Source organism: Triticum urartu, chromosome 7 (assembly GCF_003073215.2).
Source record: "Triticum urartu cultivar G1812 chromosome 7, Tu2.1, whole genome shotgun sequence".
NCBI lineage: Eukaryota > Viridiplantae > Streptophyta > Magnoliopsida > Poales > Poaceae > Triticum > Triticum urartu.
The window spans coordinates 299,011,836-299,083,924 of NC_053028.1; the positions used below are offsets into that span (position 1 = coordinate 299,011,836).

Below are 72,089 nucleotides of genomic sequence, written 5' to 3' on the forward strand. Positions count from 1 at the left end.
TTAGTTTCCATTAGGACCTCGCTGCCACGGGAGGGTAGGACAAAAGATGTCATGCAAGTTCTTTTCCATAAGCACGTATGACTATATTCGGAATACATGCCTACATTACATTGATGAATTGGAGCTAGTTCTGTGTCACCCTATGTTATGACTGTTACATGATGAACCACATCCGGCATAATTATCCATCACTGATCCGATGCCTACTAGCTTTCCATATACTGCTTTACGCTTATTTACTTTCCCGCTGCTATTGTTACAATCACTACATAATACCAAAAATATTACTTTGCTTTCATTACTCTTTTGTTACCGTTACCACCACTATCATATTACTTTGCTGCTAAACACTTTGCTGCAGATACTAAGTTTCCAGGTGTGGTTGAATTGACAACTCAGCTACTAATACTTGAGAATATTCTTTGGCTCCCCTTGTGTTGAATCAATAAATTTGGGTTGAATACTCTACCCTCGAAAGCTGTTGCGATCCCCTATACTTGTGGGTTATCAGCAGCCCCTCCCTCTCTCCCCTAAAGCCCATTAGGGCCCATATACTCCCCGGGGGGTTCCGGTAACCTCCCGGTACTCTAGAAAATGCCCGAACTCACCTGGAACCATTCCGATGTCCAAACATTAGGCTTCCAATATATCGATATTTACGTCTCGACCATTTACTCCTCATCATGTCCGTGATCAAATCTGGGACTCCGAACTACCTTCGGTACATCAAAACACATAAACTCATAATACTGAACGTTAAGCGTGCGGACCCTACGGGTTCGAGAACTATGTAGACATGACCAAGACACGTCTCTGGTCAATAACCAATAGCGAAACCTGGATGTTCATATTGGCTCCCACATATTCTACGAAGATCTTTATTGGTTAAACCGCATAACGATATATGTTATTCCTTTTGTCATTGGTATGTTACTTGCCCGAGATTCGATCGTCGGTATCTCAATACCTAGTTCAATCTCGTTACCGGCAAGTCTCTTTACTCGCTCCATAATGCTACATCTCGTAACTAACTCATTGGCTACATTGCTTGCAAGGCTTATAGTGATGTACATTACCGAGAGGGCCCAAAGATACCACTACGACAATCGGAGAGACAAATCCTAATCTCGGTCTATGCCAACTCAACAAACACCATTGGAGACACCTGTAGAGCACCTTTATAATCACCCAGATACATTGTGACGTTTGGTAGCACACAAAGTGTTCCTCCGGTATTCGGGAGTTGCATGATCTCATAGTCATAGGAACATGTATAAGTTATGGAGAAAGAAGTAGCAACAAACTGAACGAGCATCGTGCTAAGCTAACGGATGGGTCTAGTCAATCACATCATTCTCTAATGATGTGATCATGTTAATCAAATGACAACTCATGTCTATGGTTAGGAAACATAACCATAATTGATTCAACGAGCTAGTCAAGTAGAGGCATACTAGTGACATTCTGTTTGTCTATGTATTCACACATCTACTAAGTTTCCGGTTAATACAACTCTAGCATGAATAATAAACATTTATCATGATATAAGGAAATATAAGTAACAACTTTATTATTGCCTCTAGGGCATATTTCCTTTAGTCTCCCACTTGCACTAGAGTCAATAATCTAGTTCACATCGCCATGTGATTTAACACCAATAGTTCACATTACCATGTGATTAACACCCATAGTTCACATAGCCATGTGACCAACACTCAAAGGGTTTACTAGAGTCAGTAATCTTAGTTCACATCACCATGTGATTAACACCCAAACAGTACTAAGGTGTGATCATGTTTTGCTTGTGAGAGAAGTTTAGTCAATGGGTCTGCCAAATTCAGATCCGTGTGTATTTTGCAAATTCCTATGTATACAATGCTCTGCACGGAGCCACTTTAGCTAATTGGTCCCACTTTCAATATGTATCCGGATTGTGACTTAGAGTCATCCAGATCAGTGTCAAAGCTTGCATCGACGTAACTCTTTACGACAAACTCTTTATCACCTCCATAACCGAGAAATATTTCCTTAGTCCTCTAAGGATAATTTTGACCATTGTCCAGTGATCCACTCCTGGATTACTTTGGTACCTCCCTGCTAAACTGATAGCAAGGCACACATCACGTCTGGTACACAGCATTGCACACATGATAGATCCTATGGCTGAAGCATAGGGAACACCTTTCATTTTCTCTCTATCTTCTGCAGTGGTCAGGCATTGAGTCTGACTCAACTTCACACCTTGTAACATAGGCAACAACCCTTTCTTTGCTTGATCCATTTTGAACTTCTTCAAAACTTTATCAAAGTATGTGCTTTGTGAAAGTCCAATTAAGCGTCTTGATCTATCTCTATAGATCTTGATGCTCAATATATAAGCAGCTTCACCGAGATCTTTCATTGCAAAATTCTTATTCAAGTATCCTTTTATGCTTTCCAGAAATTCAGTATCATTTCTGATCAACAATATGTCATCTACATATTTAGATATATTAAAAATGAGCACCCTCCCAGCCCTCTCAAGCCATTAGTTTTCAGCCATTGGATCCTTAATTCAATGCATTTATGGCCGTTAGATATGCTCTGGATCGCCCTCGGTTCGTTGTTAACATCTGCCAAGTGTTATGGGCCGCTACTCTGGTCGCATTTTTTGGCCTATGTGGTAAACTTCAGCCTAATGGGTCATTGCCCTCTTCCAGACCCGTAGCAGCATAAGTGCCTTTTTCCAAAAAAAAATACATTATCTCAATCGGCAGAGTCACGTGCCTCCCATCCCTTCGCTCGGCGGCTCTCTCCAGATGCGATCGGCCTGCGTGACGACCGATGCTGGACTAGAGCAAAGATCCATGGCGACCGCGCTGGTTCGTGAGGCGCCGCGTTGGGCAATGGGGCACTGGGTTGGCTCGATCCGTTCGATTGCACAGCGCGGGATGATGGTCTGTGGCGGCAAACATGCATCCGTCCTTTGAAGTTCTATTGCCAACTAACGATGATTGATGGAGAGTTTAATCGGCCATTACTACCAGTCAATGCGCGGACTGCTGGTTATTGTAGGTCAGTTACAGTTGGTGATTTGTAATTTTCATTCAACTTATACACGCCTATATCATCCCAACTGTGCCGCTGCTCGTTCCCCACGCTCCTCACTCCCGAAAACCAATCTCAAGCAACAATATGTTATTCTCATGTCTCCAATCTGTTCCAATTCTTCCTATTTCCTGCATCTCCTCTTCCCTAATCCTTCCTCCAATTTTGGAATTTGTTCTGTTTACTGATGTTGTTCTTCGTGCCCACGAAAAAAACGCAGGTTCTGTACAAGACGAGTCAGGCACACACTATTGGCTTTCTTACCTTTTTTCTAGCTGAATCTGTCGATATCCAATGGTTACCGGACAGGTTAGTATGAGTTTGCTCTTATGTCTCGTTTAACTAAATTTATGCCTAAGCTCAATATATGTGTCTATGTACTTTCTAATCTTATGATGTGATGTTACTCTAACTATTTAAAATAATTGCATCCTATCGAGCAGGTTATTTAGAAAGTGAAAAATGCGAGAAAGAATTGTACAAGGCGTTGATGCGTCGACATCACACTGTGAATCAAATGAAAATATTGTGGGTCACTCCGACGTTGTTGTTCGCCGCCGTCGCACTGGCTTTTGCATGTGGTGTTCCTCTCCTTGCTGTACTAGGGAGGAGGGACCATGGTTCTTGTTGCATCCTACTCACTTAGGTGAGCACGTTTTTTGATTGACTTCTGGATCAACTTGAAACTGGGATGTTAGGTTTCTTGCTTTTCCTCATGATAGTCGTTTTTCTGTCAGATGAGATCTCACATTAGTTCTGTGTTCCATCTAAGAGACATAGTAAGGTTTTTGAAGCTCTGATGTTTACTATAGACGGTGTGTGGGGTAGCTGAAAGATTGAGAATCTGTATGTAGCTGTGGCTAATGAAGCTGACTTGCACTCCCCAATTGTGTTACGATATGCCATGACATGTACTCTATTTTTTGTGATGAGAATTGCTCTGAATATACATCCACGTTAAAGATCTCAGTATATATATGGCAAAAATTATTTATAATGTGATTTATTCTGAATATACAAGTTGTGAGCATTAAGAAATATCCTCCAATTTTGCGTTCAAATTAATAAATATCCAGTAGACCAATAGGTCGTCAGCTTTGTAGTCCTATTGCCCCGATTCTTCAAGAGTTCATGTGTGCTATTATGATAACATATTATAGATTTGTAAATGATAATTACAATCATATTTAAATAGGAAACCCTTTTACATATATGAGTACATGTAGCTAGAGGGGAATCAAAGCAGGTTGTGACATGTTTGTCTAATGAAGTCTAACACACGCAGAGTTCAGGCTAAGAGAACAACGAGTAGGTCAGACATGAGAATGATGGTGAAGGACTTTTACAGATCATCTGTCCGTTGATTTTCCATAAGACTCAAACCAACTTCACAATACATAATTCAGTTCATGCCAAATTGCAAATCTAACTTCCATGTTTCGTGTCTCCACATATTTACATAATATCCTATATAACTTCCATTTTCATGTCTTCGTATACTTGCAAAAATTCCTGCCATTTTATAGCAATAATGGACGGTCGCAGCAACGCGCGCCAGTATGATCTAGTAATATCAGAAATGCTACAGAGCTCCCACTCACTTTCTTGTAAATACAGGCTTCTCCAAAAGTCTGTATAAAACCATATGCTTTGATCACACTATCAAAGCGTATATTCCAACTCCGAGAGGCTTGCACCAGTCCATAAATGGATCGCTGGAGCTTGCACACTTTGTTAGCACCTTTTGGATCGACAAAACCTTTTGGTTGCATCATATACAACTTTTCTTTAAGATATCCATTAAGGAATGCAGTTTTGACATCCATCTGCCAAATTTCATAATCATAAAATGCGGCAATTGCTAACATGATTCGGACGGACTTAAGCATCGCTACGGGTGAGAAGGTCTCATTGTAGTCAACTCCTTGAACTTGTCAAAAACCTTTTGCAACAAGTCGAGCTTTGTAGATAGTAATATTACCGTCAGCGTCAGTCTTCTTCTTGAAGATCCATTTATTCTCTATGGCCTGCCGATCATCGGGCAAGTCAACCTAAGTCCACACTTTGTTCTCATACATGGATCCCATCTCAGATTTCATGGCCTCAATCCATTTTGCGGAATCTGGGCTCATCATCGCTTCCTCACAGTTCGTAGGTTCGTCATGGTCAAGTAACAGGACTTCGAGAACATGATTACCGTACCACTCTGGTGTGGATCTTACTCTGGTTGACCTACGAGGTTCGGTAGTAACTTGATCAGAAGTTTCATGACCATCATCATTAGCTTCCTCACTTACTGGTGTAGGAATCACTGGAACTGTTTTCAGTGATGAACTACTTTCCAATAAGGGAGAAGGTACAATTACCTCGTCAAGTTCTACTTTCCTCCCACTCACTTCTTTCGAGAGAAACTCCTTCTCTAGAAAGGATACATTATTAGCAACGAATATCTTGCCTTCGGATCTGTGATAGAAGGTGTACCCAACAGTCTCCTTTGGGTATCCTATGAAGACACATTTCTCCGATTTGGCTTCAGCTTATCAGGTTGAAGCTTTTTCACAGAAGCATCGCAGCCCCAAACTTTAAGAAATGATAACTTGGGTTTCTTGCCAAACCACAGTTCATAAGGTGTCGTCTCAACGGATTTAGATGGTGCCCTATTAACGTGAATGCAGCCATCTCTAAAGCATAACCCCAAAATGATAGCAGTAAATCAGTGAGAGACATCATAGATCGCACCATATCTAATAAAGTGCGGTTGCGATGTTTGGACACACCATTACGTTGTGGTGTTCCAGGTGGCGTGAGTTGCGAAACTATTCCGCATTGTTTCAAATGAAGTCCAAACTCATAACTCAAATATTTACCTCCACGATCAGATCGTAGAAACTTGATTTTCTTGTTACGATGATTTTCCACTTCACTCTGAAATTCTTTGAACTTTTCAAATGTTTCAGACTTATGTTTCATTAAGTAGATATACCCATATCTTCTCAAATCATCTGTGAAGGTGAGAAAATAATGATATTCTTCGTGAGCTTCAATGTTCATTGGACCACATACATCAGTATGTATGATTTCCAATAACTCTATTGCTCGCTCCATTGTTCTGGACAATGGAGTTTTAGTCATCTTGCCCATGAGGCATGGTTCGCAAGTACCAAGTGATTCATAATCAAGTGATTCCAGAAGTCCATCAGAATGGAGTTTCTTCATGCGCTTTACACCAATATGACCTAAACGGTAGTGCCACAAATAAGTTGCACTATCATTATCAACTATGTATCTTTTGGCTTCAATACTATGAACATGTGTATCACTACTATCAAGATTTAGTAAAAATAGACCACTCATCAAGGGTGCATGACCATAAAAGATATTACTCGTATAAATAGAACAACCATTATTCTCTGATTTAAATGAATAACTGTCTCGCATCAAACAAGATCCAGATATAATGTTCATGCTCAACGTTGGCAGCAAATAACAATTATTTAGGTCTAAAACTAATCCCGAAGGTAGATGTACAGGTAGCGTGCCGACGGCGATCACATCGATTTTGGAACCATTTCCCACGCGCATCGTCACCTTGTCCTTAGCCAATCTTCGCTTAATCTGTAGCCCCTGTTTCGAGTTGCAAATGTTAGCAACTAAACCAGTATCAAATACCCAGGCACTACTGCGAGCATTAGTAAGGTACACATCAATAACATGTATATCAAATATACCTTTCACTTTGCCATCCTTCTTCTCTGCCAAATACTCGGGGCAGTCCCGCTTCCAGTGACCAGTCCCTTTGCAGTAGAAGCACTCAGTCTCAGGCTTAGGTCCATACTTGGGTTTCTTCACTTGAGCAGCAACCGGCTTGCTATTCTTCTTGAAGTTCCCCTTCTTCCCTTTACCCTTTTTCTTAAAACTGGTGTTCTTGTTGACCATCAACACTTGATGCTCCTTCTTGATTTCTACCTCTGCAGCTTTTAGCATTGCGAAGAGCTCAAGAATCGTCTTATCCATCCCTTGCATATTATAGTTCATCACGAAGCTCTTGTAGCTTGGTGGCAGTGATTGAAGAACTCTGTCAATGACACTATCATCAGGAAGATTAACTCCCAGTTGAGTCAAGTGGTTGTGGTACCCAGACATTCTGAGTATATGTTCACTGACAGAACTATTCTCCTCCATCTTGCAGCTGTAGAACTTATTGGAGACTTCATATCTCTCAATCCGGGCATTTGCTTGAAATATTAAATTCAACTCCTGGAACATCGCATATGCTCCATGACGTTCAAAACGTCATTGAAGTCCCGGTTCTAAGCCGTAAAGCATGGCACACTGAACTATCGAGTAGTCATCAGCTTTGCTCTGCCAGGTGTTCACAACATCTGGCGTTGCTCCTGCAGCGGGTTTCTCACCTAGCGGTGCTTCCACGACGTAATTCTTTTGTGTAGCAATGAGGATAATCCTCAAGTTACGGACCCAGTCCGTGTAGTTGCTACCATCATCTTTCAAAATAGCTTTCTCTAGGAACGCATTAAAATTCAACGAAACAACAGCACGGGCCATCTATCGACAACAACATAGACATGCAAAATACTATCAGGTACTAAGTTCATGATAAATTAAAGTTTAATTAATCAAATTACTTAAGAACTCCCACTTAGATAGACATCTCTCTAATCATCTAAGTGATCACGTGATCCATATCAACTAAACCATGTCCGATCATCACGTGAGATGGAGTAGTTTTCAATGGTGAACATCACTATGTTGATCATATCTACTATATGATTCATGCTCGACCTTTCGGTCTCAGTGTTCCGAGGCCATATTTGCATATGCTAGGCTCATCAAGTTTAACCTGAGTATTCTGCGTGTACAAAACTGGCTTGCACCCGTTGCATGTGAACGTAGAGCTTATCACACCTGATCATCACGTGGTGTCTCGGCACGACGAGCTGTAGCAACGGTGCATACTCAGGGAGAACATTTGTACCTTGAAATTTAGTGAGAGATTATCTTATAATGCTACTGTCGAACTAAGCAAAATAAGATGCATAAAGGATAAACATCACATGCAATCAATATAAGTGATATGATATGACCATCATCATCTTGTGCCTTTGATCTTCATCTCCAAAGCAGCGTCATGATAACCATCATCATTGGCTTGACACCTTGATCTCCATCGAAGCATCGTTGTCATCTCACCAACTATTGCTTCTACGACTATCGCCACCGCTTAGTGATAAAGTAAAGCGATTACATGGTGATTGCATTTCATACAATAAGGCGACAACCATATGGCTCCTGCCAGTTGCCAATAACTCTGTTACAAAACATGATCATCTCATACAATAAAATTTAGCATCATGTCTTGACCATATCACATCACAACATGCCCTGCAAAAACAAGTTAGACATCCTCTATGTTGTTGCAAGTTTTACGTGGCTGCTACGGGTTGAGCAAGAACTGTTCTTACCTACGCATCAAAAACCACAACACGGCATAGTGATTGCTTTTTGATCTTCAGAAAGAACCTTGTTCATTGAATCCGATTCAACTAAAGCTAGAGAAACAGACACCCACTAGCCACCTGTGTGCAAAGCACGTTGGTAGAACCAGTCTCGCGTAAGCGTACGCGTAATGTTGGTCTGGGCCGCTTCATCCAACAATGCCGCTGAATCAAGAATCAACTAGTGACGGCAAGCAATATGTATATACCCACACCCACAACTCCTTTGTGTTCTACTCATGCATATAACATCTACGCATAAACCTGGCTCGGATGCCACTGTTGGGGAACACAGTAATTTAAAAAAATCCTACGCACACGCAAGATCATGGTGATGCATAGCAACGAGAGGGGAAGAGTGTTGTCCATGTACCCTCGTAGACCCTAAGCGGAAGCGTTATGACAACGCGGTTGATGTAGTCGTACGTCTTCATGATCGACCGATCCTAGTACCGAAAGTATGGCACCTCCGTGATCTGCACACGTTCGGCTCGGTGACATCCCACGAACTCACGATCCAGCAGAGTGTCGAGGGAGAGCTTCGTCAGCACGACGGCGTGATGACGGTGATGATGATGCTACCGGAACAGGGCTTCGCCTAAGCACCGCTACGATATGACTGAGGTGGATTATGGTGGAGGGGGCACCACACACGGCTAAGAGATCAATGATCAACTTGTGTGTCTATGGGGTGCCCCCTCCCCCGTATATAAAGGAGTGGAGGAGGGGGAGGGCCGGCCCTCTACTATGGTGCGCCCTGGGGAGTCCTACTCCCACCGGGAGTAGGATTCCACCCTTCCATGTAGTAGGAGTAGGAGAGAAGGAAAGGGAAGAGAGAAGAGAAGGAAGGAGGGGGCGCCGCCACTCCCCCTAGTCCAATTCATACTAGGCCTTGGGGGTGCGCGGCCTGCCCTAGGCAGCCTCTCCCTCTCTCCCCTAAAGCCCATTAGGGCCCATATACTCCCCAGGGGGTTCCGGTAACCTCCTGGTACTCCGGAAAATGCCCGAACTCATCCGGAACCATTCCGATGTCCAAACATAGGCTTCCTATATATCGATCTTTACGTCTTGACCATTTCGAGACACCTCATCATGTCTGTGATCAAATCCGGGACTCCGAACTACCTTCGGTACATCAAAAAATATAAACTCATAATACCGATCATCACCGAACGTTAAGCGTGTGAACCCTACGGGTTCGAGAACTATGTAGACATGACCGAGACACGTCTCTGGTCAATAACCAATAGCGAAACCTGGATGTTCATATTGGCTCCCACATATTCTACGAAGATCTTTATTGGTTAAACCGCATAACGATATATGTTATTCCTTTTGTCATTGGTATGTTACTTGCCCGAGATTCGATCGTCGGTATCTCAATACCTAGTTCAATCTCGTTACCGGCAAGTCTCTTTACTCGCTCCATAATGCTACATCTCGTAACTAACTCATTGGCTACATTGCTTGCAAGGCTTATAGTGATGTACATTACCGAGAGGGCCCAGAGATACCACTGCGACAATCGGAGTGACAAATCCTAATCTCGGTCTATGCCAACTCAACAAACACCATTGGAGATACCTGTAGAGCACCTTTATAATCACCCAGATACATTGTGATGTTTGGTAGCACACAAAGTGTTCCTCCGGTATTCGGGAGTTGCATGATCTCATAGTCATAGGAACATGTATAAGTTATGGAGAAAGAAGTAGCAACAAACTGAACGATCATCGTGCTAAGCTAACGGATGGGTCAAGTCAATCACATCATTCTCTAATGATGTGATCCCGTTAATCAAATAACAACTCATGTCTATGGTTAGGAAACATAACCATCATTGATTCAATGAGCTAGTCAAGTGGAGGCATACTAGTGACATTCTGTTTGTCTATGTATTCACACATGTACTAAGTTTCCAGTTAATACAATTCTAGCATGAATAATGAACATTTATCATGATATAAGGAAATATAAATAACAACTTTATTATTGCCTCTAGGGCATATTTCCTTCACGAACCTGGGTAAAACATTGTGTTCCCATCGTCCCTTGTTACCATTAATCCTCAAATGCACAGTTCGGGACCCCCCTACCCGAGATCTGCCGGTTTTGACACCGGCATACTTCTTTGACCAGCCTCTTATACATCAATAACTTGTATGCCATTCATACCTGAGCTGGACCTTCCAGTCTTATTTCCTTTTGCCTTCACACTTCTAATAGTTTTACTTTCGATATTTCTGTCACTCACATAAGAGGCACCCAACCTTTAAGAGTGGATTTAGACCTGGATTTCCTAGGCGTGTAAGTCTCACTAACACCCTTCAGACTTGTACTTTCTCTTTAAGTTGTTGTTTTATTCACCATCATCACATGACTAGTGTCCTTCATGATCACATCTTTCACCAGCCTAGTTCATAGTGAGCACTTCACAAATACTGCAAACAAACATTGACCATATCTTTTGGCCTTTGTTTCTACTTGGAAACTAATTTTCAGTTCCATAAATACTACATAACTATCCTAGATATTTGAAGTTCGAGTCTCATGGAAACAAGCGTATTGCACTTGCCTGTAACGAAATTCTAGCTTTTGGGTTGAAGGACGAGAGCCACTTCATCCACAACATTAGCGAGAGAATACCAAAAGCATGTGGTAGGACAAAGTCCTTCTCGACACTCTTGAGGACAATCCTCACATTATGTTACCAATCGCAAAGTATTAACCAGATAAATAACAGCTATTCAATTCCAACAGGGAAAGTGGAAAAGCAAGCATTATCTACAACTAATATGCAAATTATACTTAGACTATGTTCAATAATTAACTACACTTAGTGATTAAACATTTAAGTCTAAAGTGCGCTCCCACTCAAATCAATATCTCTCATAATTGATTTTGAGGGATACAAGACCCATTTATCAATTCAATGATGTGGACATCACTGATGACAAGAATTTCAATCGGTAGGCCAGCTTGCCAATCACATCTCTATGTGACTCTTGTTCATCTTTCGATGGACATGTTCTGAGCTCATAATATCGTTCGTGAATGTTCAAGACAACCAAGTGATCTCGATGCGAGGTCTAACCTCCCCCGCCTCATACTCTCGATTCGTTCGTACCCATGCAGGCAAGCCACACCCCAAAAAGATACATATTTCAGACGGTGCTACTCTTGGGAGAACACTAACTACTTCATATATTTAAGTGAGAGATCACCCTAATAAAGAGCGACTATGGTGCAATCAAAAGGGTGCAATAAAAGGGTATAAACATCTCAAGCAATTCATAATAGCATGATATGGTATAGCCCTTTTTGATGGAGGAGTTTTATTTTCTTCACCTTTGGCATTTGTGTCAGTGTCCACCTTCGCAAAACTTGTCACCGCCTGTAATATGCATCAAATAATATTGCTATCACAATAGTTGATTAAATTAATCCAATACAACAAGGTCGACACGCTGGTCATTAAAGTGACAATCATCTGGCTCCAGCCATCATGCTAAATCATGACAAGCAGGTCAGGTTAATTAATTTACATTGTATAGCCTTCTCACATATACTCTCATTAGACGAAGACTATACGATATCACGTGCCTTCCTGCAAAACCAATTTAGAGGCCACTAATCGGTTTGTGCAGATTTTATTTTACGCAGCTTCTAGGGTTTCGAAACAAACCGCAGCTACCAACGTTCATCATCAAGTATGATTATTCAATTCGCTAGATTAACTTTGTGGGGAGTATGAAACATGAGATAAAAAATCTCGAGCCCCATAGTGAACTTCGTCATACGCAAGAACCCTGTGCAGATCATATCAACATTGCCATTTAATATGCGAAACATTCATCTTTCTTAAGTATGGTGGAACCCAAAGAACTGAAGCACTTCGTTGATCTATCAACCAACATACTCAGGAGCAGCATGGAAGGATCGTGGATTGCCAAAACTCTGTAGCAAAAAGTCCACCATGTCATCAAGATTAGAACTATGCAAATTCAAGGGAAACAAGAAGAACATCAGGTAATAGATCTCATCTACTACTCACACAAATAATTTTTAGCAATAGATCTCATCTACTAAAAATTATATTGTGCAATACCCATACATATCATGTATTCTAGATCGTAACATGCATCTACGTATAGCACGACTCTTGATGCCACTTTAGGGTCACGCAACATAAAACAATAATTTCCAACCTACGCACTAGCCTAGGACCACTATGAAGATGCATACAAGGTTTGATCTGATCGTTACCAACTCATAGCGCAATGGAAGTAGAGTTAGCGAAGATCGTCAGTGCAGATCCCGCAGCTAGGATTTTATAACCTCCCAACCGTGAGGATGTTCTCCCCCAGACAGCCCCTCGGGCGGTCCCTGGATAGCCCTTGGGAGGCCCTTAGGCAGAACCTCCGACGGCCCTTCGAGAGGCCCTCAGACAGAACCTAAGATAGTCCCTCGGACAGCACCTCGACATGTCTCTTAAACTAAGATCAAAACTAAGACCTCTCTACCGGGTTGCACACATCTGGTGTCAACTATCCGGCAGGGCTTTGTCGTCCAAAACTAGGACCTACCGAAGACTAGACAGCCTTTCGACGTACAAAACTATTTCGCGATGGGAGAGATGGAAAGCCAGATCATTGCATGGCATGTGTTGAGAGAGAACTTGAGTGAAATGGAGAGCTCTCTCCACCTCTATTTATAGTGGGAGGCAAGGGGTAGAGACTAGGGGAAAAGATCAAAACAACCTTGGATATTTTCCACCTAAAGCCACAAAAGGGGGGCACCTCCCATGACATCACCCACTACTTTAGGGTACGGGTGACATCACCCACTACTTCATGGCACGGATGACATCACCCACTACTTTAGGGCACAGATGACATCACCCACTACTTTAGGGAATGGGTGACATCACCCATGACATCATAATCCCATGATTCATGGGATCTTGTCCCCTCAGACTGGGACAAGTTTCCCCACGACCATTTAATCTGGAAAAATTCCCGAAGGTCAGGAACATTTTTGGCACCCCCTAAAATAATCTTGGACGTGTTCCAGAACATTTTTGGTATGTTGTTTTTATCTCTGAAACACTTCTAGTGACTCTGAAACATTTCTGATTTTCTCTGAAAAATTTATGTCCTCTTCGAAACTCTCCGGTAACATTCTCTTGGACTCCATGGCTATTACTTTGCAGATAGATGACCCTTAAGTGTGTGACCCTATAGGTTTGTTGAAGTATAGACATGATCGGAACTCTTTCCGATTAATGATCAATGGCGTAACCGTGGACATCCATATTGACCCCTATACCCACATGAATGAATATTCGAGCGAACTTGTAATCATTGAATGTTGTTCCTGCTGCTTCGCGATATGCTACAAATACCCGAGATGAAATTTAATGGCATCCCCATGAATCAACAACTTGTTCACCATGCCAGTTTTCTCGTTACTGGTTTTGTTCTCTTTTCTTGTTCCCGCGTTTCGGTATCCTTGTGATCAAATCACATTGTGTCTAGCCAGACGATGATGGATACCATAACACCAAGAGGGCTCAAAGAATATATCTCCATCGTTATAGGAGCAAATACCAATCTTGAGCTATCAAGTCACTTGTGATACTTTTCCATGAACCCAAAAGCTGTTGTAATAGCCACCCTGTTACGAATGACAGTAAACAAAACCCCAAAGTTCATGAAGCAAGCAAGCATGAAGGAACTCAATACTCTCATGGTCTTAGGAATTCTGAAAACGCTAACTTCTCTGTGTTATAAAACCATTAACTCGTGACCGATGTATCTCGTAGCATAACATCAATATGGGTCAATTGAACACAAGCGTTCTTATAACATTGTGTCCTCGAACTTGCCGGCATAGTCATACCCATGATCAGGAAAACGTGACCATCATGCAATGCTTGAGCTAGTCTTAAAGGCACGACTAGGAATATTTATTTTCATTTATTATTCTACATGTGCATATGGGCCCTCTGAGACTTTATGGATATATAGACTCAAGGACCATTGCAGTTATAGCATGGAACATAAATATAGTTACGAACTTGGAGATAAATAGTAGCTATTATAATTTTTTCTCGAATACGCACGAGAGTGCGTGTCATTCATTAAAGAATAGAGTGGGGGTGGGGAGCCCCAAAACACCAATACAAGGTTTGACGCTATTTACATGCCAGCTTTTAGCTGGCCTACCGAAATACAAGAAACTGTTCGAACTACTCAGGTTACTGCCCACTCCGCTGGCCACATGCCCTATTCTATCAGCCCCGCCTTCGTCCAGGACGCACCTTCCTCTCTAAGCATATTCGTAACCCATGGAAGTGATGGAGTTGCGTCGTTGAAGACTATATCATTCATGTGTTTCCAGAGTGCCCACATTCCTAGTATGCATAGTGCCCTAGTTGACTTGCGGTGAAGATCGCTGACATCCTGTCTCACACACCAGCCAGCCAGGGTCTCTCCTGGTAACGGAAGGAAATCCACACGTCCCTTGAGTGTGGTACACCAATGCCATACTTGCTTTGCGAATGAGCAGTCAATGAGCAGATGTTGCATGGTTTCATCATGTTGGCTGCAAAGCGGACAGTTGTCCTGATGAGGCAGTCCTCTCCGTGCTAGCCTGTCAGAAGTCCAGCAGCGGTTCCTGATAGCCAACCAAGAGAAGAACCGGCATTGCAATGGCGCTTTGGATTTCCATGTGAACGCAGCCATCAGCGAGACTTCCCTTCCCAAGAACCTGGCCTCATACGCAGATTTCGCCGAGAAGGTACCATTGCTCTCCCAGACCCATTTGACCGTGTCCTCCACCTCGTCGTCAAGTTGCACCACCTCAAGCTGCGTCCAAATGGTCAAGAACTCCTGAAGCTCCTCCCACGTTAGGTTTGGGCCAACATCTAAAGCCCAACTGTCGTTGGCTTGTGCCTCCCTGACCACCTTCTTCCTTCTGGTGCGTGGTGGTACTCTGGCATATATTGCCGGTGCAATCTCACTAATTCTCGCTCCGTTGATCCAACGGTCCTCCCAAAACAGGGTCTTGGCGCCGCTCCCCACCGTCGTATGAGCCGCGGCCTGGACCAGAGCGTGGGCTTCATGTGGTACCGAGATAGAGAACTCCGCCCAGGCTCTATCACTGTCTACCTTCTGTAGCCATGGCCAGCGGGCCTGGAGCACCTTGTTGAGCCACCTCAAGTCTGGCAAGCCCAGCCCGCCTGCCCACTTGGGTGTACACACCTCATCCCAGGCCACCGAGCAGTTCCCGCCGTTTGCTTCGCTCTTGCCACACCACAAGAAGCCTCGGCAAATCTTGACAAGTGCAGTGAGTGTTTTTGCAGGTAGGGATAGCGCGAGCATGGAATGAACGGGCATGGCACAAAGTATCGATTGGATCAAGAGCAACCACCCACTCTTTGGCAGAAGAGTTGCCTTCCACAGTGGCAAGGAGTTTCGAACTTTGTCCACGAGACCCTGGAACTGGGCCGCCGATTGCTTTCGGATCGTCAAAGGGAGTCCCAAGTAGGTGCAAGGGAACGCCGAAGACGTGCATCCCAGGATGGTCGTAGTCTCCTCCACCTCCTCTTGAGAGCAGCGAATCGGCCAAATCGCGCTCTTGTTCATGTTGACCATCAAGCCCGACGCTTGCCCGAAGATGTTTAAAAGCGCAGCACAAGTGGTTGCTTCCAAAGTTGTTGGCTTGAAGAATAAAACCACATCATCCGCAAACATTGACATTCGCTGCCGCAAGCCCGATCTGGCTAGGTGGGAGAGGAAACCCTTCGTTGTCGCATACTCGAAGAGTGCACGTAGTGGCTCCATGCAAAGGATGAATAACATTGGGGACATCGGATCCCCTTGTCGAAGGCCTTGACATGCCAGTATCGGTCTACGAGGGGTGCCATTGACCATGATCCTAGTCGACGACGTTGCCAAAAGTCCACAGATCCACGTCAACCATCTCTCCCCAAAGCCCATTCTCCTTAGAACCTCTAGCACAAACGGCCATTGCAGCGTGTCAAACGCCTTAGTAATGTCGAGCTTAAGCATGACCGTTGGCCTCCATAGTGCATGCAACCTCCGGGCAGTGCATTGGACTAGCATATAGTTATCGTGCAGAGACCGCCTCTTAACAAACGCACTTTGGTGGTGCCCCACAAGCTTTGGTAGTTCCTCCGCCAACCTTGTAGCCAAAATTTTATCAAAAATCTTGATCGGTCCACTGACTAGGCTGATTGGTCTGAAGTCTTTTATATCCACCGCTCCTGGCTTCTTAGGTATAAATGTGACAATGGCCTTGTTTATAGCAGCCATTCCCCCTCATATCTCCTCTATGGAAGTGATCTAGCGCCCTCATGAAATCATCGTTGAGCACCATCCAGCAAGTGACAAAGAAGCGGCCGGTGAACCCATCCAGGCCTGGCGCTTTGTCAAGTGGCATCGACTTAATGATGTTGAAAACTTCCTCCTCCTCAAACTGCACCTCCACTTGGTGAAGATCATGGGACGGCAAATCCAACATATCAAGGTTTATCGGCATCTTCCTTGCTGTCGTCGAGCCAAAGAGCCGCCCATAGTAGTCATCGACCGCGTTGGCTATATCCTCCTGACCCGTGTGTGTTACCCCGTTGGCCTGGATGGCCGTGATGATGTTCTTGCGTTGCATGTGCCTCGCATGTCGCTGGAAGTACTTTGTGTTGGCCTCCCCTTCCTTCAGCTGCAATAAGCGCGAACGCTGTCACGCAATCGTCCTCTCCAGCAAGCACAGCCCTAACAATTTCCTTTTGAGCATCTTGCGGAGATCGTGTTCCTGATTCTCCAACGTCCTCTTGTACGAAGCGGCATCTAGTCTAGCAATGACTTCCATGGCCAAGGCAATTTGCAGTCGAGTGTTTCCAATCCACCTGTCGCTCCAGGATTGCAATGCCTTGGCAGTGGCGTGTAGCTTGTTATCCAGCATGATAAATGGATTCCCCACCGACTGAATCGAGCCCCAAGCCTCCTGGACCGTATCCAAGAACCCATCCACCTTAGGCCAGAAGCACTCGAATTTGAAACGCTTGCCCATATGGAATTCAGCATCCGTATCCAGTAGAAGAGGGAAATGATCTGATACTGATGATCCCAGAGCAGTGAGCAAGCTATTTGGGAACAAGTCCTCCCATGTGTTGGTGACAAACACATGGTCGATCTTCTCTAGTGTCGGGTCTCTTTGTTCGTTGCTCCAGGTGTACCTTCTGCCATTCAGGTATTGTTCCTTCAGTTCAAGCCTATTTATCAAAGCACGGAACCTTGCCATCATCCGTCTGTTCGTGGTAGGCTTGTTCTTGTCGTCTGTGGAGACCAAAAGGTTAAAATCTCCCAACAGAATCCAAGGTCCAACATGTAGATCCCGAATGTCCCTCAATTCCGTCATGAAATCAACTTTGGCCACATCACCTTGTGGGCCATATACCCCGGTAAGTCACTAATGCAGTTTCCCTTCCTGTGAGACTAGAGCCGTGAGCGTGTTGGCCGTTGTGTGCCTGTTCGAGAGGGAGACTACTAGGCTATCCCAAGCGATCAAAATACCACCGCGAGTGCCCACCGCAGGCACGTAGTAAAATTGCTCGAATTTATTACCCAGGCAATGTTTAACCACATCGATGGAGATGGACTCCATTTTGGTTTCTTGAATGCATACAATGCTCACATTAGCCGCCGCCACTACTTGATACACCGCATTTCTTCTAGCCGGCGAATTGAGACCTCGCACGTTCCACACGAATACTTTGGGCGGGTTTGAAGACATCGATAGTGCCCACCGATCCACGTGCCACCGAGGCTTGAGTAGCTATTATAATTGCCGCTAGGCATATCTCCTACCCTTATGGATTGATTATTTTTCATGGACATGCCTAATATGTGCTCTTATGTGCATCGTACTCAATATACTTTGCTACTTTTAGCCTAATGCACTATTTTTTGGGCATCATTGAGGAGGAACGCCAACAAAGACATGAATTGATACAGGAACCTAGGTAGATATTTATGATGTCTAATAAATTGGACACACTTTTAATACACTTTAAAATCGTCCCACCTTTATGTCTTCACGCAACACCATCATGTTGTTTCTCGTACAACATCATGAAATATTTCAAGGGATTTGCTTATGTCTTGAGTGTGTCTGAGAGGTGTTCTTTTCTCCATCCCTTATATGTCAATTATTTATCTGTTTTATTGTGTGAATAGAAAATATCCCTTGTATGTGTGTTATGACATGGTCAATTTGTGAACCGGTGACATGGTCAACTGGTCATCTCCCTTTATATTCTGACTTGGTGCCTTTTCCCATGCATATTGTGTGACCTGATATGGATTCCCCCCACTCCTCCTCCCTCCCCACGTTTCTATTTTTGTCACCCTCCGCCACTAAATGGAAGGGAGCTTGGGGTTTCATTGTTCGTTACGAGTATGGCGAGGTTCATGTTACGGCTGCAGGGGAGTTTGATCATGTTCGTAGTCCACTACAAGCTAAAGCAATGACGTGATTAAAAGCAATGGAAGGTGTTGTGAATCTTGGAGGAATCGTGTTATTTTCGAGTCCGATTACCAGGTCCAAGTTGAAGCTCTCAAATCAAGGGGGTATGATTCTACAAAAGTAGGGGATCCTCCTGCGCAAAATGAACTTTGCAAAATTCAATTTTGTCTTTTGTCATCCGAAGTGTAATAAGCCTGTATTAACTGTTGCACCCTTCAATTACTCTAAAAGTCAAAATTATAAAAGAGGACCGGATATTATACTCTAATTCTTCCTCATGTCTATGCTTCTTTGGAGTTTATGACGGTGGAAGCAGGGGCATGCCACGATTATTTATTATATCTACTGGTTTTTGACTCTAAAGCCCCGTTTGATAGCTCAGCTTTTTCTAAGTATTATAAAAATATTGCAGTTTTCTAAAATACCATGGTTTTAATTATCGTGAGCTGTTTGGCATCGATAAAAAATTGTAGTATTTAAACTATAGTATTGTCAAAACTGTGTTATTTTCTCTGCATTAAAAAAAGAACCTTAGACCTCTTTTTTAAAAACAGAGCACGCGAAGAAAACAAGACTCTTCGTGATCGTCTTCCTCGCTCTCAAGCTGCCGCCGCCCGGAAGATCGTTGGCCATGGGACAAGCCAACAGAAGGGAATGGAAAGAAAAATGGTGTCCTTCCTACTCTCACTTGCGCTCCTTCTCTTCTTGTATGTGTTGTGCATCAGGTTGTCCCCCGGGCAACTCATGCCGTTGTGTGCGATTATAACCATACCGTACGTGTGCAGCTCTATCATGTCGCGTCCTTGCTCGCCGCGGCTTGCCGTGCATGCGCTGCTCCCGAACGCCGCCCCATGCCTCAGTGCGCCCCGCTCACCGCTGCCGGCCAACCTGCAGCCGAGCTAGAGCGACACCGCGCGCTTCCGTGCGTGTGCTCCGACCGCCGCTGATGCATAGCATGCCGCCGAGTCTGATTAAGCTGTTCAATTTGCGGCTAGCTAGCCACTTTACGTCGCTGTAAACATTCACCAGCCAAACACTGTCAGAGTATTTCCAATACTACGAAATGCTTTGATATGTTAAAACTGTGGTATCTAGTACCTATAGACAAAAATATTGCAGTTTTTCAATACTATAGTTTCTGCAGCACTTCACTATCAAACACAGCCTAAACCTTAAAGGTGAGATGATGTAGGGCGCAAAATCTTTCTTTAATACTGCGTTGGCAAGGTTTTGAACTCAATACTGCGTTGGCACGAATTCAGTCAACTAATCCAAAAGTTCAAACTATAAGAAATAAGTGGATATTATACTCACATCTACTCGCATAACACGGACTGAAGATTGTTCTGCCGCTCTCAGTCTTGGCAGATGCCGGTGCCTCTGACATTGTTATTGGTTTGGTGACTAGCGATATGGCTAAAATCCAAAGGTTAAGTGAAATAGTACTCCCTCCGTTTACTTTTGTAAGACGTTTTAGGCATTTAAGATAATACCTAAAACAGTTTAATTTTAGCTGTCTTAAACGTCTTATAAAAGTGAACAGAGGAAGTATATTTTATTTGTTTCATAAAAGGAAAATTCCAGACCATTCGAGCGCACGACCGAACCGTCCAGATTCAGCCGTGGGCCTAATTCTTCCCCAATTCTAAAAGCCCCCCGTCTCTAGACATCAGTTTCGTACGCTCGCTTACACGACGCGCAGATCCGAGGAAAGAAAAGCAAATCGTGCCCAACCAAACCCTAGCCCCCTCCCCAGCCCATGGCGAAGTTCGGCGAGGGCGACGCTCGGTGGATCGTGCAGGAGCGCGCCGACGGTGCCAACGTCCACAACTGGCACTGGGCGGAGCGCGACTGTCTCGACTGGTCTCGCGCGCTTCTCTCCAAGCTCCTCGCGGGCCTCCCCGTCCTCTCCGGAGAGGGCGGCCTCACCCTCCGCACCACCACCCTCGACAAGCTTGATGGCGAGGCCTACGTCAACATCCGCAAGGGCAAGGTCATCCCAGGGTACGAGCTTTCCCTCACGCTCGCCTGGGAGGCCGATGCCACAACCGAGTCGGGGGTCGTCAAGGTCACCGGCACCGCTGAGGTACCCTACCTCGCTGACGAGAACGCCGACGAGGACCCCGAACTCCGCATCACTGTTCGCGGTGACGACGGCCCCCTCGCGCGCCGGGCCAAGGATGCCTTCATCGCCCATGGCAAGCCTCTGGTTATTACGAAGATCCGGGATTATGTCGCCGCCATGGCGAATGGTGGCCCCGCCAAGGACGAGATAGATTCGAAGAAGATTTCCACCAAGGCTGCCCCAGCGGCCGGTGGCGCAGCTGTTGCTCCTGCTCCTTCAGTGAAGGTAACAGCAGCGCCAGTGCAGGCGCCAGCAGCTAAGGAGAAGAAGGCGAATGGCAAGGATAAGGAAGGATTCAAGACTATCGAGATGACAGAGAAGTTCAACTGCCGCTCCAAGGACATCTATGAGATCTTGATGGATGACAACAGGTGGAAGGGTTTCACACAGAGCAATGCGAGGATCAGCAAGGATGTTGGTGGGCAGTTTAGCCTCTTTGATGGGTCCATCACAGGTGTTAATGAGGAGCTGCAGGAAGGGAAGCTGATCGTGCAGAAATGGCGGTTTGGGAGCTGGGCTGATGGCGTCCATTCTACAGTAAGTTCTATGCTCAAAGACATCATTATGACATTGTGCTTGCTTGTGTTATGTAGTTGTACCGCTCCACCGTTCGGTATTTGATAGGGATGCATGAAATTGGCTCATGCTGAACCAAGTTAGCTTAGGCTCATCTAACAATGAATGAACAAGATTGGATGTTTGATTATATGAATTATTACTTTCATACAGTTAGACGTGCTGGTAAGAATGGGCCATCTGCGAATTCTACTCCCTCCGTTCCTAAATATTTGTCTTTTTAGAGATTTCAAATGGACTACCACATACGGATGTATATAGACATATTTTAGAATGTAGATTCACTCATTTTGCTCCGTATGTAGTCACTTGTTGAAATCTCTAGAAAGACAAATATTTAGGAACGGAGAGAGTAATAAGCATAGAACTTGAGCTGTTGACTATTTACAGTTACAATTTACTTTCCCACTCCTTTGTACCTCCTGCCAAGTACCATCTGTGGGTAGCACCATGTTCAGCAAAAATTGGCATCTCTAGTATGGCATTTGAGGTTGATATAATTCAGCATATGATCAGTACTATTTTGTTTTTATGATGAGAGGAGAGATTTTCATATATCATACCAATTACCATGGACATATTATCTTCTAAGATTCTAGTCTTGTAGCCTTGTAGGTGGACTGAATGCTAGGCCTTGTGTAAGGAATGTCTGCCTGTTGCCATAGAATTAGTCTGTTACCATCAATGTGGAGTGATACAAGGACTAATGAGTCCAGTCTACCATTTTTAGAACACGAGTCCTAGCTAGAAGAATGGTTTCACTTCATATTGTTTTTTTTTTGCAATGAACTACTAATGCTGACCTTATACACTGTATTAATACTGATTCAATTTGGGCGATGTAAATTCTTGGAACGAGATCCTCTGACTTATCAAGGGATGTCAGAGTAGCTACAGTGGCCTAACATTCCTTCCTTGCAGTTATATCTGCATGCCGTAATATGCATATGGTTATTTGCCTACGTGCTCCATGTCTCTTTTCCTAGCTGCCTTACTAATAAATACTAGTGCTTAATATGCTTGACCAGCTGATATTTTCATCTTGCTAATGATGTTCTGTAGATATAAAACGTCACATTTTTCGTTCAGGAACATAACCTCATTGTGCTGTAATGCAGGTCAGGTTGGTGTTTGATGAGCCTGAGTCAGGAGTGACAACAATAAAGCTCAAACAAACTGATGTGCCAGAGGAAGACAGGTACTTCAAGTTTTTGTGCTTTAAACTTTTGAATTGGTTAATCTCTACCGGTTTCGGCTCCTGTTGAAAGTCCTGTGTTGCCATTTCCTACTGCAGGTATGGGAACTCAACCGTGGTGGAGAACACTGAGAGAGGCTGGAAAGAGCTCATCTTCCAGAGGATACGTGCAGTGTTCGGTTTTGGGGTCTGAAAAAGCATCTTTGACATCCAGCTTCAATGAAGTCGATCCTGCCTTTTCATGGCTATCCATGTTTTGCTGTCTTAGTTTATTCGATGCTGATCGACACACAAAACTTCGTGAACTTCCGGGAATTGAAAAATACTCCGTGTTACCTTGTATTCATCACGCTGGGTTGTGCTTTGAAGTCGTCACTCATGAAAGTTTGAGCTTGTGACTCATGTAGAGGCCGGCGAAAGATGGTCGCTGAGTGACTATTATTTTTGTTCCTTGCGTCTGTATGACATGGTACCAGATAAATTGTATTGAAGGTTCTAGTTCTACAAGCACCACTACGAGTGCTGCTTTGCTAAAATGTCGTGAAAAACCTCGAAAATAAGTGTGTGCGCGCGCATTGACAATATAAGATTTACTGCCCTGCTATATTAATATAGCAACCACTTGATACAGCCAGAAGTTTGATGCTGGGGCAAACAACACAATCACATCCAAAAGAAATGCTGGCAGCACCGGATGAACGAAAGCTGAAGCATCCAGCAGTCGTTGGGCCGCATGAACGAAAGCTGAAGCATCCCGCAATCGTTGGGCCCACCGAAAACATCCACCACGCTCCAATGCCATCGAGTTGCCGCGAACCAAGCAACACGGTACATGCAGGGAAGCGAGGGAGAGGTACTCTCGACCCACCGGAAACATCCACCATGCTCCAATGCTATCGAGTCGCCGCGAACCAAGCAACACGGTACACGCAGGGAAGCGGGGGAAAGGTACTCCCGATGTCCTTTCAAGAAGGTTGATGGCGCCCGCAGGCGTCATCGCTGTCGGTGTCAAAACCGACGGATCTCGGGTAGGGAGTCCCGAACTGTGCGTCTAAGACGGATGGTAACAGGAGGCGGGGGACAAGATATTTATTCAGGTTCGGGCCCTCTCGATGGAGGTAATACCCTACGTCCTGCTTAATTGATCTTGATGATATGAGCATTACAAGAGTTAATCTACCACGAGATCGTAGAGGCTAAAACCCTAGAAGCTAGCCTATTGTATGATTGTATGTTGTCCTTCGGACTAAACCCTCCGGTTTATATAGACACCGGAGGGGGTTAGGGTTACACAGAGTCGATTACATGGAAGAAGATCTACATATTCGTATTGGCAAGCTTGCCTTCCACGCCAAGGAGAGTCTCATCCGGACACAGAACGAAGTCTTCAATTTTGTATCTTCATAGTCCAACAGTCCGGCCAAAAGATATAGTCCGGCTGTCCGGAGACCCCCTAATCCAAGACTCCCTCAGTAGTCCCTGAACCAGGCTTCAATGACGATGAGTCCGGCGCGCAGATTTGTCTTCGTCATTGCAAGGCGGGTTCTTCCTCCGAATACTTCATAGAAGATTTTGAACACAAGAATAGTGTACGGCTCTGCAAAACAAGTTCCACATACCACCGTAGAGAGAATAATGTTTCCACAAATCTAATCTGCTGACACGTTTAGCAATATGACATCATGCCATGGCCCGATCATTATTCGAACCGTTTTTCTCAACCAGCACTGCACATAACGCGAGGCGGTTTTCTTAACACGTCTTGTCGAAGCATAGATCGTGTCCCCTTATCACGGGATTCTCATCAATACGGGTACGGGTAACCCAACCGCGCCATCAATTACGGCGTTTGGAGAATAAGCGATTTTACCAGGTAAGTGGGGAGGCGCATCGCCTCTTCTGCCCTTATAAAGGGACAAAGATTCACCCTTTTTACCCACGCCTTCTTCCTCCTTGCTTATCCATTCTCGCACACTCGAGCTCCAGCGTCCAAGTTCACGTCTTTCTCCTCAAATCACTCCAAGCATGTCCGGAGCGGGAGGCAAGTGGATGGTCTCCTTCGTCGTGGAGGAGAACATCACAAAGCTCCCACTTTGTCCGCGGACTGGGATTTCCCCTTCACCCGTTTGTCCGCGGGCTCATGTTCTACTACGGGCTGGATTTTCATAATCTGGCCCCCAATTTCATCCTCAACATCTCGGCGTTTATTGTCGTGTGCGAGACCTTCCTCCACATCAGGACCCACTTCGGCCTATGGCTAAAGACCTTCAATGTTAAACCGAAGGTGGTGGTCGGCCAGCAAGCAGAGTGTGGAGGCGCCATGGTGGGCAAAATGCCTAACGTCACCTGGCTCGAAGGCTCCTATGTGGAGACCATAAAGGGGTGGCAATCGGGGTGGTTCTACATCACCGAGCCGCGCGACACCAACTGGGTGGCAGCCCCCGAATTTCGATCCGGAATCCCCATGCGGCTTATTTCCTGGAAAGAGAAGGGCCTGTCGCAGGGTTCTCCGGTAGAGCTAACCGGACTCCAGACCTGCATCAAGAACACGATGAGCAAGAAAATCAAGCTCGTCAACGTAGTCCAGGTCATGCTCATCCGTCGGATCCTCCCGTGTCAACGACGGGTATTCAATTTGTGGGAGTTCGACCCGGCCAAGCACCAGACGCAGCGAGAGCTTTTCGACACGACGCACAAGGACGTCTGGAAGGTGCTGTTCAAGGGCGCCAAGCTACCTCCTCCCCTTACCGAGGACCACGGACTCAGCGCAAAGCGCCATGCCAATCCGGTAAGTTTTTATATCTCACAGGATATTTATTTGCCCCAGTTTAATCATGTGCGGGATCTAAGCTCCCATGCCACTAATAGGACTGGGTAGAGACAGCGGAGCAGATCGATTGCCCAGCCCCTCTACCTGAAGATCCTGCAGATGCTCTCCTAACGGAGATGCTAGCTCCGGCGCCTTACGAGGTGCCGGTGAAGAAGGCCAAGAAGAAGGCCACAGGGACCCAAAAGGGTCTCCGGCGCAAGGTTATATCGGACTCATCGCCCGATAACTCCGAAGCGCACTCCTCCCGCGAAAACAAGGAGGAGGAAGAGAAAAATTCTCCCCCCCAGCCGGGGGAGACAAAAAAAGGAAGGCCGCCCCAACCGGGGAGGCCGAAGGGTCCAATAAGGGAAGGACCCTCCTTCCGGACTGCTCCACGACGGCCGCCTACAGCGACGATGAGTGGTTACCCAGGGACAAGCCCCTGGCGAAGTCGTAAGTATCTGCATACCATAGTAATTCATGGTATGTTTTATTGCACTGCTTCTCCTTACGCCGAATATGATTATGCAGTCCGTCCCGAGCCCGTCTCGACGTATCTTCGTCGGACGGTTCTTTGGATTCGTCGGATATGAATAGCGATTCACTTCCGACCGCCTCCACCCCTTGCCCTACGGACAACGTCGAGGTGTTGTCTCAAAAGGCACCAAGCCGAGGGGAGGTAGTCCTGGGGGCGCCTCGAGGCGACCTTCCGGACCCTAGGCGCAAAGGGAGCAAGACTCCCACGGGCTCCAAGTTCGGCCCCCAGCTGAACACTACGCCGGAACCTTCGGTGGTTCCGGACTCCGGTAGGCGATCCCCCATTAAGGGGCGCAAGCCGCCCGTGCCGGTGGCCTCTGTCCATCCAGAGGCACCGGACAACTTGCTGAAAGCGCTTCCCGGCACTTCCATCGACGAAGAGCACCGCACTATCATGAGTGCGGTGATCGAGAAAGTTCAGTCCGCCAAAAACGGACTAACCGAAGCTTGTGCCAGCCTCCTAACAGGCTTTCAGGTAAGCAATCAAAATATAGGAAAATATTACCGCATAGACAGTAGCCCCCGATGCTCTTTTTGGCGTTCGCGAAGAAAGGCCGAATAGAGGATCAAATAATGACTCAGGAGTCTAATCAGAATATGTCTATGTGCATATGCAGGCTTCACTGCTGGCCGCTGCCGCACGTACTGCGGAGATCGCTGCACTGAAGCAGGACCTTGAGCGGTCCGAGGAAGAGCTCGGCCTTACCAAGAGGCAGCTCGAGGAGAGCAAAGGTAAGCAATACCTTGTCTACATATTAAAAAGAAATTCAGTTGTAAAGTAATAGGATCATCATGAATTTGCCAGGGGCCACGACCGAGGTGGCGACACTGAAGAAGGCGCTATCCAAGGCCAAAGACAAAGCGGCCAAGGAGCGCATTGAGCGGGAAAAGCAAGAAGCCCGGGTAGGCGAGGTGTAGCAAGAGCTCGAGGCTCTCGCCAAAAAACACGAGTCATTGGAGCTTGACTCTAAGACGCGAGAGTCCAAGCTTGCGAAGACGCTCGAAAGCGCACAGAGCACCAAGGCTGAAGCCCACAAGGCCCTCCAGGAGATTGATGCGGTGAAGAAGATAGCAGCGGGTAAGGCATTCATTATGCAAAGCAAGCATGTGAAGGAAACTTTCCTTTTACTTACCCGAGTTCGGAGCTCTCTAGGAGCGTTCGCAGATCTTCCCCGCAGTGTACTGGATGCCGCGGAGTTTTACCGAGCTGAGGAGGGGAGCTCGATGGAAAAGTTGTTCTAGTCTCAGTATACTGGGACCGAACACCCAATGCCCTTGAGCGACCAGCTAAAGCAACTAGTCGAGCTTCACAAGGCGGCCGAACAGGCCATGAAGGGTCTTATAGTCCGGATGTGGCCTGGCGATCCCCTGCCTAGCAGCTACTTCGGTCTGGTGAGGCGGCTTGTGGATGCCTGCCCATGGCTTGAAGTCATAAAGTGGTTCGTCTGCATCGAGGGTGCGCGCAGGGCTTTTGCCCGGGCGAAGGTGCACTGGGCGAAGCTGGACGCCGTAAAGCTGGTGAAGGAGGGGCCGCCAGAGGGTAAGGAGCATCGCTGCCCCGAAATGTATTATGACAGTGTCCTGAAGGGTTCCCGCCTTGTGGCGGAGGAATGTACTAGAGATGTAATTTTTGAATGAATATGCTCATGTGATCCTGTAATGTGAAACGAGTTCATTTGCGCTATGCAACGCTTTTTGAATTTAAAATATTACCTTCTGTGCGGCCGTTTATAAAATCTGAAGTTGGCCAGTCGTCGGCTTCTGCCCCCATGTAACTAGTACTGGGGTGTTCGGGATAAACCTGAGCACTCTTTATCCCAATTTTGGGTCCTTTGAGGGAGGTGTTCAGCACAACGAACCAGGCAATCGGACTATAAGGCTTTATCACTCTCACTTAGCCATAGAAGTCTACAATTTTAAATTTTGGCGAAGCCCCTAGTATTCGGAAGGCCGAATTGGGGCGCTATATACGCCTAAGTCAGGCAAGGCTGACTCCTCGCCTGAAGCGGAAAAAGTCTTTAAGGACTTGAGACCTCTCGAACAGCGACCAGCTCTCATCTTATCATGACAGTCAGTTTTCGGCTTTCTCTACTGAGGTGCTCGTCCGGAAGAACCGGGACACAATCGCAGTAGTTCTCCCAGCGCTACCTTAGCCGATATAGCGGAATGTAAGGTACCAAAACATGGGAGCCGGGCAAACCCAACTATTGACCCAAGACATGATTTGGAGCTGATGCATATAATGCTATAAGTTCGGGGTGCCGCACTGTCGAAAGTGTTCGGACTTCTCACGCCGTATTATGGGGTAAACGAAAGCCCCTGGCGTACTGATCATACCAGAATGTACGGGTGCAAGTTGTCGTAAATGAACATATAAGAAAAAGGGAATGGATAATGCAATAATAGACTGATGCTATGCATTGTTATTTAAATAATACGTCGAAGCGTACTGATACAAGTAGTGCAATAAGCAAAAAATAGGACTATTTGACATGTCCTATCCAAGGGCAAGCTGCGTATGGGTAATAAAAAGCAGGTATATCAATTGTTAGTAGAGACCACCTGGGGGTTCCCTTGTACGTCTTAGCTTCTTGCCTCCTTGGTTGTTCCTTCCCGTAATATGTCCGGCAATCATACTGCCGGAAAGGGTTTCCAGAGAGTAGGGTCCTAAAAAAGAAAAAATGATAAAGGTATACAACCCCTAGGGCGGTTAAGTTGCATTGCGGGACGTGCCCCGATCATGCCCCCGCCTATGCCCATGGTATTTTCAGTGCGTAATTATGTACGCGCGACACGGATTTCGTCGCTTGACTGGGACTGGGACGGGGGCCAAATTGCTAGGCGAGCTCTGAACGTGCCAGGCGATCTTGTTGCAGGTTACTCCGGACTCGCTTGACGGTGTCCGGGGGATGTATCGCCGAATTGGCGGTTTGCCTTAAAAGGCTACTTTGTGCTTCTGCGGCGAGGGCCGCATTATGCTCTTTCATGCGGAGCGAGCGTTCTGTGTTTCCATTGTCTGTTATTGTTGGGTTTCGTAGTAATTTCAAAAAAATTCCTACGCACACGCAAGATCATGTGATGCATAGCAACGAGAGGGGAGAGTGTTGTCTACGTACTCACGCAGACCGACTGCGGAAGCGTTGACGCAACGTAGAGGATGTAGTCGTACGTCTTCACGATCCAACCGATCAAGTACCGAAACTACGGCACCTCCGAGTTCGAGCACACGTTCAGCTCGATGACGATCCCCGGTCTCCGATCCAGCAAAGTGTCGGGGAAGAGTTCCGTCAGCACGACGGCGTGGTGACGATCTTGATGCACTACAGCAGCAGGGCTTCGCCTAAACTCCGCTACAGTATTATCGAGGAATATGGTGGTTGGGGGCACCGCACACGGCTAAGGAATAGATCACGTGGATCAACTTGTGTGTTCTAGGGTGCCTCTACCTCAGTATATAAAGGACTAGAGGGGGGGAGGCTGGCCGGCCACAAGGGGTGCGCCAGGAGAGTCCTACTCCCTTTGGGAGTAGGATTCCCCCCCCCCCAATCCTAGTTGGAATAGGATTCGCGGAGGGGGAAAAGAGGAGGAGGGGGCCGGCCACCTCTCCTAGTCCTAATAGGACTAGGGGAAGGGGGAGGCGCGCAGCCCATCTAGGGCAGCCCCTTCTCTTTTCCACTAAGGCCCACTATGGCCCATATAGCTCCCGGGGGGTTCCGGTAACCCTCCCGGTACTCCGGTAAAATCCCGATTTCACCCGGAACACTTCCGATATCCAAACATAGGCTTCCAATATATCAATCTTTACGTCTCGACCATTTCGAGACTCCTCGTCATGTCCGTGATCACATACGGGACTCCGAACAACCTTCGGTACATCAAAATGCATAAACTCATAATATAATTATCATCGTAACCTTAAGCGTGCGGACCCTACGGGTTCGAGAACAATGTAGACATGACCGAGACACGTCTCCGGTCAATAACCAATAGCGGGACTTGGATGCCCATATTGGCTCCTACATATTCTACGAAGATATTTATCGGTCAGACCGCATAACAACATACGTTGTTCCCTTTGTCATCGGTGTGTTACTTGCCCGAGATTCGATCGTCGGTATTCCTATACCTAGTTCAATCTCGTTACCGGCAAGTCTCTTTACTCGTTCTGTAATACATCATCCCGCAACTAACTCATTTAGTTGCAATGCTTGCAAGTCTTAAGTGATGTGCATTACCGAGAGGGCCCAGAGATACCTCTCCGACAATCGGAGTGACAAATCCTAATCTCGAAATACGCCAACCCAACATCTACCTTTGGAGACACATGTAATGCTCCTTTATAATCACCCAGTTACGTTGTGACGTTTGGTAGCACCCAAAGTGTTCCTCCGGCAAACGGGAGTTGCATAATCTCATAGTCATAGGAACATGTATATGTCATGAAGAAAGCAATAGCAACATACTAAACGATCGGGTGCTAAGCTAATGGAATGGGTCATGTCAATCAGATCATTCAACTAATGATGTGACCTCGTTAATCAAATAACAACACTTTGTTCATGGTTAGGAAACATAATCATCTTTGATTAACGAGCTAGTCAAGTAGAGGCACACTAGTGACACTAAGTTTGTCTATGTATTCACACATGTATTATGTTTCCGGTTAATACAATTCTAGCATGAATAATAAACATTTATCATGATATAAGGAAATAAATAATAACTTTATTATTGCCTCTAGGGCATATTTCCTTCAGTCTCCCACTTGCACTAGAGTCAATAATCTAGATTACACAATAATGATTCTAACACCCATGGAGCCTTGGTGCTGATCATGTTTTGCTCGTGGAAGAGGCTTAGTCAACGGGTCTGCAACATTCAGATCCGTATGTATCTTGCAAATCTCTATGTCTCCCACCTGGACTAGATCCCGGATGGAATTGAAGCGTCTCTTGATGTGCTTGGTTCTTTTGTGAAATCTGGATTCCTTTGCCAAGGCAATTGCACCAGTATTGTCACAAAAGATTTTCATTGGACCCGATGCACTAGGTATGACACCTAGATCGGATATGAACTCCTTCATCCAGACTCCTTCGTTCGCTGCTTCCAAAGCAGCTATGTACTCCGCTTCACATGTAGATCCCGCTACAACGCTTTGTTTAGAACTGCACCAATTGACAGCTCCACCGTTTAATGTAAACACGTATCCGGTTTGCGATTTAGAATCGTCCGGATCAGTGTCAAAGCTTGCATCAACGTAACCATTTACGACGAGCTCCTTGTCACCTCCATATACGAGAAGCATATCCTTAGTCCTTTTCAGGTATTTCAGGATGTTCTTGACCGCTGTCCAGTGATCCACTCCTGGATTACTTTGGTACCTCCCTGCTAGACTTATAGCAAGGCACACATCAGGTCTGGTACACAGCATTGCATACATGATAGATCCTATTGCTGATGCATAGGGAACATCTTTCATATTCTCTCTATCTTCTGCAGTGGTCGGGCATTGAGTCTTACTCAATTTCACACCTTGTAACACAGGAAAGAATCCTTTCTTTGCTTGATCCATTTTGAACTTCTTCAAAATTTTGTCAAGGTATGTTGTTTGTGAAAGTCCAATTAAGCGTCTTGATCTATCTCTATAGATCTTAATGCCTAATATGTAAGCAGCTTCACCGAGGTCTTTCATTGAAAAACTCTTATTCAAGTATCCCTTTATGCTATCCAGAAATTCTATATCATTTCCAATTAATAATATGTCATCCACATATAATATCAGAAATGCTACAGAGCTCCCACTCACTTTCTTGTAAATACAGGCTTCTCCAAAAGTCTGTATAAAACCAAATGCTTTGATCACACTATCAAAACGTTTATTCCAACTCCGAGAGGCTTGCACCAGTCCATAAATGGATCACTGGAGCTTGCACACTTTGTTAGCTCCCTTTGGATCGACAAAACCTTCTGGTTGCATCATATACAACTCTTCTTCCAGAAATCCATTCAGGAATGCAGTTTTGACATCCATCTGCCAAATTTCATAATCATAAAATGCGGCAATCGCTAACATGGTTCGGACAGACTTAAGCATCGCTACGGGTGACAAGGTCTCATCGTAGTCAATCCCTTGAACTTGTCGAAAACCTTTTGCGACAAGTCGAGCTTTGTAGACAGTAACATTACCATCAGCGTTAGTCTTCTTCTTGAAGATCCATTTATTCTCAATTGCTTGCCGATCATCGGGCAAGTCAACCAAAGTCCATACTTTGTTCTCATACATGGATCCCAGCTCAGATTTCATGGCTTCAAGCCACTTTGCGGAATCTGGGCTCATCATCGCTTCTTCATAGTTCGTAGGTTCATCATGATCTAGTAGCATGACTTCCAGAACAGGATTACCGTACCATTCTGGCGCGGATCTTACTCTGGTTGATCTACGAGGTTCAGTAGTGTCTTGATCTGAAGTTTCATGATCATTATCATTAGCTTCCTCACTAACTGGTGTAGGTGTCACTGAAACAGTTTTCTGTGATGTACTACTTTCCAGTAAGGGAGCAGGTATAGTTACCTCGTCAAGTTCTACTTTCCTCCCACTCACTTCTTTCCAGAGAAACTCCTTCTCTAGAAAGTTTCTGAATTTAGCAACAAAAGTCTTGCCTTCAGATCTGTGATAGAAGGTGTATCCAATAGTTTCCTTTGGATATCCTATGAAGACACATTTCTCCGATTTGGGTTCGAGCTTATCAGGTTGAAGCTTTTTCACATAAGCATCGCAGCCCCAAACTTTCAGAAACGACAACTTTGGTTTCTTGCCAAACCACAGTTCATAAGGCGTCGTCTCAACGGATTTTGATGGTGCCCTATTTAACGTGAATGCGGCCGTCTCTAGAGCGTTTCCCCAAAATGATAGCGGTAAATCAGTAAGAGACATCATAGATCGCACCATATCTAGTAAAGTACGATTACGACGTTCGGACACACCATTACGTTGTGGTGTTCCGGGTGGCGTGAGTTGCGAAACTATTCCACAATTTTTCAAATGTACACCAAACTCGTAACTCAAATATTCTCCTCCACGATCAGATCGTAGAAACTTTATTTTCTTGTTACGATGATTTTCAACTTCACTCTGAAATTCTTTGAACTTTTCAAATGTTTCAGACTTATGTTTCATTAAGTAGATATACCCGTATCTGCTTAAATCATCTGTGAAGGTGAGAAAATAACGATATCCGCCACGAGCTTCAATATTCATCGGACCACATACATCTGTATGTATGATTTCCAACAAATCTGTTGCTCTCTCCATAGTACCGGAGAACGGTGTTTTAGTCATCTTGCCCATGAGGCACGGTTCGCAAGTACCAAGTGATTCATAATCAAGTGGTTCCAAAAGTCCATCAGTATGGAGTTTCTTCATGCGCTTTACACCGATATGACCTAAACGGCAGTGCCACAAATAAGTTGCACTATCATTATCAACTCTGCATCTTTTGGCTTCAACATTATGAATATGTGTATTACTACTATCGAGATTCAATAAGAATAGACCACTCTTCAAGGGTGCTTGACCATAAAAGATATTACTCATATAAATAGAACAACCATTATTCTATGATTTAAATGAATAACCGTCTCGCATTAAACAAGATCCAGATATAATGTTCATGCTCAACGCTGGCACCAAATAACAATTATTTAGGTCTAATATTAATCCCGAAGGTAGATGTAGAGGTAGCGTGCCGACCGCGATCACATCGACTTTGGAACCGTTTCCCACGCGCATCGTCACCTCGTCCTTAGCCAATCTTCGCTTAATCTGTAGTCCCTGTTTCGAGTTGCAAATATTAGCAACAGAACCAGTATCAAATACCTAGGTGCTACTACGAGCATTAGTAAGGTACACATCAATAACATGTATATCACATATACCTTTGTTCACCTTGCCATCCTTCTTATCCGCCAAATACTTGGGGCAGTTCCGCTTCCAGTGACCAGTCTGCTTGCAGTAGAAGCACTCAGTTTCAGGCTTAGGTCCAGACTTGGGTTTCTTCTCTTGATCAGCAACTTGCTTGCTGTTCTTTTTGAAGTTCCCCTTCTTCTTCCCTTTGCCCTTTTTCTTGAAACTAGTGGTCTTGTTGACCATCAACACTTGATGCTCCTTTTTGATTTCTACCTCCGCAGCTTTCAGCATTGCGAAGAGCTTGGGAATAGTCTTGTTCATCCCTTGCATATTATAGTTCATCACGAAGCTCTTGTAGCTTGGTGGCAGTGATTGGAGAATTCTGTCAATGACGCAATCATCTGGAAGATTAACTCCCATCTGAATCAAGTGATTATTATACCCAGACATTTTGAGTATATGCTCACTGACAGAACTGTTCTCCTCCATCTTGCAGCTATAGAACTTATTGGAGACTTCATATCTCTCAATCCGGGCATTTGCTTGAAATATCAACTTCAACTCCTGGAACATCTCATATGTTCCATGACGTACAAAACGTCGTTGAAGTCCCGATTCTAAGCCGTAAAGCATGGCACACTAAACTATCGAGTAGTCATCAGCTTTGCTCTGCCAGACGTTCATAACATCTGGTGTTGCTCCAGCAGCAGGCCTGGCACCCAGCGGTGCTTCCCGGACGTAATTCTTCTGTGCAGCAATGAGGATAATCCTCAAGTTACGGACCCAGTCCGTGTAATTGCTACCATCATCTTTCAACTTTGCTTTCTCAAGGAACGCATTAAAATTCAACGGAACAACAGCACGAGCCATCTATCTACAATCAACATAAACAAGCAAGATACTATCAGGGACTAAGTTCATGATAAATTTAAGTTCAATTAATCATATTACTTAAGAACTCCCACTTAGATAGACATCCCTCTAATCCTCTAAGTGATCACGTGATCCAAATCAACTAAACCATGTCCGATCATCACGTGAGATGGAGTAGTTTCATTGGTGAACATCACTATGTTGATCATATCTACTATATGATTCACGCTCGACCTTTCGGTCTCCGTGTTCTGAGGCCATATCTGTATATGCTTGGCTCGTCAAGTATAACCTGAGTATTCCGCGTGTGCAACTGGTGTGCAACTGTTTTGCACCCGTTGTATTTGAACGTAGAGCCTATCACACCCGATCATCACGTGGTGTCTCAGCACGAAGAACTTTCTCAACGGTGCATACTCAGGGAGAACACTTCTTGATAATTTAGTGAGAGATCATCTTATAATGCTACCGTCAATCAAAGCAAGATAAGATGCATAAAAGATAAACATCACATGCAATCAATATAAGTGATATGATATGGCCATCATCATCTTGTGCCTGTGATCTCCATCTCCGAAGCACCGTCATGATCACCATCGTCACCGGCGCGACACCTTGATCTCCATCGTAGCATCGTTGTCGTCTCGCCAATCTTATGCTTCCACGACTATCGCTACCGCTTAGTGATAAAGTAAAGCATTACATCGCGATTGCATTGCATACAATAAAGCGACAACCATATGGCTCCTGCCAGTTGCCGATAACTCGGTTACAAAACATGATCATCTCATACAAAAAATCAGCATCATGTCTTGACCATATCACATCACAACATGCCCTGCAAAAACAAGTTAGACGTCCTCTACTTTGTTGTTGCAAGTTTTACGTGGCTGCTACGGGCTTAAGCAAGAACCAATCTTACCTACGCATCAAAACCACAACGATAGTTTGTAAGTTGGTGCTGTTTTAACCTTCGCAAGGACCGGGCGTAGCCACACTTGGTTCAACTAAAGTTGGAGAAACTGTCACCCGCAAGCCACCTCTGTGCAAGCACGTCGGGAGAACCGGTCTCGCGTAAGCGTACGCGTAATGTCGGTCTGGGCCGCTTCGTCCAACAATACCGCCGAACCAAAGTATGACATGCTGGTAAGTAGTATGACTTATATCGCCCACAACTCACTTGTGTTCTACTCGTGCATATAACATCAACATTAAAACCTAGGCTCGGATGCCACTGTTGGGTTTCGTAGTAATTTCAAAAAAATTCCTACGCACACGCAAGATCATGTGATGCATAGCAACGAGAGGGGAGAGTGTTGTCTACGTACCCACGCAGACCGACTGTGGAAGCGTTGACGCAACGTAGAGGAAGTAGTCGTACGTCTTCACGATCCAACCGATCAAGTACCGAAACTACGGCACCTCCGAGTTCGAGCACACGTTCAGCTCGATGACGATCCCCGGACTCCGATCCAGCAAAGTGTCGGGGAAGAGTTCCGTCAGCACGACGGCGTGGTGACGATCTTGATGCACTACAGCAGCAGGGCTTCGCCTAAACTCCGCTACAGTATTATCGAGGAATATGGTGGCTGGGGGCACCGCACACGGCTAAGGAAGGAATAGATCACGTGGATCAACTTGTATGTTCTAGGGTGCCTCTACCTCAGTATATAAAGGACTAGAGGGGGGGAGGCTGGCCGACCCCAAGGGGTGCGCCAGGAGAGTCCTACTCCCTCTGGGAGTAGGATTCTCCCCCCCCCCCCCAATCCTAGTTGGAATATGATTCGCGGAGGGAGAAAAGAGAAGGAGGGGGCCGGCCACCTCTCCTAGTCCTAATAGGACTAGGGGAAGGGGGAGGCGCGCAGCCCCTTCTCTTTTCCACTAAGGCCCACTATGGCCCATATAGCTCCCCGGGGGTTCCGGTAACCCTCCCGGTACTCCGGTAAAATCCCGATTTCACCCGGAACACTTCCGATATCCAAACATAGGCTTCCAATATATCAATATTTACGTCTCGACCATTTCGAGACTCCTCGTCATGTCCGTGATCACATCCGGGACTCCGAACAACCTTCGGTACATCAAAATGCATAAACTCATAATATAACTGTCATCGTAACCTTAAGCGTGCGGACCCTACGGGTTCGAGAACAATGTAGACATGACCGAGACACGTCTCCGGTCAATAACCAATAGCGGGACCTGGATGCCCATATTGGCTCCTACATATTCTACGAAGATCTTTATCGGTCAGACCGCATAACAACATACGTTGTTCCCTTTGTCATCTGTATGTTACTTGCCCGAGATTCGATCGTCGGTATTCCTATACCTAGTTCAATCTCGTTACCGGCAAGTCTCTTTACTCGTTTTGTAATACATCATCCCGCAACTAACTCATTTAGTTGCAATGCTTGCAAGGCTTAAGTGATGTGCATTACCGAGAGGGCCCAGAGATACCTCTTCGACAATCGGAGTGACAAATCCTAATCTCGAAATACGCCAACCCAACATCTACCTTTGGAGACACCTGTAATGCTCCTTTATAATCACCCAGTTACGTTGTGACGTTTGGTAGCACCCAAAGTGTTCCTCCGGCAAACGGGAGTTGCATAATCTCATAGTCATAGGAACATGTATATGTCATGAAGAAAGCAATAGCAACATACTAAACGATCGGGTGCTAAGCTAATGGAATGGGTCATGTCAATCAGATCATTCAACTAATGATGTGACCTCGTTAATCAAATAACAACACTTTGTTCATGGTTAGGAAACATAACCATCTTTGATTAACGAGCTAGTCAAGTAGAGGCATACTAGTGACACTAAGTTTGTCTATGTATTCACACATGTATTATGTTTCCGGTTAATACAATTCTAGCATGAATAATAAACATTTATCATGATATAAGGAAATAAATAATAACTTTATTATTGCCTCTAGGGCATATTTCCTTTAGTTATGACCCCCCTATATCCTGGCATCTTGAGCTTGAGGTATGCGTAATGTGGTACCGCATTGAATTGTGCAAATGCGGTTCGCCCGAGCAGTGCGTGATAGCCACCGCGGAACGAGACGATATCGAAGATTAACTCCTCGCTTCGGAAGTTGTCCGGAGTTCCGAAGACCACTTCCAGTGTGATTGAGCCCGTGCAATGGGCCTCTATACCTGGGATGACGCCCTTAAAGGTGGTTTTGGTGGGTTTGATCCTCGAGGGATGTATACCCATTTTGCACACTGTATCTTGATAGAGCAGTTTCAGGCTGCTGCCGCCATCCATAAGGACTCGAGTGAGGTGAAATCCGTCGATGATGGGGTGTAGGACCAATGCGGCAGATCCTCTATGACGGATACTAGTGGGGTGGTCCCTGCGATCGAAGATGGTCGGACAAGAGGACCATGGATTGAACTTTGGGGCGAGGGGCTCCATCGCATAGACGTCCCTTAGTGCACGCTTTTGTTCCCTCTTGGGAATGTGGGTTGTGTATATCATGTTCACCGTCTTCACTTGTGGGGGGAACCTCTTCTGTCCCCCGTGTTCGGCGGCCGGGGCTCCTCCTCCTCCTCATCACTATGCAGCCCCTTGTCCTTGTTTTCGGCATTCAACTTGCCGGCCTGCTTGAACACCCAACATTCTCTGTTGGTGTGATTGGCTGGCTTATCAAGGGTGCCGTGTATTTGACATGAGCGATCAAGTATGTGATCCAAACTGGACGGGCCCGGAGTACTTCTTTTGAATGGCTGTTTCTGCTGACCGGATCTAGAGCCTCTGAATCCGGCATTGACTGCCATATCATCGGCGTTATCGCCGTTGTTGCGGCACTTGTGTCTGTTACGATGTGGTCTGCCGTTGGCATCTTTGGTATCCGAAGTGTCCGGATTCCTTGATGTGTTGTTGCTGCGAGCCAGCCAGCTATCCTCGCCCGTGCAAAAGCGGGTCATGAGTGTCGTGAGGGCTGCCATAGACTTCGGCTTCTCCTGGCCGAGGTGCCGGGCGAGCCACTTGCCATGGATGTTATGCTTGAATGCCGCTAAGGCCTCTGCATCCGGACAGTCGACGATTTGGTTTTTCTTAGTTAGGAATCGTGTCCAGAATTGCCTGGCCGATTCCCCTGGCTGCTGAGTTATATGGCTCAAGTCATCAGCATCTGGTGGTCGCACATAAGTGCCCTGGAAGTTCTCAAGGAATGCGTCTTTCAAATCCTCCCAACTGCCGACGAAGTCTGCTGGCAAGCTATTCAGCCAATGCCGAGCTGGTCCTTTGAGTTTTAGTGGGAGGTACTTGATGGCATGCAGATCATCACCGCGAGCCATGTGGATGTGGAGGAGGAAATCCTCAATCCATACAGTGGGATCTGTTGTACCATCATACGATTCGATATTTACGGGTTTAAAACCCTCCAGGATTCGTGATCCATAACTTCATCAATGAAGCATAGGGGGTGTGCGGCACCTCTGTGCCGGGCTATATCACGACGCAGTTCATATGAGTCTTGTATGTTGTATTCAGCCCGACCGGATTTACTTTTAGTGTACCCGACGTGATGGTCATCGTCCCGCGTTGGCGCGCGCCCCCGTGACCCGTATATCGACCTTGCATGTTTTGCCATGCTTTCCAATACGTCTCGCAGGTCCCGTGTGTTTCCCCGGGCCTTGGTATTTTTGTTTGAGTGGCGGCGGGGTACAGGGTGAACTTCAGGCTGAAACGCCTCTCTGGCTCGGCCACGAGGTGGCCGGTCAGCCGCATCGTACATTGGTGATGTAGGTTTCAATGCTTCCTCCTCGAATCGGGGTAGCAACCTGCGCTTTGGGTAACTCTTGGAGGGGCACTCGAGTTCATATTCCTCGGCCGCAAGGACTTCGGTCCATCTGTCTGCTAGCAAATCTTGATCAGCTCGAAGCTGTTGTTGCTTTTTCTTCATGCTATTTGTTGTGGCTATAAGCCGGCGCTTGAAGCGCTCCTGCTCGACGGGATCCTCAGGCACGGTAAATTCTTCATCGCTAAGGCTCACCTCGTCTTCGGAGAGAGGCATGTAATTGTCCTCCTTCGATTCTCTATCTGCTGCCCGCTCTGGAGGGCTAGCTTGTTCACCCTCCCGCTCTAAATCGTGCTGGAGGGGATTGTTGTCGTCTTCGGCACTATCCGGAGTGTTATTGCCTCTTGTGCCGGTATCACTACTTTTGCTATGGCGGGACTTAGAGCGGCGCCGCTGACGTTGGCGCTTAGGTTGCTTCTTGGAGGGGTCATCCCCCGCTGTCTCGTCGCCATTGCCTTCTTTGGGGGTGTCCACCATGTATATATCATATGATGAGGTGGCGGTCCAGCGCCCCGTGGGCGGTGGTTCTTGTTCGCCTCCTGCATCGTCGTCCATACCGTCGATGTCTTCGGAGTCGAAGTCAAGCATGTCGGTTAAATCATCGACAGTGGCTACTAAGTGGGTGGTGGGTGGGGAGCGAATTTCTTCGTCGTCCGCATCGCACTCTAGCCGGACATAGTTCGGCCAAGGTTCTCCTGACAAGGAGAGAGACTTAATGAATTTAGCACGTCGCCGAAAGGTGAGTGCTGAAAGATATCCGCGGAGGTGAACTCCATGATTGGCGCCCAATCGAATTCGATAGGCACGGATGCAGGCGGCTCGGAGTCCGTGGCCAGAGATGAATCCAGTGGTTTGGCAACACGGCTCTCGTAAGGGGTGAAGTCAGTATCCGGCTCTATCGTCACTGAGAGTGCGGCCTCCATGGCGGGATCTATCCACCCGTCCTCGGATGGCGCAATTTTCTTTGGATTGAAGGTCGGAGTAGTTGCAGGTGTAATCTCCTGAACACTGTCCGACGGCAGAGCTAAATCATGCTCGTCGTGATCGTGCGGCGCACCTGACATGGGCTCGAATCCGTCGAAGATCAAGTCTCCGCGGATGTCGGCAGTGTAGTTTAAATTTCCAAACCTGACCTGATGGCCAGGGGCATAGCTCTCGATCTGCTCCAGATGGCCAAGCGAGTTGGCCCGTAGTGCGAAGCCACCGAATACGAAGATCTGTCCGGGGAGGAAAACCTCGCCCAGGACCGCATCGTTACCGATGATCGAAGGAGCCATCAAGCCTTACGGTGACGGCACAGTGGAACTCTCAATGAAAACACCAATGTCGGTGTCAAAACCGGCGGATCTCGGGTAGGGGGTCTCGAACTGTGCGTCTAAGGCGGATGGTAACAGGAGGCGGGGGACACGATGTTTACCCAGGTTCGGGCCCTCTCGATGGAGGTAATACCCTACGTCCTGCTTGATTGATCTTGATGATATGAGTATTATAAGAGTTGATCTACCACGAGATCGTAGAGGCTAAAACCCTAGAAGCTAGCCTATGATATGATTGTATGTTGTCCTACGGACTAAACCCTCCGGTTTATAGAGACACCGGAGGGGGCTAGGGTTATACAGAGTCGGTTACATGGAAGAAGATCTACATATCCGTATTGCCAAGCTTGCCTTCCACGCCAAGGAGAGTCCCATCCGGACACGGGACGAAGTCTTCAATTTTGTATCTTCATAGTCCAACAGTCCGGCCAAAGGATATAGTCCGACTGTCCGGAGACCCCCTAATCCAGGACTCCCTCAACCGCGTCGGTGCCGGGCAGACCCGAAAGGGATTTTGCCCTACCCCTCATACCCACAACCCAGAACCAACCGGCGGCTCCACCACGCCAACCGCCCACCAACCTGCGCCATCACAGTCACGAGGACACCACCGTCGTCTCTCCACCGCACACGTTGCGAGGCCGGCCGAACCAAACGAGACCACTAACGATAGGGACCGGGAGAACCACAGCCACGTGGGAGGTTTCATTATTAAGTCCACTTTAAATCCCATCCTCGACCTTTCGACACAGTTTCATGTTACCATCAAGACAAGTTCACATTATAGACGATTTGAAGTGTTTTTTTTGTGACGTTGCGCGGAGGGAGTCGAGATGACGTTGGCTCTAAGGCGTAATCGTCCTGGAGGAGCACCTTTGTCTTCTCCCGCGATGGCATGTACGGATTCGGTGGGGTGGTTGGCAAGGTTAACTTAGTGGTGTTTCTCTAGAACAGAAGAGGAGCGGCCGCGTTGCCTCGGAGGGCAGGAGGCGGTAGCACCCATGATGATTGAATCCCTCTTTCATCGCAACCGGTGGTCCATCAAGAAGAAACTCTTCGGTCAAGGGCATTTGCAGGTCATCGCTGCCACGAGGTCGACCGTGCCGGCTAGAGCTCCTTCACACTCTGAGGTCAAACGTGTCGGCCATTGCTCCTTTCTGCTCTGAGAGAGTCACATGCCGCTTAACCTTTGTTTTTGTCGTCCTCGACGTCTAGTGGACCGCTGTTCGCGGCCATGATGACTAGCAGTAGATGCCATCGATGGCCACCTTGCAACTTTGCGTGGACTATGAGCTCACCGCCGCATTGTCCAACAGGTGCTTAGCGACGCTCGATCTCCATCATCTCTGCATCATAGGCGCAACTCCACCCCATCTATGCCCTTGATGTCTCCCCCAGTGACATCTCCCCCCTCCTAGCATCATGTCTCCCACCTCAGCTCACACTCGCAGCGTCCTTGCAAAGGTGGAACAAGAGATGGTGCCCGTGATGGGTGCCACTCCTACTCCCTCACATATGGGCGATGCCGCTGCCTGTTGCTCTCGCATATGGCCGATGTACTGGAATTGCACATGGTTTAGTGATAGCTGAATAAGAGTATCGATTCCACGAAGAGATGAGGAAATGGTCTTTTGCCCTTTATTGAGGTTTATCGGAATGGGGTTGGAAATATTGCAAGTGTGTGAAGGCGAGAATTAGAGCTGCAATAGGGATACATAAATGTTCTCATGGAGTCCGGATTACCCACTAGTACTTATGATACTTAATTGTTGTAAACACAATATTGGGTTCACATACTTAATCCGTGTTACATGTGTATTGTGTGGGCGGATCCAATAGCTAGATAACATTTACCATTATAGAATCTTTGCAATTTGAACCGACTCAAGATAGCTGCGGTGACATGCAAAGGAGAAAACAACATTGGAAAGTCGGCACAAAATTTGTTAATCGGAACATTCAATTGAAGCCTGAAGTGCACAACTTCTAGTTCTTATTCTCCATTACTGTTACCACAATTTCAATTCATACACTCAAGTGATCATGCCTTGTTACACATCGGTCCATGTCACGATGGCGAGTGTGTGTCGTCCGCCACAGGCAACGTAGTTCGCTTGCCATAGCCCTTCGGAGCTGGTGCTGGTCTTTGGTGGCGGCAAGTTTATGGGCACTTCCATTGGGTGACCCGTAGTCACCTTCCTACCGTCGCCTAGACGGCCATGATCGCCCCTCCCATACTGCAAACAAAGAAAGGGAAAAAGGATGAGCATAAATAAAGCTCATTAATAAAGAAATCCACTGGTTACAGACAGTTATGTACTCACTCCTTTCCGGTTTATAGGGCTCAATGTAAAAATCTCACCAACCAAGGTAGATGATAAGTGGTGAAATACTTTTTGTAGTTTGCAAAAGCACCAATTAATGCTCTTGTTTTCTTTAGAAAAATATGTTTACCAATGCATTGGTCAATTTTCTCTTAATACCTGCATGCAATGATTTAATGCACCTTGGATCTGAACATGTGATGAGGAACAACCAAATTGAGCCTTATAAGATGAAAAAACTAAAATTTTAAGATAAACCCTATAAACCGGAAAGGAGGGAGTACTATTCAAATGTTCCTACAAGAGAAGGGCTTATCAGCAAACATTATTGGCATTGTCAGCAATATGACCTTTCAAAGCTAAAGAAAACAGTTCGGTTTCTAACAAACATGGTAAAGAAAATAATTTTAAAAGCATACACGTTTTGCTCTTTACTCGCTCCGTAAACTAATATAAGAGTGTTTAGATTACAAACGCTCTTATATTAGTTTAAGGAGGGAGTAGTACCTAACCTAAGCAGTACTAACTTGTGACACGGGTGATAATCATACAACTTTTTCCGAAAAGGAGGATTACCCCGGCCTCTGGATATCACATGAATCATGATGTTTCCAAAGCATATCTATGACCCTGAGAATATGAAAATTCCTCAAGCAATTCATATTACTAGTGCAGATAGTTGCTTCGTACGAGGAGGATTTGTGGCTCTCATAGCATTAAAAAATATATCAGGAAATTTCAAAAAATTCTGAAATTTTGGAATATCAAACTTGCGTGCACATTGTACACCCATATTCAGTTTCGTGGGGAATGGACGCCCATGGTAATCTCGGTAAAAAAGTCAAAAAATTCCTATATATAGGGGAAAAAATTGGATGGATCATATGTCGGACCGTATTTCCTTTGCCACGGATACTACCACGGGCACCCATTCCCCGGATACTACCACGGGCACCCATTCCCCACGAAACGGAATACGGGTGTACAACGAGCACCCAGGTTTGATATCCCAAAATTTCAGAATTTTTTGAAATTCTCTGATATATTTTTTTAATGCTATACTCATATATGGGTGTGTGGCACCTGAGAGCTGCAATGCATTATCTTCTTGCGATGCCTATAATAGAGGTACCCATTTCGACTGGTTACAATGGTCAGTGAAACAATATCAACTAATAACAATGCTTATACCATATTTTGTCTGTCCTAGTTCTGGTAAACCCAAAATAGCTTTAAAACTATGTTTAATTTATTTTATCTGCATAGCTAACACCTCCAAAAGTTGCTTATTCTAGCTGACATATCCAAAAACATATTTACAAGTAGTGCATGTAAGCAACTCCAAATTTTCTACTTACAGAGAATATTCGGCCATCACTGGTTAGCACAACCGAATGGGTCCCTCCACATGATACCTGCAAGCATTTAGAAGAGTGAACTCAGGTGCTGAACTTGGAAACAAACCTCAGTCAGACGCTTATAGGCGACAGACAATCAAGAAATTCAATACAACATTTCAGGCCCATGTTAAACTACCTGAACAATATCCTCTCCAGCTAGAAGCTGAACCTTTAGCGGCACCATGTGACTGCTCTTGTCATCCCCAAAGCCGAGCCTCCCATGTTCTCCTCTTCCCCAAGCATATACCTGCAGAGACCGCCAAACAGATGATTGTGCCAAAGCATATTCAAGCTCGTGTTCGAGCAGTAAACATATGGAAAATGGTTAGTTCCAACTAAGAGTTCAAAATACATTTTCCTTCATCAGTTTAACAATCACGAATTTGGAACCGGACTCATTTCTTCTAATTTATGCATAGCAATTACCAAAATACATTTGTTTCAAACCTAGAAGATTCGCAATTGCCCATTGAACAAAACTTCAGAATAGTAAATACATGCTTCCTAAATTTAGTTTTCAACTGATATATTCACTATGTCAATTCGCTGTTATTTCTTAGCCTTCTTGCTCTGATGGCAGTACCACACCAAATGACAGTTGCATTGTGCTTCTCTTCTCATCATTATTCCAGTGGTCACAACTAATAGCTTCCTGCATCCATACACATTTGCATGTCCGCCCTACTATTTATGCAGAAAATTTGGAACGAACTAGGTGTGACCTAACTGAGCAGCCAACATTGAGCCAGTCAGTTATTTGCATGTCCGCCAACATTGAGCCAACAGATGAGCTCAACTTCTTCAAAGCTCAAGTCTAGTTAGCTTTATATCTTTGCCGGAGTTTCTTATGGACATATTTTGATCATGAATAGAAGGAATAACAAACTTGTCAGATTATATTGATTCTCAGGCCCATTAAAAGTTATGACATGAATGTTCTCGGTCAAGAACTATCTGGAATCAATCAACCTTCTCTATTCTTCTATTGCTATACATACTAGTGTATAGGGAGAGATCAGGTGCTCCAGTGCCTTAGATGCTCCGGTGATACGAGCTATCGGAAGCCATTGGATCTCAGATCCGAATGCTCCTAGGGGACTTTGAACATTTCTCAAAAAAGCCCTTCGAAAGTCTGAGAATCGCGTGCAAGTGTAGTAGCCCCCCAGATGTCATTGGATCTGAGATCCGACGGCCCGGAAGCTTGTATCACCTACGACGCTGGAGCACCTGATATTCCCCCTGGTGTATATGGGCCGCACACGCACACCTCAAGATGGACGATAGATATCTATAATCCACATGCTGACAAACACTCTTTTGTTCCTGACCCCTTCATTATGCAATCAGCTATTTTTCCGAGGAAGTAACATGGATTAGCTTCAGTGTTCCCTCGTCAAGCCTCTCTTTTATGAAAAAAACGATCTACACATGCTTTGTTCGGTCATGCCGAACTAGATAATTTGCAATGTTGATTGCTGACTTGTTAGAGCAAGTCTAGCAGACCCCGCATAACGCGCGAACCTGCATAATTCCGGCGAGTATACGGGCTCGGCCCAATTTTCTGGCCAGAACAGAGCCCGTATACTCGTCCGGCCTGTAAATATTTTTGCCGCAGCCCGCAAACGTTACCCCTGAAGCAGTATAACTACGGGTTTGCGGGGCAGATGCGGGTCGAAACCCTATCAGCCGCGTTTCCCCCCGATTCCCCACCACGCCGCTCGATTTCTCGCCGCCGGCAAGCCTGCGAAAGCCATGGACAGCTCTAGGGATGAGGCGGAGCGCCGCCGCCACGCCAGATCTGATGCCACGCGCAAGCGAGGGGCGCGTCGGTGGCTCAACCCTTGTAGCCGGCCGCCGCCGGCGTTCGACCGCCGCGAGCTAAACGAGTTCGATCGCGAGCTCGCCCGCCGCCGTCACGCCACCTCCGGCTCCTGGTCCGCAGGGAGCTCATCCGCGGGCGCATCGAGCTCGCGGCTCATTCCGGTGAAGAAGGAACCGAAGGAGGAGCTCTCACCTCGTGTCGTAGAGCCCGATGCGCCGCCGCGCCGAGGCGTCATCGGGCCCGAGGACTACCTCCCCCCGAGGCATGAGGAGCTCCTCGAGCGCGTCGTCCTCGAGCGGTCGGTGAGGGAGCAAGAGGAGATGGAAGAGCGCATCCGGCGCGAGCTCGAGTACAAGCGGCTCTTCCTCCAGACGGGCGTCGCCGCGTCGCAGGCGCACGCGTCCAAGGAGGCTGACCTGTGACTGATGAGAAGGCGGAGCAGGCGAAGTTCTACATCGACCTCGACTCCTCCGACTCCGATTGAGCGCCGCTGCTGGGCAGCTACTACACAAGCTCCGGTGAGCTCAATTTTGTGTAGTGATACGGTAGCGTAGGCCCGGTCTAGCTCCGGCGAACTTATATGTATGCATGCTGTGTACGAACTTATGTGAAGAAGAACTAACTATGTGAAGAACTATCTATGCGAGCGAGCTCCGGCGAGCTTTTCCTTAAATTTCTCATGCAAAACGAGTTTTTAAAATTTTACGGGTTTGGATACAGTTTCTGTTCTGCCGCGGTGATTTTGAGCCTGCATAAACGCCCCCGTGCAAACTGTACAGTTTACAGTTCGGCAAAATGTGGGGTCTGCTAGAGATGCTCATATCACACCAGAGCTTCAATGCTCCTCTCTTTAGTAGCCTTAACTCTGATATGAGGCCTTTCATCCACAGCATCTCGCACAAACAAAAAGACATTGCTCTATATTCTGCTTCAGTTGTAGATCAGGAGACCACCGACTGCTTCATCCTCCTCGCAGGTTTACTCCAACAAAGACACAAAAGCCAAATGTTGACCTTCTGGCATCAATGCAACTAGCCCAATCAGCATCACAGTAGCCCTCTACATTTAAGTGCCCACTGGCCTTAAACAATAGACCTCTTCCATGACTCCCTTTTAGATAGGGCAATATATAGTGTGCTGACTTCTTGGGCCATGCATGTAGCGGATGACCACACTCACTGCATAGGATGTCAGGTATCGTGTGGCACAAAAAGATGAGCCAGACTACAAGCCATTTGTAGTTCTCCCTACAATTGGACTTCCAGATCGTGCATACGATTGATGATTTGGCTCGATAGGAGTTGAAACAGCTCGACACCCAAGTATTCATGCACCACTAAGAAGGTCCAAGACATACTTCGGCTGCAAGAGAACTATCCCTTTTGAGGATGTTGCAATTTCCACTGCCTAGAAAATACCTCTGTTGGCCAAGGTCCTTAATCTCAAACTCTTTGCTTAACGTCTGCTTTAATTGTGACGTCTCAACAGTATCACCCCTTATAACAATGATATCATCCGCATATACTGCAAGAACTGTGATATGCCTGCCGGAGTTGCGCTGTAACTATCGCATACCACACATAGCACAATGAAATTGATCAAACCATGCCCATGGAGATTGCTTAAGCCCGTACAATGACTTTCTCAACCTAAGGAACTTTCAATGAGTTTGAGATGTACCAAAACCAAATTTGCTGCACGTGATATCAAAGTTTTCAGGGTACTCCTCTTTGCCACAGGTGCAATGGTCTCATCATAGTCAATTTCATAGGTTTGGCTATAACCCTTTGCAACAAGTCTGGCCTTATGTCTCTCCATCTTACCATTTGACTCTTGCTTCGCGGTGTAGACCCATTTGCAATTACCTGCCTTTTCCCTTTTGGAAGCTCTACAAGCTCCCATGTATTATTCTTCTAAAGGGCTGGCATCTCCATCATCGCTTCATCCCACTCAGGATCTTGCGCTGCTGCTTTCCAATCAGTTGGGATTACTGACGATTGTTAGGAGGCAATGAAGGCTCTATACCTAGGTGACGGTGAGTCATATGACGCATAGTTTTCACTTTTCAGTACCATGCTCAAAACCGTACCTTCCAAGAGGATTTCCTGCCCCAGCTCATGGTTCTTTCCTCAAGGCAATAGGCACATTCATTCAATCATCTATGACACGCAACTGACTCTTAGATGAGTCCACTTCATCAAGTACTGGAATCTAATGTCGCTGATGTTGCTCCCCCTGCAATTGGACCTCGCCAACTACTGGAATTTGTTGTTCATGTTGCAATTTTATCCTTGCATACGCCACTAAATTTGACTCCTCATTGGGCTTTCTCCATCTCTTCACTCATAGGTTTTCTTCTTGCATACACCCTCAAAGTTTCTTCCTCGTTTGACTTCTTGAATCTTTCCTCACTCATACGACATGGAAGTGTGCCAATCACAACTCTCGATGGTTTCTCTTTCTCCACCGGCATTGCTGCAGCTTCATCCTCTCAGCCGCCGCCACCTCCGTACTTCCTACTCTTGCTTCCATCCGACCACCAGGACCTAGTGAAAGGACAAGTGCTCCCTGGGTGATTTTGGTAATTAATGTCAACATATCTCTTGTTGGACTAATGCTTTCATCTAGTATGCTTCAGATAAGTTCAACAATGGAGTGGCATGGACTAGAGGATGTGGAACCCTTTCGAGATGATAAGGACAAAGGATTGGCTCAAGCTCAAAGCTCAGGACTCTACATTTTTCATTTTAGTGATCCAAGATCATATTGAGTCCATAGGAAAGCCAATACTATTAAGAGAGGGTGAGGTGTTGCTTAATGGCTTGCTTGCTCAAAGTGCTTAGTGATATGCTCCACAGCCCTCAACCACTTTCTCATATCCACATATGTCCCAAACCAAAAGTCAAACTCGGCCCCACCGAAATTTTCTATCCGGCGCCACCGAGTTCTCTTGACATAGCCACTGCTAGAAACCCTAATCAATTTGGTCTCACCGATAGGGATCTCAGTCTCACCGAGATGGGCTTGCAAACTCTCTGTTGCCTATTGCATTAATTTCGGTCCCACCGAAATATGAAATTGGTCCCACCGAGTTTGCTTGGCCAACTCTCTGTTTAGCTTATTACCAAAATCGGTCCCACCGAGTTTGTGTAATCGGTCCAACCGAGATGAGGCTTTACCCTAACCCTAGCACATCGGTCCCACCGAGTTGATCATGTCGGTCCCACCGAAATGCCTAACGGTCACATTATGAACCAAATCGATCTGACCGAGTTTTATAATTCGGTCCCACCGAGTTTGGTGATTTGTGTGTAACGGTTAGATTTTGTGTGAAGGCTATATATACCCCTCCACCCACTCTTCATTCGAAAAGAGAGCCATCAGAATATGCCTACACTTCCAACATACATTTTCTGAGAGAGAACCACCTACACTTGTGTTGAGGTCAAGATATTCCATTCCAACCACATAAATCTTGATCTCTAGCCTTTCCCAAGTTGCTTTCCACTCAAATCATCTTTCTACCAAATCCAATCCCATGAGAGAGAGCTGTGTTGGGGAGACTATCATTTGAAGCACAAGAGCAAGGAGTTCATCATCAACACACCATCTATTAACTTCTGGAGAGTGGTGTCTCCTAGATTGGTTAGGTGTCACTTGGGAGCCTCCGTCAAGATTGTGGAGTTGAACCAAGGAGTTTGTACGGGCAAGGAGATCGCCTACTTCGTGAAGATCTACCCTAGTGAGGCAAGTCCTTCGTGGGCGATGGCCATGGTGGGATAGACAAGGTTGCTTCTTCGTGAACCCTTCGTGGGTGGAGCCCTCCGTGGACTCGCGCAACCGTTACCCTTCGTGGATTGAAGTCTCCATCAACGTGGATGTACGATAGCACCACCTATCGGAACCACGCCAAAAATCTCCGTGTCTCCAATTGCGTTTGCACACTCCAATCCCATCCCTTTACATTCTTGCAACTTGCATGATTTACTTTCCGCTGCTCATATACTCTTGTCATGCTTGCTTGATATGTATTGTGAATGTTTGAACTTGTGCTATAACCCCACTTCAACTTAAAGAATTTAAAAAGTGCAACTTTTCTTGCTAAGAGTCTATTCACCCCCCTCTAGACACCTCTTCTCGATCCTTTCACCTAGCATCGCTGCCAACTGCCAAGACCAAGTGCTGCCGTCTCCTCCGGCAGACCCACTCTCGCACACTGCCGGCCGCCGGCTCCATTCCTGCACAACTACTCCGCCTGGGCCTGTTGGCCTTTTCCCGGAGCTTGTTCCCCGCTGCGCTGACACCCTAGGCGCCCGGAGCTCCACCCCATGCTGCTGATTCACCACGGGCGACCTGCAGACCCAACATCTTCTCCCACCTGTGCTCTGACACAATCTTGTCGTTCAAGAAATATCTAGAATCAGTCAAGAGTCAACCTTCTCCATTCTTCTCTCTTGCTTTACATACTAATGTATATGGGCCACATGGGCCAGGTAACACACACACACACACACACCAGCCAACAGTGGACAACACCCTTCATGAATAATCCTATTATGCAAGAACTAGTACGCGAGAACAGTTTGTTGCTCCCTATAGCCGTGTCGTCTTTCACCAACATAAAATAAAATAGAACTGTGTCAAAACTGGCGGTTCGGTCAGAGAACAACAAAGCCTTTCAGTCCCAAACATATTGGCATAGGGTAGAGTTGAAACCCATAAGACTCAAAACATGGTTCCGACACGTGGATAGCTAACTTCCACGCACCCATGTCCATGGCTGGTTCTTTGGTGTTATTCCAGTCTTTCAGGCCTCTCTTTACGGACCCACCCATGTGAAGTTTGGTCTACCCCGATCTCTCTTGACATTATCAGAATGCTTTATCCTTCCGTTATGCACCGGCGGTTCGGTTAGAGTAAATAAATTTTATCATATGATGATAAACCAGTTTACAGAAAGAAAGAAAAAAGGAAATACCTCTCCTTCTTTAGTTAATGCGGCTGAATGCCAACCTCCAGCAGCAATGTCAACCTGCAAATAGATGTGGAAAATATAAAACAAGAAACAGAAACAGGTCTTTTAGGATTCATAGGCCTGGTAAGGAAAATATGTGTGCAAAAGTATTTGTGATTTATCAGCATCTAGTGGTAGCCTGGTAGGCCATAATCAATATGAAATTATTTACATAGGCAACATCGAACAAATGTAAGTTCCACAAAAATGGCAGAAATTCAACGATTAGTACCAGAGGTGCTATATGCTTAACTTACTGCGGGTCAACATGAATTAACCTGGGATCCAATGGACCAACTTTTTTTTTCTTTTGCTCAGCTAGAGTCTAACCAAGCCTTGAACCAGGCTTGTTAGGTAATGTCTTCATACACCTCATTAATGTTCAACTTGATTTAGAAAGGATGTCAGAAATAAGAAGCAACAATCCAGTGTGGCTCACCAATGAGAGGTTAGATAGCCCTTCAACACGGATCGGTTGTGATCTCGGTTGGGTATCTCCAATCCCCAGCTGGCCATATTCATTATTACCCCATGCCCACAAGATTCCGTCTACTGACAGTGCCAAATTATGGAATGCCCCTACAGCAATCATGCTCACTTGTTCAAGCCCTTGCACACGTACTGGCGTAGATATTTTTTTGCTGAAAAGAAGACTAACATCGTCAATACTATGATACAAGGACAAACACACCAAAAATATAAAAATGATTGATGATTTCAGTTGAAGTCACAGGCGCCATACATATCACCCGGAGGCCACGGTTGTCCCCATGTCCAGACATGGCCTTCTTGTGTCAAAACCACTGAGTGAGTCCCCCCCGCAGCTACCTAGAGTCAATGAAAGAAAACAGTAAACCAGAAGTTAATGATGTTGAATGGAAAGCAGGAGTGCAGGACTGAAAAGTTCTAGCATCATTTTACTAGAACATCAGTATTTCATTTGGACATGACACACTGTAACAGTTCTAACAAAAAGTTATCCTATGTGTTCTCCCAGCCTAACACAAGTTGGCAACAAGTATGCTGGTGTTGACAGTAAGATGCAAAAAATTGCTAGTCACAATCCTTAAAACATGCATAAAAATGACTAAAATCCCAAGAACATTGGGACTGGTGCAAGTAGTACATGATAGGAATCTGATTCCATTCCACTCACTTGCCGAACTTTGAGCTTGAGAGCGCATCGCTGTGGGATGGGGATGTCCCTCCTGAGTGCCCTTGTGCCATCTTCCTTCCTCTCAGGCTCCTCCCCGCACTGCCCATATTCGTTGCCCCCTGGAACATGGGCGCACATGTCATGTAATCAACCAATTCCGAAAAGAAAAAACCAGCCAAGAAACCGAGTTCCCTTACCCCAAGCGTAAGCCCGGCCCTTGTCGTCCACCGCGAGGCAATGCCACCCGCCGATCGCTGCCTGGCACCAAAACCCAATGACACACGCATTACAAAAGAAGCGAATCGCATTTCAAAAGAGTGATCATGCGCTCACCTGCACGATCTTGACCCCGATGAGGGCGTCGACATGCGCCGGGGAGCTCTCTGTCTTGGTCTCCGGCGGGTGCCCGAGCGTTCCCCGCTGATTCCACCCCCAAGTGAAGAGCTGCAGAGAAACGGCGGCCGCCAGCGAGAAACCACATCAAAACAAACACTGTACTGTATAGAAAGGAAAGGAGTGCAAGAAGGAAGCGGGGCAATGGAAGCGTACGCTGCCGTCGTCGCATATGGCGAGGGAGTTGCGGCTGCCGGCTACGACGGCGGAGACGGCGTACGCATCCAGAGCGCCGATGCAGCGGGCCCAGTCCTTCTCGTCGCACCGGCCCATGCCCAGCTGCCCGTCTTCCCCCGAACCCCTGCAAAACCCAACGAAATCAGGCGCCACATCTCAGGGACAGAGCGGCCGGAGGGGGCGAGCGAGGAGGCATCACCATGCGAGGACGGCTACGGGGCGGGAAGGCAGCGCCATATGGGGTGGGGGGAAGGGGGGAGGGGCGGCTCGGTGTCTGAGGTGGCCGGGAAGCGGTGGGGAGATAGCGAAACCGCAGCGGCAAAACAAGAATGCAGCGCTGGAGGCTGCTTTTGTTGCGGCCCTGTCCGGGAGGGGAGGTGGGATTGGGGTGGGTGAGGAGGTGAGGGCGCCTACCTTTTGCGCGTGTCTTGTGTGGGTTTTGTGCTCCGCGCAATAGGGTTTTGGAGGCGGGGAGGCGGTGGATTCCACGTCACCTCCCGGTGAGTCACTCAATTTATCCAAGGTTGCCCCGCATGCTGCTCTTGGATCGCGTCACGCCAACTCTATCACGCGACCCCAAACAGACATTCGTTTTGACTAGAATTTCTTAAAAAAAAACTATTTTGACTGGATTCTGTCCATTTGGATTTTTTTAAGACAACCTCGCGAAGTTCTTTATTAATCCGTCACCACAGTTACCGGGACGAACGAGAGATTCCCGGAATGTCCTAACCAAATATGGCGGCCACCACCGAGATTAAGAGCATGCTTCGCTAAATTGTGAGCTTCGACATTCGAGCTCCTAAACTCATGACTAAAATTACAGAAATCGAAAGACATAGACCGATCTATTATTTCATGAATAATTGCTCCATAGCTCGCTGCATTTTCCTTCTTGACGTCCTCGACCACCCCCTTGCAGTCCGATGCTACATGGATCCTCCGAAGATGGAGGTCCTCCGAGAGAGCCAATGCTTCCCTTATCGCCAGCGCCTCGAGGGTTTGTGGATCAGCGATATGTTTGAAAAAAAAGTCGAGGCTCCCAAGAAGGCCCCTTCTTGATCCCTGCATATGGCGCCAACAGCACCATAGCCCCGTCGAGATACAGCGGCATCGACATTTACCTTTGCGGCTCCTTCGCGTGGTTTTACTCAACGAGTAGACCTCCCTGTTGCCACACCCCTTGGTTTCTGGTGCACGTGATTCATAAACCGGAGATCACCCAAGTAGCTGTTGATGAATCCGTTGATGGAGTGCGGCGTCTGGTAAATGTCTTCGTGAATAGCCTTCCGTCGAGCTTTCCAGAATGCCCAAAGAGTTACAATAAGCCTTTGAAACAGATCTGCAGGTAATATTGCATGTAACTCAAAAAGCCAGTCCTTGGCTTTATCCTCCGTTCACTCAACCATTGGTTCTAGGAGATCCTCCGGGGCAAGCGCCCAAACAGCAGCAGCCAATGGACATTTTAGCAATGCGTGCTTCCATGTGTCTCTTCCCCCACATAGCAGGCATGTGTCTTCTGTTGTCATGTGTCCATGTTTTAGGACCTCTCCGCATGGCATAGAATGTCTAGCAAGGCGCCAGACAAACATCCTCAGTTTGGATGGGACCTGGATATGCCATATCATGCTCCACTTGTTGATGTCAGCCTGTTCGAACGAGGACCCCCCTCTTCCTGTAACCACGCTTCTCGATTCATCTTAGTCCGCAAGACCATCTGATACGCGGACCGAACACTGAAATTGCCTCGTGTCTCTTCATGCCAAGCCCAAAAGTCGGCAACTCTACGTGTGCATAGAGGTATCTTTAGAATCTCAACAGCATCGAAAGGTGTAAAGATAGACCTTATATAGTCCTCATTCCATGACACCATTGGTGCATGGATCAACTGCGCCACCCTAGTGGGGGGTTCGGAATTAGTGATGTGATGGGCCTCTTATAACTATCCATAGGGATCCAGTTATGCAGCCAAATATCTGTAGTATCCCCATCCCCAATCCTTCGAACAATCCCCTGTGCTAGGATATCTCGACCATCGAGTATTGCTCTCCAAATTTGAGAAGGGTGAGAACCAAGCTCCGCATCCAGCAAAGTGTTTTGTGGGAAATATATCGCTTTCAGCATACGTGAGCTGAGAGATGACTCTTCTGTCAAAATCCTCCACGCTTGACGTGCTAGCAATGCCAAATTGAAGATCTCCAAGTCACGGAAACCCAGCCCTCCCAAATGTTTAGGTCTGGTCATGACATCCCACGCCACCCATCTTGGCTTTCTCCTTCCTTGCTTGCTACCCCGCCAGAATTGCCTTATGATGGAGGTTATATTTTCGCACAGCCCCCTCGGCAACCTGAAGCATGACATAGAATAGACTGGTATATCCTGTGCTATAGACTTGATCAAAATCTCTTTACCTGCCGATGATAGGAGCTTCTCCATCCATCCCTTTATCTTTTCCCAAACACGGTCCCTCAAATATTTGAATGTACCGTTCTTCGAGTGGCCGACATCAGTAGGCATGCCCAAGTAGCGATCACTCAAAGATTCATTTTGTACCTGCAAATTGTTCTTGACAATATCCCTTACAGGTCCTAGACATCCTTTGCTGAAAAAAATTGAGGACTTCTCATTATTAATCCTTTGTCCCGATGCACTACAATAAGTAGTTAGCAGGTTTGACACCGCTAAAGATCCCTCCCCACTCGCCTTGAAAAGTAGCAGGCTGTCATCTGCAAACAAAAGGTGGTTAACGGTAGGAGCCATTGGGGCCACCTGAATACCTGCCAATGATGACTGAGAACTGGTTTTGAGTAGGCACGAAAGGCCCTCTGCTGCTATCAAGAATAAATAGGGGGAGATTGGGTCTCCCTGCTGAATACCCCTTGTAGGTTTGAAAGATTCGAGTTTCTCTCCATTAAATAAAACCGAAAAGGAAATTGATGAGACCATACCCATAACAATATCAATCCACTGTCCTGCAAAACCCAGCTTGGTCATGATGGCCCTCAAATATGTCCACTCCACACTGTCATAGGCTTTCATCATGTCCAACTTCAAAGCGCAGAAATTGTTTGTTTTTTTATCTCGAGCGCTTCATAAAGTGCAAGCACTCATAGGCACAAATAATGTTGTCAGTTATAAACCTTCTAGGTACAAAGGCGGACTGCTCTTCTAATATAATGTCAGGCAGAATTACCTTTAACCTGTTAGCAACCACCTTCGAAGCAATCTTATAGAGAACATTGCGAAGACTTATAGGCCGGAATTGGGACAGTACTGTTGGGTTCGTTACTTTAGGAATCAACACTAGTACAGTATCATTGATGCACTCTGGGCTCTCCTCTCCATGGACTATTCTCAGAACAATCTTTGTGACTTCCTCCCCACACATGTCCCAATGGTGTTGATAGAAGTGAGCGGGAAAACCGTCCGGGCCTGGGGCTTTGGTTGGGGACATCTGGAACAAGGCCGCCTTAACCTCCTCATTGGTGTACGGAGCGCAAAGTAATGTGTTCATCTTGTCTGTCACCTTGCGCGGTACATGGTTCAGAACTTCATTCATATTCTGGACCCCTTCAGACTGGTATAAGGTTTGGTAAAAACTGTTGGCAAGCACCCTCAATTCTACTGGGTCTGAAATCTCAACTCTGAGCGAGTTTTGTAGAGCTTTGATCATGTTTTTCTTGCGGCGAAGGCTAGCTCGAAGATGAAATTTTTTTGTATTCTTATCACCCGCCGAAAGCCACTTGATTCTAGCCCGTTGCCACCACATTATCTCCTCTCTATGGTATAGTTCGATCAATCGCTCATTTATTTTCAGCTCCACATGCGTTGGCCTGATCCTTAGTGGGTCGCTGTCGGTGTCAAAACCGGCGGATCTCAGGTAGTGGGTCCCGAACTGTGCGTCTAGGCCGGATGGTAACAGGAGGCAGGGAACACGATGTTTTACCCAGGTTCAGGCCCTCTTGATGGAGGTAAAACCCTACGTCATGCTTGATTAATATTGATGATATGGGTAGTACAAGAGTAGATCTACCACGAGATCAAGGAGGCTAAACCCTAGAAGCTAGCCTATGGTATGATTGTTGTATATATTGTATATCTATCGACTAGCCTGGCCTCGGTTTATATAATGCACCGGAGGCCTAGGATAACAAGAGTCCTAGCCGAATACGCCGGTGGGGAGAAGTCCTTGTCTTGATCGCCAAGTCTTGTGGAATCTTCCTTGTATGCGGTAGCCGTCCGAACTGGCCCATGAGTATACGGCCACGGGGGTCCTCGGCCCAATCTAATAGATCGGGAGACGACGTGGTGAGTACCCCCTAGTCCAGGACACCGTCAGTATCCCCCTGAACCGGTCTTCAAGTTAGGGACGCTCCTCGATTCTTCCGAACTGTTCTTCATCTTCGGTTGCCGGTCTTGAAAACTGGTTCAACAAATCTTCTTTATCTTCAATCTTGAGGATCGCCGAAATGCATTTGACGAGTTTACACGTCGGGTATCCGAGGAGCCCCTTTAAGTTTCCGGCCTTTATCAATGCCTTGTTTATTTTTATGCCACACCTCGGGTTTGAAGTTGTTCCCGGGAGGCAGGGTCCTCTTGCGTCTGAGCTCCAACGCCGGACTGCATTCGAGGTATCTTTTGCAGCCGAGCACCAACGCCAGACCGCTTCCCAGCTCTAGCGCCAGAATGTATCTGAGCTCCAACGCCGGACTATGTATCCGAGCTCCAACGCCGGACTGTGTTGGGGAACGCAGTAATTTCAAAAAAATTCCTACGCACACGCAAGATCATGGTGATGCATAGCAATGAGAGGGGAGAGTGTTGTCTATGTACCCACGCAGACCGACTGCGGAAGCGTTGACGCAACATAGAGGAAGTAGTCGTACGTCTTCCCGATCCGACCGATCCAAGCACCGTTACTCCGGCACCTCCGAGTTCTTAGCACACGTACAGCTCGATGACGATCCCCGGGCTCCGATCCAGCAAAGCATCGGGGAGGAGTTCCGTCAGCACGACGGCGTGGTGACGATCTTGATGTTCTACTGTCGCAGGGCTTCGCCTAAGCACCGCTACAATATGATCGAGGTGGAATATGGTGGCAGGGGGCACCGCACACGGCTAAGGAACGATCTCAAGGATCAACTTGTGTGTCTAGAGGTGCCCCCTGCCCCCGTATATAAAGGATCCAAGGGGGAGGGGGCGGCCGGCCAGGAGGAGGGCGCAGGAGGAGTCCTACTCCTACCGGGAGTAGGACTCCCCCCCAATCCTAGTTGGAATAGGATTCCCCGAGGGGGAAAGAGAGAGAGGGGGGGCGGCCACCTCTCCTTGTCCTAATAGGACTAGGGGAGGGGGGAGGCGCGCGGCCCACCTTGGGCTGCCCCTTTTCTCCTTTCCACTAAAGCCCACTAAGGCCCATATAGCTCCCGGGGGGTTCCGGTAACCTCCCGGTACTCCGGTAAAATCTCGATTTCACCCGGAACACTTCCGATATCCAAACATAGGCTTCCAATATATCAATCTTTATGTATCGACCATTTCGAGACTCCTCGTCATGTCCGTGATCACATCCGGGACTCCAAACTAACTTCGGTACATCAAAATGCATAAACTCATAATAACTGTCATCGTAACGTTAAGCGTGCGGACCCTACGGTTCGAGAACAATGCAGACATGACTGAGACACATCTCCGGTCAATAACCAATTGCGGGACCTGGATGCCCATATTGACTCGTACATATTCTACGAAGATCTTTATCGGTCAGACCGCATAACAACATACGTTGTTCCCTTTGTCATCGGTATGTTACTTGCCCGAGATTCGATCGTCGGTATCCAATACCTAGTTCAATCTCGTTACCGGCAAGTCTCTTTACTCGTTCCGTAATACATCATCTCACAACTAACATTTTAGTTGTAGTGCTTGCAAGGCTTATGTGATGTGCATTACCGAGAGGGCCCAGAGATACCCCTCCGACAATCAGAGTGACAAATCCTAATCTCGAAATATGCCAACCCAACATGTACCTTTGGAGACACCTGTAATGCTCCTTTATAATCACCCAGTTACGTTGTGACGTTTGGTAGCACCCAAAGTGTTCCTCCGGTAAACGGGAGCTGCATAATCTCATAGTCATAGGAACATGTATAAGTTATGAAGAAAGCAATAACAACATACTAAACGATCGGGTGCTAAGCTAATGGAATGGGTCATGTCAATCAGATCATTCAACTAATGATGTGACCTCGTTAATAAAATAACAACTCTTTGTTCATGGTTAGGAAACATAACCATCTTTGATTAACGAGCTAGTCAAGTAGAGGCACACTAGTGACACTAAGTTTGTCTATGTATTCACACATGTATTATGTTTCCGGTTAATACAATTCTAGCATGAATAATAAACATTTATCATGATATAAGGAAATAAATAATAACTTTATTATTGCCTCTAGGGCATATTTCCTTCAGACTGTATATCCGAGCTCCAACGCTGAAATATATCCGAGCTCCAATGCCGGACTGTGTCCAGGCTCCAATGTCGGACTATATCCGAGGTGTCATATCACCTTGGTTCAAAAAAGTTGAAGGAGTTTAGCCGAGCTTAATGCCGGAAATGCCCTCTATGGAGCCAGCCACTAGCGCCCGAGCTTTATGCCGGACTGCTTCCGAGGTGGTGCACCACCCCGACTATGGGCCGATTTTTTGTCAATATTTTTTATTGGTGCAATTTATTCTCTGCCGAGATATATAGCCAGTAGCCCTCAAGGTGTGTATCGGTCTAAAACCTGAGATGCACATGAAGGATGACATAAGATCGCTGATCCCAGTAGCCGCTGAGACTCAGGTTGATTTGCAAAATCGGCCTGAGGATCAAGTCCTAGCTCGGCGGAATACTTCGGGACACAAAAGCGGCGTGCTCAGTCCTCAAGACTCAGGTTGGGTGCGGCCGACCAACCTGAGGATCAAAATCTCCTCGGAAACTATATTGCACATAAAATTTTCTGCATTGGACAAGCAATGCAGTAGCCCCCGAGACACTGGTCGGGTGGCAACACCAAATCAGGGGATCGATGTGCCCCTTTAATATTTGTAAATAATAAGCCCGAAGCCCAGTAGCCCCCGTGCCTTAATGCGGGCACGGGTGGCCGAATTAAGGATCAATATCCATAGTAAAATCACAAATTATGTGTAATGACTCTATGTATCCAAGTACTTTATGTCATTAATGCTCGGATCCGCATTGTACAAAACATTGTTGACCGACCATCGGCTTCCACCTCCTTGGCCAGTAGCCGAGGAGTGTTTGTCCTACTTTATAAAGCCTTTATGAGGGCAAAGATTTACGACAAACAAGGTAATCTGGCCACATGGTTTTATAAACAAAGGTACGCAGAGAGATATGTTATATTACTGTTTAACAGAAGAAATGTATTCCAAAGAAAATAGTCCCGATATCGGTTCCTTTCTTTGGGTTGTCATGCTAAGCATGATCATGAAACCTCAGCTCGAATGTAAGAGCAAAATATCGAGGATTTAGTTTGGGAGGCCAGTTAATAGCCCCCGGTAGTGTTCGGCGACAGTCGAGGTCAAGCCGTAAACACTTTGGCCAATGTTATGAATGGCCCGTCATAGTCATCGGATCGCTGACCAGTTTACGCTTATTGTGACAGTCGGTTTTCGACTTTCTCCACTAAGGTGCTTAACCATGTGAGCTGGAAGCACAATCGCAGTGGTTCTCCCTTTGCACGCCTAGCCGAACAAAACGGAACGTAGGAAGCAAGTGCAGGAGCCGGGCAACCCAACTATTGACCGAAGACATAATTCGAAACTGATGCATATATAGCAATATCTGAGAATGTTTTTGCCAAATCCCTAAAGGTGTCCGGCGTTGCACTGCGAGACTAATGCTGGAAAAGCACAAATAGTTTAAAGTGCCAAAAAGCTTGGAAAACCAAGAAACGTCAGTAAAAACATGACGTCCGAACAAGATCAAGTGTTCGGTGCCAATCCGAAAATTGGTCTTAGAAAAAAGAAGTGCTTCTGTCGTCCTTTAACATGACACATCCTATCTCAAGACTTCGAGCGGGTCAGCCTACGGCTTCAACCTCCTATCCCGAGGGCGGAGTACTTCTCATTAGGCCAGTTTAGCAAACTAAACTCTAGCGGCTTTGAGAGAGAAATTAGGCTCCCCGGCTAGTGACTGCACACTCGCGTTGAAAAAAGGAGTGATACATAATAATAATAGAACTTTGCAACGACTGAGAAGAAGAACACTTATTATAAAACGGCTCAAATAAACTTAAGAGACCCCAAGTGACTTGGGTAGAAGAATGATTGCATGTACCAAAGTACTTATATCATATCTATGTTCAACCGAACTTTAAACGCGTCTTAACCGACCGTAGGCTTCTCCCTCTTCGGTTAAGGACCGAAAAGTGTTATGTACTCCATCGGTCGAGAATATCGACGGTGTTTCCAATAACCAGGCAATCAGGCCATAAGGCTGTAACAGACAAAGTGCGCTCAGGGAACTTATGCTATATTACTGCGAGGAGTAAGAAGCATCTTCGAAGAAAATAGTACCCCCACCGATACCTTTCTTTGGTGCTCATTGTTATTATGAGACTTGTGCAATAGATTTTTTGTACTCATGAGTTCTGTTGTGTGCCGACCATCATTGAATAACTATAAGAGCGCTAGCTTTCGGCTTCACCCAGTCTGAGGTCCGGCTCGGGTGACTCGATCGTGACAATCGCAGAGGTGCTCCCTTTACTCCCTAGCCGAACAATCGGGAACGTAGGGGTAAACACAAGAGCGAGGCAACCCAGCTTGCAAATCGCTTAAGTCAATGTGGTGCATATTGTGGCGTAATACACGAACAAGGAACGAAGCCGTACAAGTATAATCATATGCAACAGGAAAAGCTTCATAAAGGAAGCCCCCAAGTAAACGGGGTATTTGAATTTATGCGTCACAAACAAAGTTTGGACAAGGAAATTTTTTAGAAGCAACTTTTTTCCAAAAAAGTATAATGCTTGGTCGAACCGAACGCAAGTTAGAAATTAAAGCTTTGAGCATGAAAGCGACTTAGTTGGTTAATGTGTTCGGTATTGATGACGCAGTCCGAGCTTGATGCAGGGCAAGGTTCCATCCCTCAAGCCGGTCCCGAGGTGGCGGAGCGGAGAGCTTGACACGCCGAAGTGGTGACATAGCACGATCAATGCAGACCGGCAGAGTGACGCCGAAGTCCCCGGATCATTTTCCTGTGCACAAAAAATAGTGCAAACCGGAGATAATAGTAATAATGATAATTAAAAAAATCGTTGCATAATAAATAATTTATGCAAAGTGAGTAATAAAAGAAATATGGCCTGGCGCCGAAGTCAAGTCGATGCAGGGCGTCGGCGTGATGCGGTAAAGGCGTGGCAAAGCCTGAATTCGCAGGTCGGTCCGAGCTCCGAGTGCGGCGTTCGCCGGACTATGTACAGAAACTGACCGAACCACCATGCGACTGTCGTTAATGCAGCCACCATTTGATAGACCTGTGTACATATGACGGACAAACCAGAATAATAATTCCTTGGGAAAAATGAACCCAAACAAGCAAAAAATACTGGGATTAATAGCACCTGGTTTATTTGTTGTAGCAATCCGAAGGAAGGTGATTCCTAAAATTGGGACCCGCTCCGCACACCCATTGCCTGATGGGAGATAAAACAACGGCATGGCAATGCTGGTAAAGGTTGACTCACCGAGGCAAAGCCCTCGGCCCAGCTAACGTGACGGAGCTGGTCGGCTAGTGACGCCGAAGTGTCCGGAGTAGGTTGATGAAGAGATGGCGAAGCCTCCGGTCCAACCGAGATGTCGAAGCCTCGATGTCAGGCGATGAGTCGAAGTAGGTCGGCGTGATGGACACCAGCTTGAAGAAGCAATAGTGCGGCCCTGTCGATGCAGGTCGTGACGTGGTCGATGCCGGCTTGATGAAGCGACCATGCGGCGATGCCGGTATGCCCGCTCCATGTAATCCGTGGGGCGGCGATGTTGGTGATGATTTATCCTTCGCGATGCTGGGCTCTTGTTCGGCTTGCCGAGATGATGATCCGAAGAAGTTGAGCTCGGCTCAACAAAGTGACGCCGTGTCTAGCACAGGTCGGCAGCCGTGGAGTAATATTGCCGGACTGGTTTGACACCAGCATGATGTTGAAGATCATGTTCAAAAGATCTTACAGTTAGTGGGATGTGTTCGGGAACAAAACACAATACCCCATACAGAACTTCCTTCAAAAGGGATGTCCGAAATCCTGTTCATAAAAAAGATGAACTCGGGTCGGATTCGTTTTCGCGCAGAAAACAGATCCGAAAAGTGATGCACTAATCGGAAGGTTCCCGGAGTTTGGACGGTCGGATCGAGCCGAAATTTTGAGAAGTGGTAGATATAGGAATTCGGCAGCCGATCAACGGTTGGATCTTCCAAAGGACGTCCGAGCTAGAAGCTGGACACCACGCCCTAAACTCATCCAAATTCCCGTCCAGATTTGACAGGGCTCCGGTATATCGTGGATTGCCAGAGATTCCTTCATCGAAACTCGACGAAATTTTCCAGGGTTGTTGTAGACTCAATTCCGCACAATTCTACCAAAGCGATCGTCAAAGCGATACTCGAGGAGGTGGTGGTGGCAGATACGAGTTCGCTGTCCAGAAAAACAGCACTGTCGCTTGAGGGCAATGTTGACGTTGAGCCCCCAAGCTCCATAGATGATTCCTCCGTGATATTGATAGAGATCGGAGTTGATGTTTGATGAAGGCCCTCGTCCGGACATGGTGATCCGAACACGGGGTGCAATTCTTGGTTGAACCAAGGTGACCAGTCGAGCTGGTGACGAAGATGCCGAAGTCGCAGTTGATCTGCAGGCGAGCCATCGATCCTTTTGTCAATCACACAGCGGAACTCTCAATGAAAGCACCAATGTCGGTGTCAAAACCGGCGGACCTCGGGTAGTGGGTCCCGAACTGTGCGTCTAGGCCGGATGGTAACAGGAGGCAGGGAACACGATGTTTTACCCAGGTTCAGGCCCTCTTGATGGAGGTAAAACCCTATGTCCTGCTTGATTAATATTGATGATATGGGTAGTACAAGAGTAGATCTACCACGAGATCAAGGAGGCTAAACCCTAGAAGCTAGCCTATGGTATGATTGTTGTATATATTGTATATCTATCGACTAGCCTGGCCTCGGTTTATATAATGCACCGGAGGCCTAGGATAACAAGAGTCCTAGCCGAATACGCCGGTGGGGAGAAGTCCTTGTCTTGATCGCCAAGTCTTGTGGAATCTTCCTTGTATGCGGTAGCCGTCCGAACTGGCCCATGAGTATACGGCCACGGGGGTCCTCGGCCCAATCTAATAGATCGGGAGACGACGTGATGAGTACCCCCTAGTCCAGGACACCGTCAGTCGCCCTTGAGTCCTTCCAGAGCCCGCTTGAGCTGTTTTATCTCCTTTCTGACGCTGCCAAATGTGTCCGTGCTCCACTTTCCCAAGCCCTTTGCAAGGTCATTAAGCTTCTGCCGCATCCCGTCTACAGATGTGCAAGGCGGCCCCTCGGCCCAGCCCAAGGAAATTGTGTCCTAAAGGGCGTCATGTGTCTCCCACATAAGCTCGTACTTGAAAGGCTTCCTTCTTCGCACCTCTCCATCAGTGTCTCCCATCTCGAGCAGCAAAGGTGAATGATCAAATGTGGCTCCGGTGAGATGTTGGACTTACGCTAGAGGATATATTGCCATCCACAAGGCGTTGACAAGTGCCCTGTCAAGTATGCATTTAGTGTAACTTCTTCCTGAAACTTTTTTCTCAAATGTCCAGAAATTTCCTTTATACCCCAAATCTAGCAACATGCAAACATCCACCGCATCCCGGAACGCTTGGATTTGAGCATTACTGCGCTGACCTACTCCTTGATGCTCATCTGAACGCAACACTTCATTAAAATCCCCAATACAAAGCCAAGGGAGGGAGCTCAAAGTGCTAATGTTTTTCAAAACTGTCCAAGTCTCATGCCTTAGGTGTGTTTGTGCCTCACCATATATGCATGTCATCCTCCACTTGTCCTTACCCTGTTCCTCCACCGAAACATCCAGGTGATAACGAGAGTAACCAAGAATATCAATATTTATTCCATTATTCCAAAACAAACCTATTCCACCACTTCTACCTTGACTATCAACGGCATAAGAGTTATCAAAACCCAAAGTTCCAGCTAACGCTTCTACCCTAGCTCCTTCTATTTGTGTTTCAACAATGCACAAAAGGGTAGGGGCAAATTGCCTCGCAAAATCGCGAAGCTCTCGAACTGTCGCGGCTTTGCCCACGCCACGGCAGTTCCAACAGAAGACACTCATTGGGCTCGGCGGCGCCCCTCGGAGGAGCCCGCCAACTTTGTTTCATACTTTCCCTGTCCGGCTTTCTTGGTCATAATGTTCTTCACAATTTCCAACGCTAGCTTGGTCCTCTTCGGGTCTTGTTTTGCGCTTGGTCTTGGAGGAGCAACAGTGGAGGACGACACTAAGGTGTTTCCCTGTGCTGTAGCAGTCGTCCCCATGTTTGGTGCTTCCAAAGAGAGCTTCTGATCAGATGCTCTCTCCTATTCCCCTCTGTGTCAGCCCTCTCCGATTCCATGTCCATATCCTCATCTCCCCTCCCTTCTGGTCCCCCGGCTTGAGAATCTGCACTGCGCCCTCCAGTACGGCCACCACGGCGTCTGCCCCTGTGGCCTCGTCCGCTTCCCGGTCCCTGGCTGTTACGCATTGCCCAGTTTTCCTTCAGGTCCTTGAAGACCAAAGCAGAAGGTGGATGTATACCGGTTCCATGCTGCTTGTACTGGTGACCCAACATGCCGCATACGACGCACCAATCCGGAAGTTTCTCATATTTAACCCTATAAATTTGGCTCTTGCCATCTCGTATCATGGAAACAACATTCTTCAGCGGTTTATCGACCTTGATCCTCAGCCACACACGATGAAAATTTCCCGCAAAATCCTGTGAGATAGGCTCTGCGAACAGCACCTCCCCCACCTTCGCCGCAAGGGACGGCACTACATATGCATATAGCAGTGGCACATCATGGGTTTGTGCCCAGATCTCAATGCTATCAAGTTGAACTATCGAAGGCTTTGCCATCCCGTCATACGGCTTGAGGATCACTGCGTCCCCCCTAAAGTGCCACGGACCTTCTTGTGTAACTCTCTCCTAGTCACCTAAATAGGAGAATTGCACCGAGTAGAGATTATCCTCCAATGGCTTGAATTATACGTCCTGGGAAAGATCCCACGCTTCCCGCATATTGTGAAAAAATCAGAATTGGCTGTACGTCTTGATGGTATGAACCTTTGCAAGAGCAACCCAGTGAGCAGCCGCCGGCGGTGCTTCCTTCTCATCAAACACCACATCGTCCAGGTCTTCTTCTCGCAATCCAAACTCCATCATCAGTGCCGCCACGTCGTCGATCTCTGGTTGGCCTGACGCAGACGACCCCAAAGCTTTACTTGAAGACATCGCGAAACCCTAGCCCAATTGCGATCTGAAACTGGGCTTTCTCGGATGAACCCTAGATGCTTCCGCCCCCCGCCGTCCTCCCAAGATTGGGGAGCAGACTCCCCAACAAGGGATAGAAGCAGCGAGTCGAGGCAAGGAAGTAGGGAAAGCAGGTTCTCGACGGCGGCGACAAAGATCGCCCCCGGGAGGAACGAAACCCTAACGAGAGGGAAGTGGTCATTTCTGTCCATTTGGGTAGGGCAATGGGGTTGTATCCGGGCCGTTTCTAGGATGCGATGGTCGTGCGCCCAATGCGCGGACGCATCCCGGCCGCATCATGTCCGCGTATTTTTTTCTTTACAAGCCCTTAAACTTTTTTCATCACTCATTCTTGGTACATGGGAATACATCACCAAATTTTGACTAGAAAAGCAAGATCAAAGAAAACAAGAACCACAAGAATACATTTTAGAAGATATCCAACTTCCATAACTGCTCCTGTAAGTTGGATTAGTGCCTTCTCGATGCATTCATTGTTGATCTGTGGAAGAGCCGCCTCCATCTTGCGTGTTTCTTTCTTCTTCGAGTCCAAAGAAGCAGAGGTTGCTTCCTCGCATCTAGTCTCGTGTCTAGCCTCTAATCTAGCAACAAGTGCACTTGTCTCATCTACAGCCTCTATGCTAGCTAAAAGTGAATGAACATCTACTAAATTACGCTCTATCTATATCGATGTACTCTTCTTCCCAATACCAAAACTTGCACCATTCTACACAATAAAATTTGAAGTTAGCATAACTAGTCAAATCTAGAGCACAAACCGAAGCTAAAAAGAGCACATACCCTATCGTTTAAGCACTTGATGAACACCCATCCGGGATGTTCCGGTGTTATAGACACGCGGTGCACGACCTTCTTTAGGCAATGCTCACACTTAATGAGTGGCAACGGTGCGCCGACGAGCTGTTGGGCTAGCACCGAGCCCGGTCGACCGCATTCATGTATCTGCTTGCGGACCACCGATGTTGTAGATCCGAGTGGCTAGAGGAGGAGCCACTGCCTGCATGTGGCCTTGCGGCCCTGCCAGGGCCTTCCGGCCCGGTGCCCGGCCAGTCCATGGCGCGGCGTGGCCTCCACAGCCGGGCGAGCTCAAGACCGACCGGATCCGCCCCAAATCCGGCCGGCGGGTGCGCAAATCAGGTGGTCGTGGTTGGGTAGCTCAGGGGCGCCGAGGGGAAGGGGTTGGGCGAGCGCGCGTCCGAGCTGCACAACTACAATGGTAGCGGCAAAGGCGAGGGAAGAGTGGAGAAGAATGGAGGGCGTGCGGCCGGAGGGAGGGAGGGGGCGGATAGAAAAAGGCGCCCCTGTGCCACCGACGAGCGGGCCAGGGAAGGACACGCGTAGACGGCCCGCGCGTCCGCGTGCTGTCCATTTCACCCCAAAAGCGGCGCAAACTTGGACCAGGATGGATCGAAAGTGGACAGAAAACGAACAAAAGTCTGTTTGTGTCCGCGCCCTGGGCCGTCTGGTTAGTCCGTTTTACCCCAAACGGACGCGCGCGGACAGGATGGGTTCACGCGGTGAAGTTGGCCTCATTCCCCACCTGGGCTGACCAACTCCTTGGAAGATGGTCATCCTGGTGCTTGGAACAGAATGGTGTGGGGATGGTCTGTTGGGTGCTTTGCCGAGATGCCTGTTGACTATAGGACAATTGTACTATCAAGAGATATGCACACAAAGGCTCTATGATTTGAACCCAATGAAAGATCCCAACGAAAGATCCTCCAAGTATCTACCCTTAGCCGCTCAACATCCATCTTTCCCAAGCACTCGTACCACTGTGCTTGTCATAACCAATATTGTCGAGCCATCTGAGTGTTCTAACCCTAGAGAGCACAATCTAGTTTTCCACAGTTCAAAACTGGAAGGATATAAATTACCTAGAGCGGGATGAGTATGAGAAGATATACATTTTACTTCACTTATTAACAAATTTAGATTGTACGGACTATAAAATGTGCGCCTAAATATGCTACGATGAGATAACAACCTATATGATGTTGGAAAGGTCATGGGACCAAAGTTAAACACAAGTAAATAAGCTATGGTTGAGGATAACTAAAAGCACATGGAGATATAAATGTATCCCGATGTTACTCCCTTGGAAAGGTGGGAGTACCAAAAGGGCACACCAACACTAAAAAGCCTCACCTTCTTCTCCTTGAGATATCACCATAATGGCTATTCTCAATCACTCATGGTAGACCTTGAGACAGACTCCAAACCTATACAAACTTCGGGGGTAAAATCATAAACTAGATTTCTTACCAAGAAATCCTACCGCCTAGGAGTCTCCAACCTCCAAGAGTAACAAAAACAAAGGAGAAAGCTCAAAACATGCTCAATTCACGAACCTGATTGGTTGAAAAAGAGAGGAGTAGATATGTGCTTTGGTTCTCTCAAATCTCTCTAGAATCAAAGATATATGATCGTGGAAAGTTGGAGAGCCTCTTCTCAGATCTGATCAGGTGTATATGAAGTGTTCAACCCAGTCATGTCATAACATGGGCACAAATGGCACACGTAAACATACCATTCTAGTCATGGTTGAAAGAGTGGTCTTATAGCACAAACCTACATTGTTATGATCCTGCACATTGTGGGTCGATTTATGATGCAATATGATAGTGTATTGATCTTGATGTTCTTCGTTGCAGTAGTCTACATGTGAATTAATCACTAGGAATGATGTTCTAGGAAGTAAAGGGCAAGATTGTGGTAGAAGGGGGCGCTTCCAATAAGTGCCAGGGAAGGACAATGAATATTGGCCACTTCCATGCACTACAAAATGGAGGACTTTTAGCGTCGGTTCACTTGTGTCACGTAAAACCGGTTTTCATCAACCAAAATGGTTTGTTGACGGTTTCGACCGTCAACCCCATCATCACTGAAGCACCGGCACAAAAAATATTGAAAGTTCCCCTTTTTCTATCACGTAAGATCGTATCTTAGGTGACGAAGCCAGTTTTGTCATGAATGTCCATTTTCAGTGACTGACAAAATTGTCACCTTTGATAGGCTGATTTGTCACCTAAGATTGCTTTTGGTGATGATAATTCGTCACTACTAATCGGTTCATCAGTTTGATCGGTCAAAGATTCTGACAAAATGGGCCCAGCAAATGCTGACATGGCTACCTCCATGTGGGTCCGACTATGGTTTTTATTACCATGGTGCCCGTCAGTAGAAGAAAGGCGTCGGTTTTGACCGGTCAGCGTACTGACATTGGGCCAAGAAGATGCTGACGTGGCTGCTAAAATGTGGGTCCGGATGGTGTTGATGTGGTTGCTTACATGTGGGCTCCATACGATGGTGATGGCTTGAATTTCTGTCGCATATTCTAGATGGCGTCAAATCACGTATGGTTTGAAATTGTAGGCAAAATTTTATTTAAATTACCACAATAAAATAAAATGAAATATTGCCATCATAGCTTCATTAACAATGGGACTTGACAATTATCACAGCACTATACCACATATTACAATGAGCATCCAAAGGACATATATCGAACATGAGCAATAAGATGCACAAGAAAGTATCATGACAAACAATAATGCACCATCTGTAATTGGTGGGTTGTAAGTGTTGGGGAACGTAGCATGCAATTTCAAAAAAAATCCTATGATCACGCAAGATCTATCTAGGAGATGCATAGCAACGAGACGGGGAGAGTGTGTCCACGTACCCTCGTAGACCAAAAGCGTGTTAGGTTAATGCAGTTGATGTAGTCGAACATCTTCACAATCCAACCGATCCAAGTACCAAACGTACGACACCTCCGTGTTCAGCACACGTTCATCTCCATAACGTCAATCGAGCTCTTGATCCAGTAGAGGGTCGAGGGAGAGTTCCGTTAGCACGACGGCGTGGCGACGGTGTTGGTGATGTGATCCGCACAGGGCTTCACCTAAGCACTATGACGCTATGCCCGGAGGAGTAAACTGTGGAGGGGGGCACCGCACACGGCTAAGAAACAACTGTTGTGCTTTGGGGTGCCCCCTGCCCCCGTATATAAAGGAGGAGGGGAGGAGGCCGGCCAAAGGGGGCGCGCCAAGGAGAGGGGAGTCCTACTAGGACTCCAGTCCTAGTAGGATTCGGTCCACCCCTTTTTTTCCTTCTACTGGAGGGGAAAAGGGGAAGGAGAGGGAGTAGGAGAAGGAAAGGGGGGTGGCGCCCCCTTCCCTAGTCCAATTCGGCCTCCTCCCTTGTGGGGGTGCACCAGCCCCTTGTGGGCTTGTTAGCCTCCCTCCTATGGCCCATATCTTTCCCCGGGGGGTTCCGGTAACCCCTCCGGTACTCCGGTATGTACCCAATACACTCTGGAACCCTTCCGGTGTCCGAATACTACCTTCCAATATATCAATATTTACCTCTCGACCATTTCGATACTCCTCGTCATGTCCATGATCTCATCCAAGACTCCGAACAAACTTCGGTCACCAAAAGACATAACTCATAAATACAAATCGTCATCGAACGTTAAGCGTGAGGACCCTATGGGTTCGAGAACTATGTAGACATGACCGAGACACCTCTCCAGTCAATACCCAATAGCGGAACCTGGATTCTCATATTGGTTCCCACATATTCTACGAAGATCTTTATCGGTCAAATCGCATAACAACGTACGTTATTCCCTTTGTCATCGGTATGTTACTTGCTCGAGATTCGATCGTCGGTATCCTCATACCTAGTTCAATCTCATTACCGGCAAGTCTCTTTACTCATTCTGTAATGCATCATCCTGCAACTAACTCATTAGTCACATTGCTTGCAAGGCTTATTATGATGTGCATTACCGAGAGGGCCCGAAGATACCTCTCCGATATTCGGATGACAAATCCTAATCTCGATCTATGCCAACCCAACAAACACCTTCAAAGATACTTGTAGAGCATCT

At 46.7% G+C, this 72,089-nt stretch overlaps 2 protein-coding genes across 2 annotated transcripts; one reads left to right on the top strand and one right to left on the bottom strand.

Annotated features, from left to right (window-relative positions):
• Window positions 1-20,813: 20,813 nt before the first annotated feature.
• Window positions 20,814-23,546, top strand: LOC125520039 (activator of 90 kDa heat shock protein ATPase homolog). Its single transcript, XM_048684833.1, has 3 exons — window positions 20,814-21,810; window positions 22,968-23,047; window positions 23,144-23,546. The coding sequence occupies exons 1-3, from the start codon at window positions 20,908-20,910 to the stop codon at window positions 23,235-23,237; spliced, it is 1,077 nt and encodes a 358-aa protein (XP_048540790.1). The 5' UTR covers window positions 20,814-20,907; the 3' UTR covers window positions 23,238-23,546.
• A 19,684-nt stretch (window positions 23,547-43,230) lies between these two features.
• LOC125519664 (ultraviolet-B receptor UVR8-like) lies at window positions 43,231-53,997 on the bottom strand. Its single transcript, XM_048684394.1, has 11 exons — window positions 53,793-53,997; window positions 53,573-53,717; window positions 53,357-53,467; window positions 53,221-53,281; window positions 53,024-53,142; window positions 52,610-52,695; window positions 52,307-52,508; window positions 51,832-51,885; window positions 45,168-45,278; window positions 44,990-45,046; window positions 43,231-43,544 (listed from the first exon to the last, which is right to left on the bottom strand). Exons 1-11 carry the CDS (start codon window positions 53,828-53,830, stop codon window positions 43,359-43,361), a joined length of 1,170 nt encoding a protein of 389 aa, XP_048540351.1. The 5' UTR covers window positions 53,831-53,997; the 3' UTR covers window positions 43,231-43,358.
• Window positions 53,998-72,089: the final 18,092 nt, after the last annotated feature.

Coding starts and splice junctions, on each gene's coding strand:
- LOC125520039 (XM_048684833.1), top strand. CDS start 20,908: ATGGCGAAGTTCGGCGAGGGCGACGCTCGGTGGATCGTGCAGGAGCGC. Junction 21,811..22,967: donor CTGATGGCGTCCATTCTACA/GTAAGTTCTATG, acceptor GCTGTAATGCAG/GTCAGGTTGGTGTTTGATGA. Junction 23,048..23,143: donor GATGTGCCAGAGGAAGACAG/GTACTTCAAGTT, acceptor TTCCTACTGCAG/GTATGGGAACTCAACCGTGG.
- LOC125519664 (XM_048684394.1), bottom strand. CDS start 53,830: ATGGCGCTGCCTTCCCGCCCCGTAGCCGTCCTCGCATG. Junction 52,696..53,023: donor TCAAGCTCAAAGTTCGGCAA/GTGAGTGGAATG, acceptor CATTGACTCTAG/GTAGCTGCGGGGGGGACTCA. Junction 45,279..51,831: donor CATTAACTAAAGAAGGAGAG/GTATTTCCTTTT, acceptor CGGTCTCTGCAG/GTATATGCTTGGGGAAGAGG.